This window comes from Phodopus roborovskii, unplaced genomic scaffold (genome assembly GCF_943737965.1).
Source record: "Phodopus roborovskii unplaced genomic scaffold, PHOROB, whole genome shotgun sequence".
Lineage (NCBI taxonomy): Eukaryota > Metazoa > Chordata > Mammalia > Rodentia > Cricetidae > Phodopus > Phodopus roborovskii.
Window position 1 is genome coordinate 30,066,509 of NW_026126407.1, and position 62,440 is coordinate 30,128,948.

General features: G+C 38.5%; 1 protein-coding gene and 1 pseudogene across 2 annotated transcripts; one reads left to right on the forward strand and one right to left on the reverse strand.

Moving 5' to 3' along the window:
- The first annotated feature begins 11,571 nt into the window (after positions 1-11,571).
- Cnot6 (CCR4-NOT transcription complex subunit 6) lies at positions 11,572-58,037 on the forward strand. Of its 2 annotated transcripts, none has more exons than XM_051180835.1 (12): positions 11,572-11,695; positions 25,076-25,189; positions 40,940-41,126; positions 43,609-43,694; positions 45,141-45,245; positions 45,362-45,430; positions 46,645-46,802; positions 47,733-47,887; positions 48,601-48,755; positions 49,665-49,895; positions 50,940-51,142; positions 54,043-58,037. In XM_051180835.1, the coding sequence occupies exons 2-12, from the start codon at positions 25,078-25,080 to the stop codon at positions 54,253-54,255; spliced, it is 1,674 nt and encodes a 557-aa protein (XP_051036792.1). In that variant the 5' UTR covers positions 11,572-11,695; positions 25,076-25,077; the 3' UTR covers positions 54,256-58,037. The 2 variants fall into 2 exon arrangements, with proteins under 2 accessions (XP_051036792.1, XP_051036793.1); XM_051180836.1 differs by having other exon boundaries at positions 45,141-45,230.
- Positions 31,169-31,628, reverse strand: LOC127219369 (40S ribosomal protein S10-like; annotated as a pseudogene).
- Positions 58,038-62,440: the final 4,403 nt, after the last annotated feature.

The window sequence follows — 62,440 nt, forward strand, 5'->3', positions numbered from 1 at the left end:
TGTAGGAGTTATTCTATGTTTCCTTACCATGAAGCAATAACTGAGAAATTGATACAAAATGTAGCTGCATTATGCTCCATCCTTATCTTCTTGTCTCCTACTCATAACTCTCACACCAGTCAATCTCACAAGTAACTTCTCTCCTTCTTCTTCCTCTTCCTCTTCCCCTTCTTCTTGTTTTTTGTTTAGTTTCCTTTCAAGACAAAGTTTCTCTGTGTAGTCCTGGATGTCCTGTACTGTAGATCTTGAACTCAGAGATCCACCTGACTTTGCCTCCTGAGTGCTGGGACAAAAGGTAGGTGCCACTATGGATGTCATAAATAACTGTTTTCTAAAGAAGAAACACAAAGTGTAAAAACAATTCCTGAAGTAATGGCAATTACAGTATTGTATGCTCAAGGTTCTTGAGTACACCCAAATGAAAACCTAGGAAAGCCCATGCATTTAGTCCCAGCACTTGGGAGGCAGAGGCAGGCAGATTTTTCTGAGTTTGAGGTCAGCCTGGTCTACAAAGTGAGTTCCAGGACAGCCAGAGCTGTTACACACAGAAACCTTGTCTTGAAAAAAACAAAAAACAAAACAAAAAACCCAAAACAACAAAAACTCAAGAAACACAGGAAAAAATAGTCTTGTGAAGTTTTAAAAAGTAAAGACAATACAAAAGAGATGGGTTTTCTTTCACTTGTCAAAAATGAGGAAGACAACAATTACCAAGAAAATAGGAGCAAAACTTTCATAATAATGAAATGAAACTAATGAAATACAAACCAAATGTGACCTCAATAAAGGCTGCTTTGAAATTCCAATAAAAACAAGAGACAAAACTTGGATTCCTAGACTTTAAAGGGGAGAAAAACTAGAAACATAAGTAATATTGGGAATGAGGGTAGGACTATGGGCACAGATACACAGAAAGATGGCTGGGTGTAGAGTTCTGGGGTGCAACACTTGGTTCTCATAACAGGTGCCATCTACAGATCTGCTGATTCTGTTTAAGGTAGAGTGTTGACTGTACTGACCCAATTTCAGTTGTTCTTAAAAACCCCATGGAAAACACAGTAAAATAATCAAGACAGGAGAGCAATCCTCACCACAAATAGTGAGAATGGAATGAGGAAAACAAAACTAAAGTCTAAAAAGCAGATGCCAGTCATAATTGTCTTGGACTCCAAATGATTTAAACAAAGCTGAAAACTCAGACTAAAACTTCAATATATTGGATTAAGGGAAATGTCTCAATGGGTAAGTGTGCAGAGGTGGGTTTGAATCTCCAGCACCCATGTAAAAAGCTGGGTGTGGCCATTCAAGAGTCTATAACACCAGCACTTTGGGGTACAGAGACAAGACATAAGCATCACCAGGGACTTGTTGGCTGCCACCCAACTCCAGGTTCAGTGGCGGACCCTGTCTCAATGGATTAAGGCTGAGAGTGAGAGAGAGGACACCTGACATCCTCGTTTGACCTCTGTATACTCACATACCATGCACGAACACCACACCACACACACACACACACACACACACACACACACACACACACACACACGCACACTTTCAAGATACATATACTGCACTACAGCCAGGACTATACACTCCTCCTGCATCAGCAGAGTGGTGAAATCACTCACCATGACAATTCTTTTGGGAGTGAGTGAAGTCCTGAGTGGATGTGTATTGCTTGACACGACACACACAGCCATATCAAGGATTCCAGTGTGTCAAATCTATGGGAGCAGCAAAGCTTTCCCTGATTGAGTTTAGAGAGACAGAAAAGCCTTCCTTGGTCTGAGTGTGATTGTTGACAGTGTAGAAAATGTCCAGTGTAGCTTTCTTCTTCCAAATGTTTATGGGCTGAAGACTGCTCCATTACAGAGACTCTTCCTAGAGAGATTAGCTGAACCTGCCCCCTTGTTCAGTCATATGCAATGTTCAAACGTCTCCTCGGTATCTGTGTGTATAACTCTGCCTCCTTGTTTAGCTGTATATAATAACCCTCCTCCCTGTTCAGCTGTGTATGATAGACATGCTGAGCTTCTGTCCTGCTGTGTCTCCTCCACAACAGTTTTTCTGTACCTGCTGTGTCTGTGTGTCCGCATCCTTCTTTATCCCCTCACCAATTCCTAGTCAGGTTTCCAGGACCAATCTGTGTGAGGACATAGTACTGTTTCACAGCCAGAGCCCTAGCTATGGCACTATCTGAGGCCACTGTCTTCAGCAGCAGTGGCAGCAGAACCATGGCAGGTCCCAGACCCTACTCTACAACCAGGTAGACCAAGATGGTGCCGCCAGCAAACCCTGTGTCTTCTATCCTCCTCACAGTGGCATTGAGAGAGACTGGGGATTCTGTCTTTCTTCCCCCAAAGGCCAAATTTAAAAAACCAACGTAGATAGATGCCTTCTGCTGTCACAGATGATAAGAGCAAGCACAAAATTAGGGTGGGGGTAGGTGGGAGCAACATCAGAATAATAAAATAGATCAGGATGGTACTGCAAGAGCTCAAAAGCCAAGCTGTCACCAGGGCTAAAGCTCACTGAGGAAGACAGAAGTACCTGCTAACCTGGGTGAGGATTAAAGGTTCTTTCAGCCAATAACCAGAATATGAAGAGTGAAGCAGAGATCATTCATCATACCCAGAACCAGGAGAGCAACAATTTGCATTAGACATGACAACCTATGCCAGTACTGTCATGAATCAGATGCTGGGATGATATGACAAGGAATTTAAAGTACCTATATCATAAAAGGGCATCAACAGTCATTTAAAAATTCTACTGAAACACTAAGAAACAAAAAGAAAAATTTCAGCAAAGGAAAAGCTTTTTTTCTTTTAAAGGAAATCATAAAACTGGAAAATGCAAAGACTTGCAACTTTAAAGCTTACAGGACAGATTTAGTCACATGGAGATGACAAATGCCATGCACTGTGCTTACCTGATTTCAGTTGTTCTTAAAACCCTATATGGGTGACAGGAATTTTTAAACTTGAAGACAGAGGGAAGGAAGTTACTCAGTCTGAATAACAGGAAAAAAAAAAACAGACTGAAAAAGAAAAATAGCTGAGACTTGAGGTATGACATCAATTCTTCTTACCTGTTATTTCCCTGCCCATGGCTTCAGTTATCCTGTGATCAAGGGCAGTGTGAAAACATTTGGGAGAGATGTCTTAAAGAAAAAGTTCATAACTTTTAAACTACATGCTATTCCAAGTGGTATGGTGAAACGGCATGCCACCCTGGTCCAGACCATCCAGGGTAGGAAACATCTCCTTTTCATATCCTACCTGACTGCTCGTCACTTAGCAGACATTTGGCTTATCAGATAGATGGTATTGCAGTTCAGGTAATCTTGCATTAATTAGTAATGGCTCCAACATACAAACTTGTATTATATGATTTTGTTATAATTGTCCAATTTTGCTGTTCGTTCTTTTATTTACCTCATTGTGCCTAGTTAACAACTTGACTTATTTATAAATTAAGCTTTGTCATAGGAATACATGTATAGGAGGGAAAACACAGTATATAAACTGTAGTTTTAAATATCTATGCTGTAAGTCTTGAAACATAACTCTGAGGATAAGGAGAAACTATATAGAAAAGGATTCATATCATAAGAATTCTGGAAGGTGAGGACAAAGACTATGGGATCATAGAAGTACTCACTCAATGACTGAGTACGTCCTTGGTGGAAGATGTACATCTACAGATCCAAGAATAGGAGTGGCTCTCAAATAGAAGTCTTAAGAAACCCGTAAGACACATCATAATTAAACTTCTCAAATAAAAAACAACTTAAAAATTTTTAAAGCAGCTCAAGAAAAAGAGCGCACCTGAAATGACAGGCAGGAGGAATTGGCACCCTTCAAGTTTCTGGAAGAACCAAGACCCCCCCACCACCACCATATAGCAGGTCAAATTGCTGTTGGGCAATTAAATGGGAAGAGGACACCATGAGTAAAGGAAAATGAAGGGAATGTACTGCTGGCATGTTGGGGGCACAGAGTTCCTTGTGCCACAGAGCACTTGGAAACTAGGAATGTTTAAACACACAGGGCCTCTCTTCAATGGAGGAGATAAAATATCTGTTGTCCCCGCCCAGAAGGCTGGGAGTGGATTTTGTTAATGAACTGGTGACCTTTGACTATCTGTGGAGGCAGACCTCATCCAAATCCCCCAGAATGTTTACCTCAGACTTTCTCTTGCTCGCTCCCAGTTAATAGACTGGGGATGGGAGGGATACTGTGTACTTTATAGCCTGCTGACCTCTATGCTGTCTCAGTCAGAGACCACACTAGATTCTAGGCCCTTTAGCTACAGAATCCACCTTTATGGTCACATGCAATTTGTAAAACAGTTTCTGAGTTGTCACATCTTAAGCTTTATTGGAATTAGTGTTGCCCCAAATTGTACTGTGTTTTAAATATGCTGACAATGAATTGGCTGGCATTAGACTCCCCAAAGTCTGAGCCAGGTCGACTAAGTCAATCTGAAGTAAGTTTTCATTCTCATCTCTTTTCTGGTTTGCTTCCCTGCCTGGACACCTGCAGTATCCTCCTGGCTGATGGATCTTATAGGTAACCCTGTGTTACCTATAAGATACACAAATAAAACTGTTACAGTTTGAATATATGTTCCCCCCACAGGCTCGTATAGTCGGGGCTTGGTGGCTAGTAGGATTTGGGGAAATAATTGGGTCCTAAGGACTCTGGCCTAAGCAATGGGTTTATCTTTCATGGATTCTCAATGTGACAACATTGTTGGGAGGCAGAAAAAGCAGGTAGTGAGATTCATTAGAGGAAGTAGGTCCAGGCTGTGCCCTGGAAAGATGCATCTTAGACCTCTTTCACATACTCATCCCAGGAGGCCCAAAGCAATGGGGCTAGTAGCCTTGTATTGAAACCTTTGAAACCGCAGGTCACTGTAAGTTACCTCAAGTATCTTCCTCATGGCAATAGAAAACTGGCATAGTCAAGAAAATAAACAGATGGAAAGAGATAAAGGAATCCCAAGCTGAGATGGAGTACTTTGCCAAACATAAGATCTGTTCCTCAAATAGAAGATGGAGTACTTCTCTGATTTTTATGGATCAGTTTCACTCTCATACAAAGACAGCACACACACACACACAAAAAGAGATATAGATTATCTCTTAAACTTATGTAAATACATGAATGAAAACATTGGCAGATAAAATCTAAGTATGTACAAAAGGGATGGCATGCCCCAACTAACTGGGCTTCATCCCAGTTACACAAGATGTTTCAGTATTTGAAAATCAACAAGAAAAGTCATATGATTGTGTCAACCTAAGCAGAAGGGGCATTTGGCTGAAGACATCATGTATTTGTGATAAAACATTCATGATAAAAACTCTGTGTCTGTGGGCTCAGTTGGTTAAGTGCATGCTTAGTGTATTAGTCATGGCTCTGCAGAGGAACTGATAGAATGGATGAATGAATGGATGGACGAATAAATGAATGAGTATATTAAAAATTTACTTAATTTTGTGTATGAGTGTTTTGCTTGAATGTATGTCTGTGTACCATGTATGTGCCTCGTGCCCAAGGAAGTCAGAAGAGGGAGTTAGATCCTCTGGCACTGGAATTAAGGACAGTTGTGAGTCCATATGAATGTTAGGAATTAAAACTGGGTCTTCTGCAAAAATAAGTACCCTTAACTGCTGAGCCATCTCTCCAGTCCCAAATCCTCTCACCCCCCCCTTCTATATACATACATACATGGGATTTATTAGAGTGGCTAACAAGAAGTGGTTCAGCCAGTCCAACAATAGTTGTCTCCTGACAGAAAGACCAAGAATCTGGTAGAGGGGGGCTGTAGAGATGGTTAAGAACACTATCTGGTCTTCCAGAGGTTCTGAGTTCAATTTCCAGCAACCACAAGGTGGCTCACAACCATTTGTAATGAGATCTGGTGCCCCCTTCTGACCTGCAGGGATACACGAAGACAGAACACTGTATACATAATAAATAATCTTAAAAAGAAAAAAAAATAATTTGGTAGTGGGTCAGTCCACAAGGCTGGGTGTCTCAGCTGGTCTTTCAGTCTTCATTGGAATCCTGAAGTAGGTTCTACTCCCATCGAAGCAATACCTCAGCATCAGGTTAGATGAACTTGCCAAAGAAAGTGAGGGCAAACAGGCAAAAAACAAAGCTTCATTCTTTTATGCCCTTTATATAAGCTGCCACAAGAAGGTGTGGTCAAGATTTAGGGTATATCTTCCAACCTCAAATGATGCAGATTTAGGGTGAGTCTACCTCAAATGATCCAATCAAGAAAATGCTTCTGTAATGCAAGTATTCCTAATGCAAGATGGGAGAAGACAAGAGAATTCCCATGATGCTCAAGGGCTAGCTAGACCCGCAGACACAGTGGAGAACAACAAAGATACTCTATCTCATACAAGGTGGAGGGAGAGAACCAATATTGGAGGTGTCCTCCGACCTCAGGAACATGCTATGGCAATCTCATGCCCACTTGTGCACACACACAAACACATTCCTTATCATGCACACATGCAGAACTTTTAAAAAAAATCTGGTAATAGTGATTCATATATGAACCTAGGTCATCTGGAAGAACAGTAAGTGCTCTTAACCACTGAGCCAACTCTCCAGGCCCCATTTGTACACTGAAGTAGTGTAATCAGTAGTAAGATCTTCTGGTGATTCTAATGTCTGTTGTTTCACAGCAGTAAACGAGTTAAAAGCAGTATTTCAAGACATCTCCAATGCACTCTGCTCTGGGATGAAAATGCTTTACAACTGGAGAGAGGAGGTGGGTTTACAATATTGCAAGTACATTAAATGCCACTGAATTAGACATTCTAAAGTGGTTGACTTTTACACAATAAGAATCTTGCCTTTTTAAGGAAATTGAATTGAATTAACTGAAGAGAAAAATGAGCTTCCCAACAAGAAAATGAAAATGCATGGTCTGGATTTCCCCGGTGACAGAGGTGCTGCTCACTTTCCTGGGACTTCCTACCTGTTCTTAATTTCTGTTGTTGTGAAGGTAATACTTAAGCTCACAGTTCCAGGTTACAGCTACCGCCATCATTGCAGGGAAGTCACAACAGCAGGACTTGAGACAGCTGGTCACACTGCACCATAGTTAGAGGCAGAGAGCAATGCATGAATGCATCCTGCTACCTCATCCAGGATCCCAGTCAGGGAATGTTGCCAGCCACAGTGGTCAGGTCTCCCCACTTCAGCTACTCTAATCAGGGTAACCTATTGGGCTGACTAGATACCCATCTCTAGAGTGATTTTAAATTTGGTCACGGTGACAAGTGCCGGCATGCACAAACACCAACTGGCTCTTTTCTGTTTTTGTTTTTAAATAATTTATTTAACTTTATTTAGTGTGCATTGATGTGAAGGTGTCAGATCCCCTGGATCTGGAGGTACAGACAGCTGTGAGCTGCCATATGGGTTCTGGGAATTGAACCCGGGTCCTCTGGAGAGCAGTTAGTGTTCTTAACCAGTGATCCATCTCTCCAGCTCTCTTTTCTGTTTTTAAGGTTTTTTTCCCCTCAAATTCATGGCTAACAATTTTTATTATTTATTTATTTCTAGATCTAGAGGATCCAAGCCAGAGCCTTGTGCACACTGGGCAAGTGCTGCAACCCGAGGTGTCTGTCCTCCAAGTCCCTAAATTTTGTATAGCAATGGAAAACTAGCTTAATTCTTTGAAACTGTGTCATTATCTATCTGTCTGTCTGTCTATCATCTATCTAAAAGCAGAAACAAACCTGCTGCCTCGTCCATCCCCTTCTAGTTGATCCTCTAAGGTGAGTCTACAGGGAGCACATTGAGCTCAGAATGGAAGCCCTGTTTCCCAGTCTATAAGGTTGCCAGGCATCTTCTTCCAATTCTCCTTATTTGGAGTGAAGCCAGGACAAATCAGGCATGCTAAGAAGAGGTTAGCAGGGGGTCTCTGTGTAGGAGACTTAACAAAGAATAAACCTTAGGTTTCTGTCTTTTTGCCTCCGTTTCTGTCTTTCCCAACAACATCATCTGATCTCCATTTCCCCACTCTGCCTATTCTCCCCATTTGTTCCTTATATTCTTTAGGTGAGGTTGGAACCAGTTCAATTTTATGGGATGAGGTAGGGTGGGTTGGAATGTGACTTCTTTGTGGCCAGGGCACTATTTCCCCTGAACATGGTATTTGGTTCAGGAATGAAAATGAAAGCCACTCCAGGACAGACTCTTATTTTCTTGCTGGTCTTAAATCCTGTATTTCTTTGATCCAGTATGACTCCTGGTGACATGGTCACCACGGAAGTGAGTAGAGCTTAGAAAGCCATTAATCCTCAGACCAAGCCACCTGAAGAGTATATTTTTCCTGGCCTTTAAAGCTATTTGAGCCAATTGTCTTAGTTAGGATTTCTATTGCTGTTAAGAGACACCATGACTACAGTAAGTCTGGTGGGGAAAACATTTAACTGGATGGCTTACAGTCCAGAGGTTCAGTCTGTTATCATGATGGGACAAGGCAGCATACAGGCAGACACGGTGTAGAGAAATAGCTGAGAGTTCTACATATTGTGCAAATAACAGGAAGTGGTCTGAGACCCTGGACATTATTTTGAGCACGTATGAGACCTCAAAGCCCACCTCCCCAATGACACACTTCCTCTAACAAGACTACACTTACTCCAACAAAGCCACACTTCCTACTGGTGCCATTCCCTACGAGCTTCTGGGGGCCAATTACATTCTAACTACTACATCAACTACTACTCTCTCTCTCTCCTTCCTTCCTTCTTTCAAGCTGTTTTAACTTAAATTTGAATCAAATTAAGTCTAATACACTAAACTTAGAGACAGTAAATAATATAAGGAAGATCAATGGAGACCTGTTACTTTATAATACCGGAATCTCACTGAAGAAAACTGTGACCCCGTACCCAAAGCAATGGAGGTGGATGGCAAGGATATATGACATTCTTAGTACTACACAAGGAAAAGGAACTCAGGTTGTCAGTGATCATCTGTGATACAAAGTCTCCAGCTCGGACAAAACAGCCCTACAGACTACAGCTAGGATATCTGAATCTTCTTCGAATCCCCCAAGACAGCGCCCCTTACCAGCAGGAAGTAGTTTGGAAAGAACAACGCCCAAATTCCCAAATATTGTGTATAAATGTTTGCTTTCATTTAATTGGACTTTGTTATATAAAATTAAATTAAAAAAAAAAAACAAAGTCTCCAGCTCTACAGAGGACATGTCAGACTTTCAGAGTTGAATAACTAACCGGGTCCATATTTTAGGGTCACTGGTGTCTAGTACAGCTTGGCTTTTCTGCACTTAACCACTAGAAGAACCATGGATCTTCCATCATAAGCATTCTGGCTCCTTAGCAGTTCCGATTGTCAAGATCAGCTTCATTGGGCAGTCTTTGTTGCATTTTTGTCACTGGAATCAGTTGGAACAATAACATGCATTTCTGGGGATCCCAGTATTTGCAGGGCTAGTCTACCTCAATGGTGCTGAATAAGCCCACCACTCTCTCTATGTGCACACAGCTGTTCATGGCCTCTTTTAAATCCACGCTGGGCTTGTGATTGCTTGGTGGATGAAACACAGAGGAAGAGACATACTTCAGAAGACCCTAGTGCTTCTATTTCTTCTTTTAGAGCCCTGAGTTGCCCTGTTAGTGACCTAGGATGACCCCAGCTGGAGATCATCCACAAAAGTAGTATTCCCAATATGGAAGCGGGAGTTTTGTCAAGGGACATGGTGGTGCCAGGTGTCCAAGATCCATCCACCTTTTCTAGGCACTGGCATGAAAGACCACAAGTGAGACCAGTAGAACTGTCTAGCTGAGCATGATTCATGAACTATAATAGAATTATTGCTTAATGAAGCCAAGGCTTTTGTTACACAATTAGACTTCTCCTCTGTAGGCATATAGTCACTCTCAAACAGGCAGTTCCCATTAGGCAAATGAATTACAAAAAGGAACCCTCTTCTTTAGGCTAGAGCACAGGTTACCAGGGCACAGCATTGGAACGGGAGTGGCCCAGCAGAATGAGTGGCCCCTCATTTTGGCACCCTCTGCATAAAATAGGCACTGAACAACTTGAGTAGCTCAGGCTTGGAGGTTATGGAGGAATATCTTCGGGAAGCTAGTATGCACCTGTCCTTACTAATTCCCCATGTATGATGGGCACTTGCATTGCTTTAACTTTGTCTAGCGTCCCATGGCACTAGAGGCCTACCTAGACTGGCACTGCTACCCTGGCAGATGGCATGCAATGATCATCTCAAGGCAATGCTGGAGCCATGCAAAAGCAAACTGTTTGCCTTGAATGGAACATCTGGTTCTTGGAAGGGCCTTTGTCCCTCAGTGCTTTGCTCTCCCAGCTCTCTCTGCCTCAGGCAATAGCCACCCATTTCCCACAGACCTCCGTGAGGGACGTACATTTGTTTTTTCCTTGTTATTTCTGGAAACTATTTGACATTCATATCTTTTGGGCTGATTTGGCATGAGGTAGAGGCAGCTGTTTTCCTTCACACTATACCCTGTGTTGCTAGTGTAGTTTGTCTGCCGGATGTTAATCTTGCCCATACACTATGCAACGTTGTTGACTCAAGATAAGGTGAGGTTTGATTAATCCCTGAGCCCCAAAATACCAGTCAACTATTATTCCCTGACGCAAACATCATTAATCAGCCCATTTCTTTCCTGGTTTACCTGCAACCACTGTCTGCAGGTAATAACCCAGAAGAGATAAACTCTTAGTCTTTGAATGCGGCTATGGCTCGTTACTTAAAACTAGGACCTCACTACCAAAAACTGCTACTGATTAATTTTTTTTTCTGCATAGTTAGGGCAGAAACAATTAGTCGACTATCAAGATTGTACGTTTTGTCTCCGGGCAGATCAAGATACTGGATAGGTTAAGTCTGAGCGCTTATCTGTGCTTCCAAGTGATTGACAGGCCAAGGAAAAGAAAAAGTGAATGGAAAGGAAAAACCAAGGGAAAGGTGGAGATAAAAGTGAGCGAGAAGGATATAGAGGCGTTAGGAACTGCGTTAGGAAGAGGAGGAGATAGTAGGCGTGGAGAAGGCTAGGCGCAAAGAGAGCGGGAAGAGAGGCAGGGCAGGCGGGCAGGAGCGCGCCAGGCGGGCTCACTGCTCCCCGACGCGGGGGAACCGAGACAGGTCTTAAGCGACGCCTGCGAAGATCCAACCCCCGCCTGATGCGAAATGGTCGCGCCCAGCAGTACCAGCCAATGGGAAGCCAGGATGTTGGCAAGGCGGCGGTGAGCGGGGCTCTCGCTGGCTGGGGTGGGAGGGGGACGGCGGCCGCCGCCATGATGCTTGTTTGCTTTCAATGAAAACGAGGGGGGCGCGGAAGAGGAGGCGTCGGCGTCGGTGGCGGCGGCGTCGACGGCGCGGAGGCGAAGGCGGCGGCGGGCGCGGCGAGGAGGGCGACGCCGGGGACCGAGAGGGCGGCAGAGCGTAGCGGCGACTCGTGGGGTCCGGGTGGCCGAGACGGGCGGCTGAGGAGCGGCGCTGAGGAGGGGGAACAAAGAGCGGCGGCGGCGGCGGCGGCGCTGCAGCAGCGGGCGGGACTGGTATGGTGGTTCCACAGGGCAGACCCCGCTGCACTCACCGGGAGGAGGCGGCGGCAGCGGCGGAGGAAGGCGGCGCAGCTCGAGAGGTGAGCACGACGGGCTTAGCGAAGTCCCGCCGAGGCTCGGCTGCCTGCGCTCTCCCATCCCCCGGGGGCCGTGCCCTGGGGACCTCGAGCGCGCACTCGCACACAACTTAGTAGTTCCCTGAGTGACGTCTGTCGCCCCCCCCCTCCTGGACACAGCAGTCGCGATCCCGTCGGTCCCCGGGCCGCGCCCCCGCGCGGGGTCCCGGGGCTCGGCCGGGGGGGTGGGGGGTGTTGATTGACGGCAGTGCGGCGGCGTCCACAGGGGCGGTGGCGTGAGCCCTAGCTTCGGACCCCCCGGTTCTGATCACGCGCACCTGGAGAGGAGCTGGTGTCCCGGGACTTGGGACTAAGACCGGTGGCAACTTTGGTGAAGTGGCTGTGTGGGGTGGCGCACTGTGCGGCGTGGAACTTGGCACTCGGTGGACAAACTTAGCGCTTACCTTTTTCTTCCCAGAGTGTTTTAAATAAGTCATTTTTAACGCCGATATTTATTGTTAGGGCGGAGCGGATTACGTGGCCGAAGAAGTAATTATCAGATGCAGAGATTATGGACTCAGGACTCTAGTATTAATTCCTTGAATAAATTTTCCCCGACTTCAGCCAAAGCGAACCTAGCCTTATTTATGTTTCAACACCAATAGTTATTTTCTTTGGTAACATTTTTTAAAATCTTGCTTTGACTCCTTCTACTTTTGACAAGGTCTTCAGAGTCTGCTCAGAGGCAACTGTAATCCTTGCTTTTAACTGTTAACTGCAAGTGACAGCATTGTGAGCCACGTCTTGTTACTGCCTTTAAACAATCTGAATTTGAGTACAGGCAAACCTGTTTTACAGATTATTGCTAGGGCTAAATTCTTTTCTGCCTCTGGGATTTTTTGGAGAAGAGAGGGACTATGAATTAAACGAAAACCAATTTGGTTTGTAATAGCACCGTTTTCCACACTTCCCAGAATTCTCCACCATTCCACAACAATTCTGTAGGCAAAAGGTTGTAAAGACATATTTTGCATTTTGTAATTGCTGCCAGGCTTTTAACTTTGATGCTTTCTAGAATGAATTTTAGAGTTAAAATTACATGGAATTAGTGGTCTAGTTCTAATTCTTTTAAACTGCCCATGAAGAAACCGAACCCTAGAAAGAATAAGGTGACTCGACCAAGATATTACAGTTATGAGGGTAAACATCGGGCTTTTTGTATTTGTGAAGACATGTTAAGTGCAATATAATTATTAAGTTTTTGTTTTTGGAGAAGGAAGGGTTTTAACCAATACATAATATTTAAGCTAGATCAATGTGGCCATTTCTTAGTAAGTGCACAAGGTGCTTGCTAAAATGGACAACAAGTATGTGACAAAAAGACATTTTTCTTGTGTGATGGAGATGTCTCCTTGGAAGTCAATCCTTGTGCAACTTCAGATGTCTGGTGCTGGAAATTTTCAGGCTTTTTTTTTTTTTTTTTCTTATTTTTGAACAGACAGAAGTTGGTGTACAGAACTTTGTCCTGACTACAAATAAATATTATACATGCAATTTAAACTAGTATTTTGGTTAGTATTTAGACAGCTACTGTATCCATGTTAACTTAAAAAAAAATGGTCTCTATATAGTCCTTGTGGGCCTGGAACTCAGAGATCCTCTTGTCTTTGCCTCTGGAGTGCTGAGATAAAAGATTAAAACTATGGACTAAGTTTTTTATACAGTGCAGCCCAGAAAGGTAATCTGTGTAAGATACTGGAGTAGTGGTTGAAGCAGTTTATAGTTGTATTCTTTGGCCCTTGTGTGGTGAGACAGTAAAATCTTCAATTCATCTGTAACCCTTATCTATGTGAAAGATCCACTGGTTAGGAAACTCTGGCTTAGATGTTTTGTTACTTTTGAGAATGCCCACATATATTCACCTAAAAATGTATACTTGAGATTTAGATTATAAGTGTGCAGTGCTATTTGTTGTTCAGAAGAAAATTCTAGTTTTAATGTTTTTCAAACTTTTTAGCTTCTACAAAATCTTTGGTTGATGTACATTTTTCCTTTAATTGTACCTGTTATCAGGCTATGGCAGTAGCCCTGTTAGAATGAAATGTGATTAATAAACACTATTTGTAAGTTAAGTGCAGACTAAACTCAAGTATAATCTAATTGTATGTGCATAGCCTATGTGCATTTGAGTACAGTGGAATGCAATAGAGTTTGAGTTTGGTGTTTGAAAAAGTAATTGAAGAAAAGAATGGTTATTTGAATCTAAGATGGAGGTTGATTCGGGCTGCCTTACTTTTACCCTTTGGATTTTACTCGTCTTTTGTCCATTTATATTTTTCTGGTAAGTTGCACATCAAGGAATAGCATGTGATGGTCCTGAGGTAGTTGATGAGAATTCAGAGGTGACCCTATTCATTTTCTGCCTTCCTGTCCTGCATAGGAGTAATGGGTGCACAAAATGCTTCAAGGAACAGAAGAATAATTAGACTTATGGAGGGTGTGGTGCCAGTTTAAAAAAAGTAACACTGACTAGAAGCTTGCCAAGTTGGAGAAGGGGATCATTCTAAACAAAGAGAACAGTGAGTGTACTGAGGTATCAGGTTTGGGGGTAAGGCCAATGGTAAGATGTTTCTGGAACAGTGGGAGTGACTTGAACAATTTTACAAAGGTGTGTCTAGCCCAGATTTTGAAGGACTGTGCTTGCTAAGCTAGAAGTTTATTCCTTTCTCCTGTAGCAAAGGAGGCTCCTATTTTTATTTCTTATTATTTATTTATTTAAAGCAAGGAATAAAGTGATTTAAAGGTAACTTGGCATCCATGTGGGGAATAGATTGTGCAAGTAAAATTCAAATCATACTTGAAATAATACTGAGTTAGTGACTTTATTTATTTATTTATTTATTTATTTATTTATTTACTTTGATATGGTGCCTGTGGCTCCTTTTGTAATGGGCTTGAAGGCTGCCCAGTTCTTTATAATAAAGGACCGTGTAAAATCAGAATGTTAGTGTTTTGGAAGATGTTAAAAAGCAGCCAAAACAGTGAAAGCCCTACCTAATATGGTACACAGGAAACTTGAGGTTTGTGACCTTTGCTTCTTAGAGCTCAGGCAGGCTTAAGAACTTAAATGGAAGTCAACCCAGAGCCCAACTAGGAATCAAAATGGTCAGGCTGTTTAGAAATACTATGATTTGTTAGGATATAGTAAGTATTTTGTGAAATTTTGGGGGAAAGATGAGTGTTTTCCTAAATTCCTGGAAGGATAATATTGAAACTATGAAGTCATAGATCTTTTTATTTTTATTATTACATTTTTCTTTTTGATTTCTCGAGACAGGATTTCTCTGTGTATCATTGGCAGTCCTGGAACTCAAAGAGGTCCACCTGCCTGTCTTCTGAGTGCTGGGATTTAAGGCATGCATAACCACTGCCTGGTCATAGAACTCAGTATAGCTGTTTTTACAGGTTTTGTATGGAAATCTCAGGACTTGTGAGGAAGTGGAATTGGGGTACAGCGCACAGATCATTAAAAAGAACAGGGGTTTGTTAAGAATAGTATAGGAGTTGGGCAGTGGAGGGGAACACCTTTAATCCCAGCACTTGGGAAGCAGAGACAGGTGGATCTCTGTGAGTTCGAGGGCAGCCTGGTCTACAGAGCTAGTTCCAGGACAATTAAGACTGTTACATAGAGAAACCCTGTTTCGTAAAACAAAACAAAACAAAAGGTATAGGAATGATAGGATAAAAAGATAGATTATTGAGTCTGCTTTTAAACTAAAAAGCATTTCTTAATCTCATACTTTACATTGGTATGAATTTTTGTGTATTGATACAAATGTAAGTTTATTTTTGTTAGACTCTATATAGTTTCTATTGTTTAAGATATTGCACCTACATCATTTCAAAATGTAATGTATAGTTCTAGTTCTTAGAAACTTTATTACAAATTATTTAGGATAATTAAATGCAAGTTAGTAGTTAGTCATCTATAATATAACAGTCAAACTTGCAGTCATGTTAGCTATGTTTTCAAGGTCGAACAGAGATGTGTTTTAGATAGACGGTCTTCAAACACTTCAAATAATTACAGAATATGACATTTAAGATGTTTTAATAACAAGGCTTTTCGTGACAGTGAGACAAGTCTGCTCCTCACAGCAGCAGTCTACTTCAAAAAAGATGGGCATTGAAAAACCTTCATATGGAGTTTGCTTTCATTTGTGGCAAAGTTATCCACTGGACAAAGATACCTCTTACTTTGACTGCTAACAGTATGCTGACCAAATTGGATAAGCAGGACACAAAGGCAACTGCTGAATTTTGCCAAGACTAAGTGAGACAGTCCCTCAAAATTCCTGCTTCATAGCTGAGTCTGTCAGATATTTTAGGTCTGTAGGCTGAAAATGGATGTCCTAATGTTGCAGAGGAACCCTGGGGTGACTGTCCAGGCAGCCAGATGTCTCTGTTGTTTCTTAGTTTGGAAAGTTGTTTGCTCTGCACTTTCTTGTTTACTCAGATAATAGTATATCCATCTTTCTTGGATCTTTGATGGGGTTGAATTACCAGATAGAGTTTTCCTTAGTCATAATAGAAAGTAAATTAGGTGCAAAACTTTGGACTCATCTTGAGAGGATAGATATTGGAGTTATTTCTCTGAATTTGCAAAATACAAATGGACTAGACATGATGGATTTAATTCTTACCTGATAATTGGTCTTACTGTATATAGTTTTATTGTGTTATAGTTAAAAAACCTTTCCTTTTTAGACAAAAGGGGGGGATATTGCAGAATATTTGTTTACACTGTGTGAGGATGTATCACAGTGATTGGTTTAATAAAGAACTACATGGCCAGTAGCTAGGCAAAAGAGAATAGACAAGACTTGTGGGCAGAGAGAGGAACCCAGGATGAATCTTGGTACTTGAGAGATGCCAGCAAGACTCTGAAGTCAGACATATGATACAGAGGAGTAGTACCCAAGCCATGTGGCAGAACATAGATTAGTAAAAACAGGTTAATTTACGTTTAAGAGCTACTTGGGAAAAAGCATGTTAAGGCTAAGCTCTCATAATTAATAATAAGTTTTCATGTTAGTGTTTGTGAGCTGGAGGCCCAAAGGAAAGTAGTATTTTTTTTTCATGTTAAATGGTTAAGAAGTAGATAAATATTACAATAACTGGTATTTAAAAACCACTTGGTGTTTTGAGTTTGGACATCTTCAGGGTTGCTGTTTGTAAGTTACTCTGAATTGCTAGGAGAGGTACCTGGACCTTAGAAAGCTGTGACACCAGAATTGAATGGGTGTGATCCACAACACAGGAGGAGCTGACTTGCTGTTTAATGTTCCTGTGTGTATCTTGTATATTTTTTTGCAGCTCAGTTTCACCTGGGGCAGTTTTATGTCTTCATCTAGTGTCTCCCCGCCCCCACACAGATAAAATAGCACATAAAAAGTGAGAAATTTACAATGTACTTAGATTGTTCAGTATAAAGTCAGTCATGTAGGAACAGATTCACATTTTCCCAAACAGAAGAACTGCTTATACTTGAACAAGTATTTGAAAATAGTATTATTCAATTCAAAGTGGATCTGTAGTGGTGGAGAAAGACAAGTGAAAAATAAACATAATGAGGTTATATGGTAATTAGAAATATATAAAACATTTTGTGTGTCCTCAGGAAGAATCTCATTTTGCCTGGGAATTTTGAAGGAGTTACTTCAGAGATCTTTGAGCTGCAGTTGGAAAGATGAGTAAGGGTCGTCAGTCTGAGTAGGGTATTTCAGAGAAAGCAGCTTATCCACAGATAAGTCATGCACAACTTGCACTATGCAGCATATATTGCAAGGATGAGAGGAGTAGAAGTCAGGAACAGCTTTGACTTTATATGTGGAAACCCACTGAGTGGGGTGGAGAGATGGTGCATGTGATATACTTAGGAAGCAGGTAGTAAAAATAGGGAGTTTGAATGAAAGGAGCCAGGATACTGGGATTAGAGAGTTCATTTACGTCTTAATCAGAGGATATGGACATCAACTCTAATAGAGGGTAGAAAAGTTAGCAAATTCTATAACAATTTTGAAGGTACTGGAATTAGTGACAGTCAAGCATTGAGCTATGGTTCAGAAATTCCTTAGCTTTATTGAAAGTGTGTGACACTGGCCATATATTTTATTTTAAACTTGTGTATCAGACCCCTCTGTGAAGAAAGAACAGCTTTTATCTTATGTTTTGCGATGAGAATTAAGATAATATAGATACTGTATAATAGCTGTTTCTCATTTTCTAGATTGTCCTTTTTTTGTATGTGTAGAGTAATAGGGTTGAGTATCAAGGGCTAATTGTGTCAAAGGCTAATCTTTTTGAGATCTAAAAATCTATTTGTTTATATTTTTGAGGTAAAGTCTCCCTAAGTAGAGCCAGATTTCTTGGCTGGCCTGGAATTTGCTGTGTAATCCAGTCTGCCTCTGCATGGTATTAGAGGACTGCACCACCACACTTGGCTGGAAGGTTACCATTTCAGTGCATGTGAAGTGTGTGATAGGCCTGAAAAGTAGTGAATATACAAAAATTTGCCAGGGGTCCAACTCAGTTTTGCTATTATGGCTGTTGATGGTTTGACTTTTTGCTTCTTACCCCATGCTATCCTAGAAGCAGTAATATCAGTTCCAGTGGACAGTAGAAAGGTTCTTTGTCTGGTTTCTCTGGATTTTTGCCTTCCATCACTTGAAGCCTAGGTACTAAGTTTTTCATATTCTGGGGTGTGTGTGTGTGTGTGTGTGTGTGTGTGTGTGTGTGTGTGTGTGTGTTTGTGTGTTTTAAACAGCTTTCCCTCTTGAATTCACATAATGATTGAGTATGAACTAACTAGTAGACACTAGACATATAAAAATATTTAAAAATACAAATAAAATCACAGAGTACCTACTATAATAGGTTTAAATTAAGGTAAGATTAGTGAATGGAGCAGTAGACCAAATTTTCAAGGTTAAGAATAACTCAGAACAAGAGATAGTAAACTCCTGTGTTAGGGAGGGATAAATCCATCCTTTTAGAATTAGATATCCAGTGTGGCATTTGAGCAAAGTCTAGGGACTATGAGTTATCTGGGGTTTTCAGGCAGAAGTAATAGCATGTGCTATGGCACAGAGATTCCTTAGAGAAGTTAAATGGGCAATGAGATCTGTGATGAGCCCAGAGGAAATGGGTAGGTTAAAAATACACTTAATCATTCTAACAGTAAACCTGGCTTCTTGGTTGTTGTTGTTCCTTCATGTAGAGCTTGCCTTCCATATCTTTAGACTCAACAAACCATGAACATAAAATTAGAAAAAAAAATACCAATGTAAAAATGTACAGATTGTTTTCTTGCCCTCTTTTATGCTTTTGAGATAGGGTTTCTCTGTGTAGCCATGGCTGTCCTGGAACTTGAGCTATAGACCAGGCTGGCCTCAAACTCAGATTCACCTGCCTCTGCCTCCTGAGTGCTGAGAGTAAAGGTGTGCACCACCACTGCCCATCGATAGATCTTTTATATAAGGTACATCCTGGAATTTGTGTATTCATTTGGTTCCTGGAGCCAGTTATTCTGGAACCATTCCTTGGCAGAAGCTCTGGGACAACTGTATTAAAGACTTCGTCTCAGGTTCAGTGAGAGTCAAATAGAATGTATGTTGGGGCTAGTCACCAAAGATGATACCTAGAATGGATAAAGGTAGGAGGAGAGAACAAAGAAATAAATCTGAGACTGTACAGATAACTTAGATAAGAGCTGAAAGGCTTAAGGCAGAATTGGTGAGAAATTTATGGTCTTAGAAAACTTTTAGTGTCACCAGTGTACTGAAAGTTCCACTGAGGACAGCTCCTGTGTGAGGTTTCTTACCTATAAAGTATATGATAGAAACCTGCCTAGAAAGACGAGAAAATAAATGTGATAATTTTTTTTTTTTTTTTTTCTCCCAAGACTGGTCTCAGATTCCTGGTTCTCTTGCCTCTACCTCTTAAGTGCTGGGAATACAGGCTTTCAGCACTACATAGGGCAGTAAGATGACTTTGAGAGTCAAGGTGATTTTGGGTTTAAAGTGAGTAAAAATACATAACTAAATTGGAGTTATAAAGTAAGTTAGGACTGTCTGCCAAGACATCTTAATTTTTAGACTACAACTAATATATGTATTAAAGCAAGGTAAATGTTTTTTTTCTTTATTCTCTTATACAATATATTCTGATCATACAACTTTCCCTCCCTCCACTCCTCAGTCATTCTTCCCTACCTCCCCTCTTCTCTGTGGTCCACCGCTCTTCAGAAAAGAGCAGGCCACCCAGAGATACCAACTAAACATATCATAATGATGCAGTAAGACACAGACCCCCATATTAAGGTTGGATGAGGCAGCCCAGCAGAAAAGGGGTCCTGAGAGCAGGCTAAAGAGCCGGAGACATCCCCACTCCCAGGAGTCCCACAGAAATCCCAAGCTAAAAAATCAGTGCATATATGCAGAGGATTTATCACAGAGCTATGAGGTTGCATGGTTGCTGCTTTAATCTCTGAGTCCCTATGAACCCTACTTAGTTGAATCTGTGAACCATATTCTCTTGGTGTCCTAGACCCCAGTGGCTCCTACAGTTCTTCCTCCCTCTCTTCTGCACAGTTCCTGAGCTCTGCCTAACACTTGGGTATGGGTCTGTACATCTGCTCCCATCAGCTGCCAGAGGAAAGCCTCCTCTCAGATGACAATTGGGCTAGGCACCAGTCTGGTCTCCTAGCAGCTGTGACCTGTGGACAAGATAAATATTTTAAGGTATGTGGTAGACCTGATGTCCTGTATTTTAATACAGAATTCAAGATTATTTCTATTCTTAAAAGTAGTATTTTCCTAATTCTTGTGTTTACATGACATTTTGTGTGTTGGAAGAAACAATGCAGCAGAGTTGTCTAAAAGAAATTAATTTAGGTTGTAAGAGCTTTAGAGTAGTGGCTTGGTGAGTTTTTTTTTTTTAATATAACAATAAAAAATAAGGAAGTTATATATACAATCTAATTTCCTTATTTCTGTTTTACAATATCACTGTGGGCTGGGTGTATAGTTCAGTGGTAGAATAGCATGCACAAGACCCTAGGTTTCATTCCCTAGCACTCTTGCTTTCCCCCATAAAAACCACTATTTCCTACTTCCCTCGTTGAAAGTATAGCTTAGGACTCGTTTCTGTTCATCTATTTTGAAATTTGTAGACTCATTGTTGAGTTTCCTTCCTACTGTGAGGTAAAAGGAATGATAGGCTGTATGTAGTACATTTGGTATAGGATTATTGGAAACGTTACATTTTATTCTAGTTTTTTGTGATGCTATTAATTTCAGAATAGTCTTTGGAAAATGAATAAATCTTAATGCTGTTTATTGTGGTGGGCTTCTTTAATCCCAGCATTTGAGTTCAGGCTAATCTTGTCTGCATAGTGAGGTGCAGGCCCACTATGGCTGTATAGTGAGAATCTGCCTAGAAACAAATAGGGCTGGAGAGCACTACCTGTTCTTAAAAGGGATTAGAGTTTGGTTCCAACTTACAAACCTACCTATAACTCCAGTTTGAGGGCATCCAGCACTTCCTTTTGTTCTCTGCGGGCACCAGGCATGCATGTGATACACAAACATACATGCAGGAGCTTTTGCATACACATAAAACGAAAGTAAATCTGTAGGAATGTTCTTTCAAGGACATTCAACAGAACTCTTAATTGTTTTGCCTAATCTTGTTTGGTGAGTGTATTCATGGTACTATGTTGTGGGAAAACAGTTTGTGATCCACCAGTTAACCTTTTGAATAATAGCTAGAATTTCAGTGTGCAAATTATAGAACTGATATTTTGGAGGTGAAAGTGAGCATATCTGAAGAGGGATATCAGTTTACTGGCTCAATCAAACAGTACAAAGAAAGGTGTTGGAAGAGAAGTTGAAAAGATAGGGTAGCTGGGTAATGGTGGCATAATACCTTCAGTACAGCACTTGGTAGGCAAAGGCAGGCTGATATCTGAGTTGGAGGACAGCCAGGCTACACAGAGAAACCGATCTCAAAAACCCACCACCAACAACAGAAAAAGGGAGAGTTAGGGAATTCTGAGCGATAACCTGTGAAGTTTGAATTTATTTTATAAGATGTAGAGATTTATTATTATTTTGCAGTGCAACAGATGGAATCCACAGCTTTGTACATGCCAAGTAGGGCTCTGCCACACAGCTACCTCCCATTCCAACAGATCAGAAAAAGGAGTAGAGGAGATGCCATAGATCCTTAGTTTAAAGCTGACATAGGACCAAAAGTTAACTTTGCCATTTTAGAGTAGAAAGTATATGTGACAAAGGATGGCTCTTTAGTGTAATTAGATAGAACTCAGTTGTAGGAAGACTAATTTAAGAGTGGTATATAGGTCAATTGTAATCCTAAAAGTGTGCATATCATCTAGAAAAAATAAAGCAGTAAAAATAAAGGGCTAGAGTATGATTATGTTGCTATAACATTTTTGTTTTTCTCTATAGGTTAAAGCTTTCTTGTAACAAGTAAGGTAAACTACTCTCAGCACTTTCTCGTTTATTTTTCATTCTTAATACCTGACTCAGTGCTTGTCACACTGAAATTTCTCAGCAAGTATAAAGAAATCTCCCTTAAGGAAGCATAGTTCATCTGTATCAAATTGTTTTTGGACTTAATGTTAAAATCTATTTCTGGGCCACAGGGAAGGGATAACTATAATTGCACTTGAGGTATCATCTGGCCAAGTCCTCTTGTTTTTTGTTAAGGTAAACATTCATAGTTAATCATATTAAGTCTCCTGATGCCTGGTTCTCTGCTATTAAGATTACTATGATTGACAAGGAGATGGGTAACAGTTTATTCCTCTGCTGAACATTTTTGTAGTTTATGCTCTCTGAAAACAGTCTGTGTTGGTGTTAACATTCTTTTCAGTGCTAATGGTTTTAGCCTAGCTTATATTTGTTGCCTGAATAATAATCACTAGGAGATATAAAATTATTATAACTTGAACATTATAATGTTGACTTAATTCTTTCATTTGTATTATTAGCTGTTTTGTCTACTTGAGGCAGGGTCTTATATGTTATGTTGCTCTGGCTATTTAATATGTATGGGGGTGTTTTGCCTTCCATATATGTCTGTGTCCCGCTTGGGTGTCTACCAGCCTCAAGCCAGAAGGAGCCATTAGATTTGCTGGAACAGGAGTTACAGGACAGTTTTGAGCCATCATGTGGGTGCTAGGAAAGTGAACTTTAGTCCTCTGGAAGAACAGGCAGGGCTCTTAACCATTTTACTAGCCACAAAGTCAAACTCTGTTAGTTGTCATTCTTTTGTAAAGTAGAGCTTTCCTTTAGTTGGGGTTTGATTCCTCTGAATTCCCTTCCCTTCTGAAAAGATAATTGGGCAGGCCTTTCTCTTTTTGATATCAATTCTCTGATTTATTTTTTTTTCTATATCAGAGTGACTAGTTTACATGTTGATCTCTGCTATTTGTTCTCTCCCTCTTCTCTCCTTGCCTTGATGGTTATGGTGATAGTATCTTTGCTATTATTTCATATTCTATATTATATTTTTCTGTAGGACATGTGGCATCGTGTTAATTCCTCTGGTTTTAGCATTTTTTTGAAGTACTCATATTTTATTGATTTTTTTTTTTAGTCTACTATAATTATTACTCTTTTAACTAAATTATTAGTATGATCTGTAAAAAAGGTTTCCTTTTAGCTAGTTCTGTATTGCCATGAAAGCCCCATTAGATTTTGCCTTTTGGCACAAAAAGATGCCCTTGATTCATGTGGTATATTTCTTGTACCATATTTTCAACTATCTATCTTACAAAGAACTTTGTGTTTTTGGTAGTTTGTCTGTGGTCAGTCTTACTCTAGATATAATAAGTGGAAAATTACAGAAATGTGCATAGATTCTTAAGTTTTAGATCAGAAGCCATTTCTATAGCATGGTGAATACTTGTGCTGTCCCATACCCAGGAAATAAATAATGCCTTTATCCAGTGTATTCATATTGAATAAACTACCTGCCCCTTAATCATTTGGTCTGGCATATTAGATGAACTATGATGGTACCACAGTGGCTAGTGTTCAAGTAATGCTTATTTTGCTAAGTGGCCCCAAGACACAGCAGTACAGATACTAGCAATTTGGTGGATAAGTGGCTTATATGTGGAGTATAGACGTTTCAGCAGGGCAGTGGTAGCCCATGCCTTTTAATCCAGCACTTAGGAACCAGAGACATGTGGATCTCTGAGTTTGAGTCCAGACTGGTCTACAGAGCAAGTTCCAGGACAGGCTCCAGAGCTACAGAGAAACCCTGTCTTGAAAAAACAAAACAAACACAAGTTTCCCCATATGATAGTGGAGTATATTTTAAGATTCTCAATGGATGCCTAAGGCTTTAATAGTAGCGAACCCTATGCATATCATATGCCCACTTCTGCATACACACATACTTATCATAACATTTGCTTTCTAAATTAAGCATAATAGATTAATAGTTGAATGTAAAGCTAGCAAGAATTTATTTTTCCTAAAGTTGAGAACTTTCACATTTTAAGTCAGAGAAAACACTTTACTACATCTTTGCTTTCTAAATTCTGAGCATCATTGTTCTTGTATCTGGGGATATTAGTAAATAAGATACTTAAATACAGGTACTGTGATACTGTGACAGTATATTCTAAACAGCTACTAAGTGTATGTAATGTGGACATTTTACATGAAGGGATGATTCCTTGGTAGAAGGAGAGTATCTTCTGCAAGTTTCCCTCTGGTCTCCTCATGCCTGTGTGTGTGCATAAGAGCATGTGTATGTGTACACACACACACACACACACAGATAAATGTAAAAGACATTAAAGATGAAATTATGAATTCATGCAGATTATATTGATTCGGTTGTGGTTAACTTGTGTGATGTTCAGGTTTTCTTCTATTTGGCCAGTGGAGCCCTTTTTAAGCTAACAGCTATGTTTTCTTCAGCTATCACATCTATTATCTTCCTGGTTTTAATCAGATGTATCCTGGAACTGAAAATCACCATTTCTACATGGAACGCCTAGTTCCTTTTGCTAGTAAATCCTATTTAATGATCCTAATACGTGTCTGCTTTTAAAATTTTTTTTATACATTGGTATTTTGCCTGCATGTATGTGAGGGTGTCAGATCTTGGAATTACAGACAGTTGTGAGCTGCCATGTGGTTGCTGGGAATTGAACCTGGTCCTCTGGAAGAACAGTCAGTGCTCTTAACTGCTGAGCCATCTCTCCAGCCCCCAGGTGCCTGCTTTTTAAGAAATGATGTTTTTATTTATTTGGTTCTTCAATATGTACTGATTAGTTTCTTTTCTTCATTTATTTAACAGGCATGCCCAAAGAAAAATACGAGCCCCCTGACCCTCGGAGGATGTACACAATTATGTCCTCTGAGGAAGCAGCTAATGGAAAGAAATCACATTGGGCAGAGCTTGAAATAAGTGGTAAGACATGGAAGCATGAATTTATGGCATAGAAATTAAAAGTATGGTGGAAAATTAGGTTTTCTATTATTAATACACATAGAAAACAACAATTGTATTTGAGTCAGAATTTAAATCTCATTGACTGCCAACTACTTACTTCAACTCTAAAGGAAATAGTAGGGACTGTGGATTTTAGTGTTTTTATTAATATGATTACTTGTCTTGGTCTGTAATAGATAAGTTTGTATGTGGAAACAGTCTAGTTGAAGTCTTAAAGCTGAGACTGTTTTCATAGAGATAATTTAGCATAAGTTTCTTTTCTCTTTTGAAGCAGGGTTTCTCTGTGTGGACTTAGCTGTTCTGGAACTCACTTTGTAGACAAGGCTGGCCTCACTCACAGAGATCTGTCTACCTGGGATTAAAGGCATGCACCACCACTGCCTGGCTGGGCTACCACTTCCTGTCTGGCATAAATTTCTTAAAGACAGTATATTTAGAAGTTCTGTAGGAAGCTGGAGATATGGCTCCCTGGTTCCAAGCATGTGCTGCTTTTCCAGAGGTCTGCAGTTTGGTTGCTTGCTAGCACTCTTCAGGCTACATCCCTAGTCAGTCCTTGTAGTTTTAAATTATGCTTATTTAAGCATTGTAGAGTAGCTCCTCCACCTTCTTTATCTAGTAGCTTTCTTTATTACAGGTTCCCTCTCCAAATTTTCTTTTCCTTGCTGTTTGTGTGTTGACAGTCAAGCACTTTTTTTTTCCCAGCCTGTACTTTTCAGATTGCATACTCAAAATGCAGCTCAGTATATTCTTCATCTATTTTCTACAGATAGATGGCTGGGTAGTCCAGAGTCTAAAACAGACTTGAGATTTAAGCTTTTGGACAGGAATTAAGATGGTGTCTCATGGGTGGCATCATGAAGATGATACAGTACATTTTCTTTAGAAGCAATGTAAGATCTGAAAGCTTTCCTATTGCTGTTTACTGGCCAAAGCCATTGATTCTTTGAGGATTGTAGTGTGGGTTCTTTGCTATATTTTTTTCATTATCTGAGATACATTTATAAAAAGAAACATTTTTCCATTTACTTTTTATTGCCTGATTGTCCTAATTAGGGTTTTTATTGCTGTAAAGAGACCCCATGACCACAGCAACTCAGGTGCTGGAGAGGTAGCTTAGAGTTCTACATCTAGATCAGCAGGCAGCAGGACAAGGGGAGAGACAGAGAGGAGAGAGAAACCCTAAAGTAGATTGAGCCCCAGTGACACACTCCAACAAGGCAATGCCACTTGCTATACTTTCAAATATCAGTCAGTTGGGCATTCTTACTCAAACTACCACACTGAAAATATATTTTGTATAGGAAAGAAAGACTGTGTGTCTGTGTTTTTTTGTAGGTATGTATGCCAGAGGTTGATATTAGGTATCTGCCTCAATTGTTCTCAGCCTTATTATTTGAGGCTTGGTCTTTTACTGGAAACCTTTGTCAGCAAAACTGAGTGAAGTGTGAAGTTCCTGTATCCTTGCCTGCAATAGGCTTTTTCCATTGTTAGCATCTTATATTAGTGATACATTTATTACAACATTTAGTAAGTTGACACATTATCATTCACAGTCTGTAGTTTACATTAGGGTTCTTGTGATGTTCTGTATAATTGTATATAGCAGTAGTTCTCATCCTGTGGGTCAGGCCCCTTTGGGCTCACCTATCAGGTATTTACATTATGATTTATAACAGTAGCAAAATTACAGTTATAAGTAGCAATAAAAATAATTTTATGATTGGGGTCACCAACATGAGGAACTGTATTAAAGGGTTATATCATTAGCAAGGTTGAGAACCACTGGACTAGAATAAGCCAGAACAAACCCATTCTTCTCTTAAGTTGCTTTGTCAGCAACAAAACAAGAACTAATACAAGTCTTTAATCAGATATCTTTCTCATTCTTGTGTTTTCACTTTGGAGAATAAGTCCAAGGCCTCATACATTGCCCAGATGTCCCCTTTTATAAATAGTTTCTTCCACTCTGTGGCTTTTCTCATTCTCTTGATAGTTGAGGGCAGACATTTTTATATTTAAATGTATTTTGTTTGGTATTGCATTGAATCTGTGTATTAAGTTGGGAAGATTTGACATTTTTTGGCAATATTGAATCTTCCTAGCTGTGAACATGGGCTGTTTTTTTCAACTACTCATTGTTACGATTTCTTTCTATGGAATTTCATACTTTTCATCATTTTGTATCTCTCCTTTTTCTTAGTGCACATGTAAATGGGGGTGTTTTTACTTTAAATTCCATTTATTCATTTTGGCATATCAAACAGAGTGATTGACTTTAAGTCTTCCTTTATGATTTTTAAATTTTACCCATGTGTTATAGTTCTCACTGTATGTTGATACTGTTTCATTAAATATCAAATAATAAGTTGTTTTGTCCACCTAGGTTTACCAGTGTTCTTTTTTTTTTTTCCTCTTTTTCTTTTTTTTCTTCCTCTCTTCCTCTGAGACAGGGTTTCTGGGTTTTTTGTCTGTTTTAATTTTTTCAAGACAGGCTTTCTATGTGTAGCTTTGGAGCGTGTCCTGGAACTCACTCTGTAGACCAGGCTGGCCTCACAAACTCACAGAGATCCACCTGCCTCTGCCTTCTGAATGCTGGGATTAAAGGTGTGAACTACCACTGCTCAGCCTTGTGTCACTGGCTTTAAGCACCATGATTATGGTGTGTCTGGTGTAGTGTCCCCCTCCACTTTCTTTGGTGATTGGATTTATTCAAGCTTCTTAGATCTGTGGGTTTACAGTTTACACCACTATTGCCAGATTATTTTGTTCCGCTTTCCTCCTCTGTCCCTTTGGAATGTGGTTACTTTTTTTTTTTTTTTTTAAGCTTACTTAAAGATGTCTTATAGATTAGTTAGGCTTCATTCACTGTTATCTTTTTCCTCTTTTTTTTTTTTCCTACTAATTTTTTCTTTTGGTATCATCTAATATTTTCAGCACTGTAGAGATTGTGGGAATTTGTTTTCCATGCCTTTACATAACATTTCCTTCTTTTTTTAAAAGCATATATCAAATATAACTTTTATCATCTTTGGCACTGTTTCTGTCATGCTTTTTCATTTCTAGGTTGATTTAAAGTCATTTTGTTTCTTGTTTGCATGCTTCATAATTTTTGTTTGAATATAGAAAGTACAGAAGTTTACTCTTTGAGTTCTGGATAATTTTATGTTCTTAGAAATACTCATGAGTTTTGTTCTGAGGTAGAGTTCAAAATCTTGGAAAGAGTTTGATTTCCTTGAAGCTTGCTTTTAAGTAGTACTTTCCTAGGTATTCCCTGGTTAAAAGGTTTTCCATTCTGACTGGTAGAAAATCAGATTGTTCTGATCTTTGAGATCCCAAAGATTGCTTTCTCTATTCTTGTTAGTTTCTCTCTGCTCTCCAATTCATGTCAGGGTTATTCCTTAAGTGAAAACTCATCGACGGCTTTCTTCACTTCTCTATGCAGCGCTCTATTTAGTACTCCATCCTGTGAATGTCTCCTGCCTTGACCTCTCCAGACATCAGCTTCATCTAAGCTTCAGTAGACCACCAGACTCTGCCTGGGTTCTGTCCTGTTACATATTTTCAGGATACCAGTCAGAAGGGGAACAGTTACATGAGCTGACTTTCTTTTCCACCTGTCACTGCTGCCCTATGCTGCCTAGTGCCCACCATCTGGAAATGCCCCCTCCCTTCCTTCTGAGTCTCTTGGAGGTTTTGTTCTATTGTTTCTCTTTTTCTTTGGTTTTCAGTCCTTTGCTGGGAATGGAAATGTCATGGTCTTTTCCTTAGGAGTAAATTGACTTGTTTATTTTTCAGCTAATTATGGAGGGGGTGGGTGACCTTGATTTAATCAGGGATTGATCTGACTTGAGCCAGATTTCACTGGTTGTGAGAATCTATGCCTGTTGGATCATTGCTCTACCATTTGTAGCTCCTAGCTGGAAGCTTGGTTTAACTGACTGTTCTTCCTCAGGGTTTCAGAGTTCATCTTCTTGAATATTGGCATCTACTGTAGCTTACTTCTTAGCTGCAGTTTGTGAGTCTGGAACTGATATTCTGGAGAGTATCCCCCTTCATACCTTTCCCTGATTCCCTGCTCTCTGGGTTTCCTGTCATATCACTGCTGCCTTTGTTGTTTTCCAGTGCAACAGTTGGCCAACAGCAATGTTGTTAAACAGCTGCTTTAAAATTATTTTTACTTATTTTTAAATTCCATATATTTTCATCATACTCATTCCCCACTCCTAACTCCTTCCTAGATCCTCTCCTATCTCCCTGCCTTTTCAACTTCATGTTCTCTTTCTTTCTCTTAAAGAACAAATAAAACATGGAGTCCAGTTTGTCTTGGCCAATTACTCCTGAATGTGAGGCTTGCCCTAGAATGTGGTTGATATGCCAAGTATCACTCCAGTGAAGAAAATTGAATTTCCCTTGCCCAGCAGCAACCAGATGCCAATAGTTTATTGCCTAGGGTGGGACTTTTTGCCCACTACCAACAAATTCTTGTTAATAGGAATCTAAAATTAGATGTGTATTAAAAAAAAGTCTGCCTGAAGATGTCTTTTGGTTTTTCGAGATTGTGTAGCTTTGGAGCCTGCCTGCCTTGTAGACCAGGCTGGTCTCGAACTCATAGAGATCTGCCTGCCTCTGCCTCCTGAGTGCTGGGATTAAAGGAGTGTGCCACTACTGCCCAGCACCAAGTTACTTTCATATCAATTTTGTTCCCATTTTAATGGGGGGAGTACTTTACCTGCTTTTGAGGTACACTTGTAGTGTTCAACAACGATATTTGTTCTAGGCCTTTTTGAGATACCAGTGTAGGGCAGGAGGAAGTGCATTAACCAGAACTATACGAAGGAAGCTTCCAGGAGATACAGGCTTGGATCTGAACTTATTGAAACCCACACATTAGCTTTTTTATTTATTTATTTTTATTTATTTATCTGTGACACTGTAAAATTTGAGGTTATTGAGAAAACTTTATTTAGATTTACTTTTTTTTTGTGGAGAATAATAGACTGTGACTAAAATATTAGATTCAAAACATAGGATTTTTACAGTGAATATTATGATGCTCTTTTGATACCTGTTAAGTATAACTTGAGAATCAGGTAGCTTTCATTATGTTTCCAGCTTAGTCTTCTCTCTTTAATGCTTGATTTATAGAAATAATTATGGGTCAGGCTAAAATGGGAGAGAAAGTCCAAGTAGAGACAGCAGTTGCTGAGTGATAGTTTGATTATTATATGCCATTCATTCATTCATTCATTCATTTCTGACTGATGAGTAGGCAATTAAATGTAAAGATTTTCAGAATTTTGCAAACTAGGAGTCCCTGACAAGATAGCTATGAAACTGTGATAAATACAGAACACAAATGTTTGAAGTGTTACCTTGAGAAAGTTGTACTAGCTTGGCTGGATTAAGGAAAGCACCTTAGACTAGCTGAGTACTGAGATGGTGATATAAGCCAAATAGAACCGAGATGAGGGCACTTTACAAAAGGGAACACACACGCACACGCGCACACACACACACACACATACACACACACACACACACTCTTTAAAGGTGCACAGCAAGGTCAGAGAGCCAGCCTTGCCTCTCAGTCCCTGGAGAGCTGCCCCATATGGCCTGGTTCCATTCCTGGCCTGCTGCCAAGGCAGCTTGGGTTTAGGGAGAGTTAGCCACAGAATCTATAAAAATTGTTGATTTAAAAAAGTGCATAGCAAAAGTCTTTATTCCATCATTCCTCTCTGCATGTTTCTTTGCATCTCTCTGGAGTTGCTTTGTGCAAACACGTAAACAAGTTATTCCATGCCGCTTTTTAATGCAAAATAATATATCTGTATAGGTATTTCTTTATTAACTTTGTCGCTTAACATTGTATTTTGAATAGATTTTTTTTCCCCTCACATTTTTCTTTGAAGTTTATTCAACACAACACAATCTCCAACTTCACTGAGGTGGCTGACCTTGTCCACAGTCAAAGCCACCTCTAAACTGGAATTCAGTTGCTGAACCAGCCCCAGCCTCAGCTTCCTTGTCAGCCCCAGGGGACACAGCACTGCTTCTGTAGGTGTCTCTGTGCATCTCCCCTCTTGCGTAACTCACCCTCTGGAACTTTAGACTGAGGCCTGCCAGTTGCAGTGCAGGTGGCAGGCACCTCACCCAGAGTGGGTGCAGGTGATTTCAGAGAAACTGGATGCCCTTGTTCGTAAGGTACCAATAGGAATGTCCAGGCAAACTGCGCCTTCACGTAGGCTTGAGACATCATGGCCTTTATTCTGTGGAGGTTGGGCACATTCTTGTCTTCTAGCTTGGGGTCTTTAGGCATGTGGACATCTTTCCTGGCAACCATCACTACTTCCTTAGAAAGGACTTCATAGATGGCAGTCTGGTTCTTAGGCATCAGCATCTCAGAGCCTGGAAAGGAACAAGAAAAGCTTTTTTTTTTTTCTGTGTGGCCCTGGCAGTCCTAGAAATCACTCTGTACACCAAGCCGGCCTCTAACTCAGAGATCTGCCTGCCTCTGCTTCCTAAGTGCTGGGATTAAAGATGTGTGCCACCACTGCCTGGCAACAATAGGTTATTTTATATTGCTCCGATTTACAATAAATATCATCCTGGAGATTTTTTTGTTTTGATCATGTTATTATATAAATTAAATGGTTATGATGATTTTCTTATTCTTTTTTTTTTATCAGTTTTACATACTTATTATATCTACTAGTTTACCTTTTGTTTATATGATAAATAGGGTCTTCCATTTCATTTGATTATTATATGCACAAACTATTGGTTAATATATGTGTTCTGTATGCTAACAGGAATGTTCTTTGTCACGCTATGAACTTTTTTCTAAATCTTTGTAAATCTCTTGAGTTAGTTGCTTTGATCTCTTGATAGGTTCACTGTGCCTGGTCCCTTAGGGTCTGTTTGCAGGTAAACAGGTGAACTGCTGTGAATGTGTGCATTAGGTAACTTCTTTTTGTCCACTTCTCACATATCTGAATGACTGACTTGATGTGGGAGAATCAAGGAAGTACTAAACAGTAAAGGTCAGCTGTAATCCCCACTTCTAGAATATCAAATGTTTAGATTTTTTTTCTAGAATCTTTATAAATATATAGTTTAGTTAATTGGATTTCTTGGTAGGTTCATTATTATACATGGTCCCTTAGCTTGCTAATTACCACAATTTGATTACAGGGAAGAGTAATTCTTCCTGTCTCCTGATATTTATCAATAAAATATTCTAGGAATGTCAGAATGAAGTTACTTATTAGAATGTGGCTCTTACCCAATTTAGTGGCTTGAGACAGACTGAGATGTAAGGAGTACAGTTCTACTTAACTGTGGCACCTTATAGAAATGTTCTTGTATCAAGGTAGTCGCAGTTTTAACCAAAGTGTAGTTGACATACAAAAATCAACATGTATGGGAGCTGGAGAAATGGCTTGGTGATATGCTGCTCTTGCAGAGGACCCTGAGTGCAGTTGCTAGCACCCATATCAGGTGGTTCAAAAACAACTGTAACAGCAGCTGCATGGGATTGGATGCTGTTTTCTAGCCTTTGCCAGCCTCAAATACTCACACAGAGATTCACTCACATATACATAATTAAAAATAATGTTTTTTAAAAGTCAGCATTTATACATATTGTAATAAAGTGATATACCCTGACCTGTAGATGCACCTTGTAGTATAGCATCATTCCTGAGGATCCGATCCTTTGTTTCTGTGCCATTTCTATGTCTCTTTCCCTCATTCCTGTACTAGGTTTGTGTTTTATAGAATTTATATAAATGACACGAATATGACTTTTGCCATTTCATTTTTCTGGTAGACAGGTTTTCATGTAGCCTTGGCTGTTTTTGAACTTGCTGTGTAGCTGAAGATGACTTTAATTTTTTGTTTGTTTTGTTTTCCTGGCTGTCCTGGAACTCATTTTGTAGACCAGGGTGTCCTTCAACTCACAGAGATCCTGTTTCTGCCTCCCAAGGGATTAAAGGTGTGCACCACCATTGCCCGGTGACTTTAAATTTTTTAATCTTTCTGTCCCTGTGTCCTTCATTCTGGGACCAGCAACATTCTGGTATATGTTAGTGGTGGGAATCAAACCCAGGGCTGCTGGCATGCCAGTCAAGCACTCTGACAACTGAGGTACATCCTCACCTCTGATGCATATTTTTTGTTTTGACTTATTCTTCCTTTACTTATGCTTATTTTGAGGTTCATTTGTGTTGGTTTTCATTTGGTTTATTATTTTTTTAATGGAGTAGTATTCTATTGCATGATGTGGCAGCATTTGTTTATCCATTAGCCTTTTGAATATATAAGAGCTATTTATAGTATTTGAACATTACAAATAAGGCCACTGCACATTTGCTTTTATTTCTCTGGAGTAAATATCTGTGGTCAATTGGTAGTGTATTTTTAAACTTTTGAAACTCTTGTGGCTTCCTTCTATCCCTCTCTCTCTCTTTTCTTCCCTCCCTCCCTCCTCTCCTCCCTCCAGTAGATGTCTGATTGGCACCCTTAGCATAGTGACATATAGTGACTGTTTAGACTTAGCTATCCTTCTGAGTATGTAGTGCTATCTTATTGTGGCTTTAATATATTTTTTAATTATTGCTTATATTGAGCATATTTCATGACTGTCATCTGTCCTTTTCACTGAAGTGTCTTGTTTAAATCTTGTACTTTTGAAAAGAGTATTTTTAAGTTCTTTATTGTCTTAGTCTTTAAATATACCACAGGCTAGGTAATTTATAAACAGTTGGAAGTTTATAACTTCAGAGTCTAGACCAGAGTCTAGACCAGTGGTTATCAACCTTCCTAATGCTATGATCCTTTAATATAGCTCCTCATGTTGTAGTGACTCCCAACCATAAAAATGTTTTTGTTGCTACTTCATAACTAATTTTGTTACTGTTATGAATCATTATATAAATAACTAGTTTTTCCAGTGGTCTCAGATGACCCCTTTGAAAGGGTCATTTGACCCCTAAGAGGGTCTCGCCTCACAGGTTGAGAACCACAGTTCAGAGGCTGAGATGAAAGGGCTGCATCTGGTGAGGACCTTTGCTGTGCACAGCATAGGTGAAAGTGTAATATAGCAAGAGACTGAGAGAGGTTGAGAGGAGACTAAGCTTTCATGAATTTATTTCCATTATATCAACATTAGTCTGTTCATGAGGGCAGAGCACTGGTGACCCAAACACACACCATGCCCTGCTGGTGTGATATATCAGAAAACAGCTTTTTTTCACTTAGTATTCAAAGCTGTGTAAGTGCTCACTGTTAGCATTCCAGTGCCTGATTGGAGCATTTCCTACTTGGACAGCTAAATGGTTTCCTGGTTTTGGAAGTGATTGTTAAAGCTACTATAAACTTCTGGTATTTCATTTTATGATCCATTTCTTTTCTTTTTCCCACATGGTGCTGAAAGATTGAACCCAGAGGCTTTGTGGGCTTTACCATAACAGAATGTGAATTTTTTTTTTTTAAAGACAAGGTCTTGCTGGGTGATGTTAGTGCACGCCTTTAATCCCAGCACTCTTGGGAGACAGAGGCAGGCGGGTCTCTGTTAGTTTGAGGCCAGTCTGATCTACAGAATGAATTACTGGACAGCCAGGGCTGTATTACAGAGAAACCCTGTATCGAACCCTCCCCCCCCCAAAAAAAAAAAAAAAAAAAAGACAAGGTCTCACTGTAGCTTGTGCTGGTCTCAGACTCATTTGTTTCTGGCTAGAGGGTGTGTGTGTGTGTGTGTGTGTGTGTGTGTGTGTGTGTCTGTCTGTGTTTAACTTTTGAAAAGTTCTGTTGGTTCATTCATTGGTTTAATCTGTTCTGTTACTATTACAGGTTTGGATTAAATTTCTTTTCAACTTTATTAATGTAGAAACTTATATTTCTTTTCTTTGAATATGTTGAATATGTAATAGTCTTTTAATTGCTTCTGGCCAGTGAGGTAGTTTCTAGCATTTTCTAGGTGTCTTTACTGATTTCTAAGTTTAATCCCAACATGATTTTGACAGAAAACATTCTTTTATTTTAATCTTTTTGAGTTTGTGGAATCTTGTCTAGTAAACATTCCATCTGCACTTGACAAATAAGTTGTCTTTGCTGCTGTTGTATGGTTCATTAAAGCCAGTGAAGTTACATTGGTCTAGTTATTAGTATGTTCCATATCCTTTTTGTCTTGTTAATTAAGAGGAGGGTTCTGAAATATCTTGATTGCTTTCTCCTTACAGTCTTGCTAGGTTTTGCCAAAGTGTTTTCAGGAGGTTCTTAGTACCTAGGAATGTGTACTCCTGATTAAGTTGACTTCTTTTAGGATTTGGTTTGGTCTTTTGTTTCCTTTGTCTCTTAGCCACACAGTTACTCCAGCTTTCTTCTGGAGTTAGCATTATTTTTGTTTTTTCATTCCTATGTATTTATAGTTGAAATGCATTTCTTGAATATGGCATGTAAATTTTTTTTTAAATGCAAACTGGTAATCAGTCATGTTATTGGGCTATTTAGACATTTTAATGTGACTGATTAGCTCTTAAACCCACCATCTTATTAATTTTTAATTACCCTATTATGTTTTATATTTTGTTTTTCTACCTTTTTGAAATAAATTGATGTGTGAATGTTTGACTTATTTTAGTGTACATTGTCATGCCACTTTCTATATTGTGCTAGAATCTCACGCTGAACTTTCTCATCTTTGTGCTTTTGTCAGATGTTATATGTATCTGCCCTGAGTATCACAGTTCTATCAGTTTTGCTTTAAAATAGGCTGTGTTTGTTCATTTCGAGATAGTGTCACATGTAGCCAGACAAGCCTTGAGCTTACTATAGCTGAGGATGAGCTGGGATGCCTAACCCTCCTGCCTTCACTTCTCAAGACAATATTAGAAACATGTGCCATCACACCTGACATTAGTCAATTTCATTTTATAGAGAAATTTGAAATACTTTTAAAACACCCATCTATTTACTACAGATATGAGCATCTAAAATTTAGTATCCATGTTTTAAAATTTCAAATTTTGGGACATTTGAGATTATCAGATTAGGAATTTCACTGGCAATGTCTATATGCCAGTAATCCCAAATCTAAAAATCTCAGAAGTTCTGATAAATTTCTATGTGGTAATACTGGTTTTATACTGCTAAAGAATTTTCTACCTTATAGAGCTATTGTCTTTTCACTTTCCTCTACCAAAAAAGTAAATTGTCTTCATTTGAAAAGTTTAATTATACTGTGTTGATCTTTCCCTAGTACATTAAAGACTGCTCCAGTCATTTTTTTGTAGATATTTACTGACATTTTATCTTTGTTCTTTATAAAATGTAATTTTTCTCCATAAGGCTGCCTTTTATATTTTGTCTTATTTATGTAAGCCATTTGATTACTGTTCACCTTTATACAGTTTTCTGCAATTTTCTTTTTATTGTTAAAAATAATTTATCTGGCTAGAGAAATCTTGACAATTAGCTTTCATTTACTATTGGTGGTATATGTTCACTCTCCATAGTGATAGGCTTCCATGAAGACATTTTCATTCTCTCTTCCTAACTTCCCCTTCTTGCTAGTCTCTGTGTTTGAACTTAACAGAGCTTTTTGTGTCTATGGGTGTATTAGTTATATGTCCCATTGCTATGTCAAAATACCTGACAAAGGCAGCCAAAAAGAAGGGAGGGTTTATTTTGGCTCTCAGTGTAGGAAATGCAGTCTATCGTGATTGGGAGCATATAGTGTTAGGAGCAGGAGATAGGCCAGAAGCAAATGGTTATGAGTGCTGTTACTCAGCCATGTGATTTCTTTTCTAGTCTGAAAGAATGGTACCACCCACTTCCCACTTCAGCTAACCTAATGTAAATAATCCTTCAGAGACATGTTCAGAGATTTGTTTCCATGGTGATTCTCAATTCCATCAAATTGACCGTCAAGATTAACCATCACATTGGGTTAATAGTTTTCTTTGCATAAATAACATTTTTCTGCCTCTCCTTTTCTCACACATCGTGTTCATCAACCTAGAATGAACCTTTAGTGAATTTTGTGTAGTTACAGATTGTGCAATGTTTTATCTCAGTTTGAGAACTCTGTATTTACTAGCACTCATTTTTCCATTTTGTATGATATATGACCTATTACCACCAGCTTTTCACTTAATGAGTATCTTTAAGGTTGGTCCTTGTTTGGGCACATACTTGTTTTGCTTATAATATTGTATGGTAATGAGCTTGCCATATTTATTTATCCATTTGCCAAGTCAGACATCTGGATTGTTTCCAGTTTTGAGTCAAAACATTTTTTTGCAATCATTTATGTGGACTTACAAGTATATACCTAAGAATTAACTACCATATATTAACTCCATGTTGAACTTTTTAAGGAACCACTGTGCTGATTAAGTGCCTGGGCCAGTTTTACATTTCCACTGGCAGCATATAAGGTTTGAGTTTCTCTGCTTACTAATATTGTCTCTGATTTTATTGATCCAAGTGGGTTCATCATTGTAATTTGGGTGGACAACATTTCCATTTCCCTCATGAGTAATGTTATTAAGTATCTTTTCATCTTTGTGTCTTTGGAGAAATATGTAATATGCCTTTTTTTTTTTTTTTTTTTTTTTTCCCTTTGAGTGTTTTTGAGATGGGTATTTCACTTTGTAGCCCTGAGTAGCCTGGAATTCACTGTATAGCTCAAGCTGGTGTCAGGCTTGTGATCTGATTGTCTCCTCCACCAAGTGCTGGGATTAAAGACAAACTACGACTCTGATTGTACTCAGATCTTTTCCTTTTTTTATTTAAGTTGTGTGCAAGTGTGCATTCATTTGTATGTAAGTACAGGTACACAAATTCTGCTGTGCTGCGTAGAAGTCAGGACAACCACCATTCTTGTTTTGAGACAGGGTCTCTTCTTTTTCCTCTGCATTTGCCAAGACAACAAGCTTCTAAGAGATTCTACCAATTTTCTTGTCTGTGCTTCCCATCTTCCTGAGGGCTCTGGGATTATAGATGCTCACACCGTCTGGTATTTAATGTAAATTCTGGGAACTGAAACTCAGGCCCACATACTTGCTTGCTAAGTGCTTTTACCCGTTGAGCCAGCTCCCCAGCCTCTCCTGAGTTTTAAGACTATAAATGACTTAGCAGATTTATGACCTACAAATAGTCTCTTTTTCTATGGCTTTGTCTTATACTTTTCTAATGTTGCCTTTTAAAGCACAAAGTTTTTTTTTTTTTTGGTTATGTTTTGTGTTTCCAGATAGGGTTTCTCTGTGTAGCCTCAGTTATTATAGAACTGGCCCATTAGACTAGGCTGGCCTTGAACTCACAGAGATCCACCTGCCTGTTTCCCAAATCTGGGGATTAAAGGTGTGTGCTATCATCATCCTGAGCTCAAATTTTTTCGCTTGTGCTGTTAATCCATGGTTATATAGACTTTCAGTTTGGTGTGTTTCCCCTGACACATTGGGGATTAAATTCAGGGCTTCATGCATATTTGACATGTACCTTATCACTGAGCAACATTCTTTAATTATGCATGCTTTTGAGTTTTGTATATGGTGTAAAGTAAGGGTCCAACTTTTTTTTTTTTTTTTACTTTTTAGAACTTTTGTGTATGATGTTTTGATGTGTGTATCTCCATACTACCACATGTTTGCCTGTGCTTAAGGCCAGAAAAGGACATCAGATTTTCTGGGACTAGAGATATTGAAGGTTCTGACCTTGTAGGTGCTGGGAATTGAACCTGGATCCTCTAAAAGAACAAGCAGCCAGTGCTCTGAACCACAAAGCCATCTTCATTCTTTTGTGTATGGCTCTCTAGTTGTACCTTTCTGTTACTTCTTGTTCTTTTTTTCTCTCTTTCATCTCTATTTGGAGCCTCTACTTAGTCACATGTGCATTGCACTGTAAAAGCTGTACCAGACATTTCTGAAGTGCTGAGTTTTTTTCAGTGTGTGTGTTTAGGTTTTTCTTGCCCTGCCTTCAAATAGAGGGTTTTTCTTCAGTGTGTGATCTGCTGTTAATCTCATCTTGCCCTCCACACCCCCATTCTGAATCTTGATGTCACTAAGCTCATTGTTACCATTTTTAAGCTTTGATTGGTTTTTCTCTTCTTCATAGATTTTTACTTTCCTGTTTGTTTATATGCTTGATAGTTTTTTTTCATTGGTGCCAGAAACTGATGTCCTTCTTTGTTGGATGGTGCATGCTTGAATATTCCTTCAACTAATATTTGTTATGGGGTGAACTGAAGTTACTGGAAAGCAATTTCACTCTTTTGAAGCTTGATCTTAAGCTTTTCTAGGTTAGACAACAGCAGTCATTAGTCTGGAATTGAATGTTGAACCTATGCCTTCTGAGCTGAAAGGATTTTGTTCTCTCCTCAGCATTTGGGAACAGTGTGGCCTAGCCATTTGGGTGTTTCCTCCTCTGGCTCAGGCAGTTTTTCACATTCAGTGCTTAAGGGTAACCGTCTTCATATCCAAAGGTCACTTTGTTTTTCTGTACTGTTCCCTGAATTCTAACTACCACAGTGTTGGTACTCTTGTCTCCAGAGCCCAGATTACTCTGCTCTGTGATTGCCCCCACCCTGCTTTTTTGCAAATACTGAGAAGTACACTGAGACAACTGTAGAAACTGCCTGTTTGTTTCCCATTCCTATTGGGTAACTTTACTTACCTTGGTTGATATCTGGCATATTTGTTTCCGGTAGAATAACAAATTGAGGCTTTATTAGCCTATCTTGATTAGAAGTAAAAGTCTCGAGGTTGCTTTTGCAGCTATTAGGCCTCAAACATTACAGATATTGTAGAGAAAGGTCTTATGGATGTAGAAAACTATTGACCTCTTAATCAAGAAATGCCTAAATGTATATTTAATACTGCTTGAAAGAGTGGTGCATTTTAAGTTGAGTACTGTGTCTCTTGCTTGACTTAGTATCTGAAAAGTTCTTGGGCAGGTATTTTTACTTGTGTATTAACAATACAGGCTTTCTTTCTTCTTGTTTGTTTTGCTTTTTTGAGACAAGATCTTCCTGTGTAGATCAAGCTGGCTTGGAACTTCCTGAGATCTGCTTGCCTTGACTCTCTATTGCTAGAATTAAAAGTTTACACCACAACACCCAGCTTTACTGCCTAGAAAGCCCCACATTACATAGGTTCTGGGTTTTTTTTTTGTTTTTTGTTTTTTTGTACGATGCAGTTACTACTTGAATAATTTGTTCCTAATCTCAACTAGTTTGAGATACCTTTGCTTCCTTTCTTCTTTTTTAGGCAGACTTCCTATTTTCTGGTGTATAGAATAAACAGTTTTTTCAGATAATTGTATTTGATTTTGTCTTCATAAATTTATCTTTTGTAGTACCCAAATTCTAGATTTAGTACTGCTGTGAATTATTATATTTTTGTTTTAGCATATCTTAGGTCATTTAAAGGATACATTCTTTCCATTGTGCTCTTAAAATGAAGATAGTCTCAAGTATTGATGCTTCGCTTTAAAAGTTTAAATTTTAGTTTTAATCTGCTAGTTAGAGTTAATTATTCAGTGCATGCAGTGAATTGTTCTAAAATGGATGAAATCTTCCTCGCTAAGCCTTCTCAAAGTTTTTAAAGTAGTAATTTAAGTACCTAATTAAAACATCAAAATCTTATGTAATACATGGACCAAATTCTTGGAGATCACTATATAATCCTTTTCTCTTTTTCTGTCTTGCAGGAAAAGTAAGAAGCTTAAGCTCATCTTTGTGGTCACTAACTCACTTGACAGCTTTGCATCTGAGTGACAATTCCCTGTCCTGTATTCCTTCAGACATTGCCAAGCTTCACAATCTGGTATATCTGGACCTGTCCCATAACCAAATCCAGAGTTTACCGGCAGAACTCGGAAACATGGTATCACTCAGGTATGGAGGGAGACTCAGTACTGGATATTTAGATTCCCCAAAACAAAGCCTGCATATATCTTGTTAGGAAATAAAACCATTTTATATTTAAAGAAAGGAAGCATCATAACTGTATCTTCTGTTGAAAGATTTTTGGTAGAATTGAATGTTCAATAATAAAAATTAAGCAGGTCCATTGCTTGGGCTTTGTTATTTTGATGTTTTTTTTCTGAAACAGGGTTTCTTTGTGTATCTCTGACTATCCTTGCTCTGTAGACCAGGCTGACCTCAAACTCAGAGATCCCCCTGTCTTTGCTTCCCAACTGCTGGGTTTAAAGTCATGCACCACCACTCCCTGACATTGCCTAGTTTTTTATTTCTGTGTTTTGTGTTATGTATTTTATTTTTGAATTAAAAAGTTTTAAAAAATACACTTTATTGATTCTTTGGGACTTTCACATCATGTATCCCAATCCTGCTCACCTCCCAGTCTCATCATATCTACCCCTCACCACTGTAGCTCCCCCCCCCCAAAAAAAAGATTAATTAAAAACAAAAGACAACAAACCCACCTCCCTCCTCTGTCTTTCCAATACTTTGTATTCATCCTAGTGACATCAGGAGCTGTGCTGTGTTGTGCCTTATACCCTTTTGTCCAGTCAGCCTCACCTGCAAAATGTTCATTGCGATGAATTCTTGTTCTGAACCAAAAAGTTTAAAGCACTGTAAAGCACTGTGTTATTTGATGTACTTGCCTGTGGCCAGCAGTTGATGCCATGCAAACATTTTTAACACTGGTTCTCAGAACCTGTTGCCCATAGTAGGAAAGCTCTGGCATGAATAAAGCTAGAATTAGTTACTGTGTTTAGAAGCTTTGTAGTTTCATGGGTAGAATTTGTAGTGATGTTATTTCTTTGGGAATCTTACTTTGGCATTTATAAATTATGTGATCTTGGACAGATTTCTTAGCCAGAGGCTGGGATGTTGGTAATGATGAATTCACAACTAACTCTGTCCAGCTTTAATATTTCAGCAAATGATAATTACTGGGTGGCATTTTTTTTTTTTTAACCTTTGAAGGTACATAAGATATACATAAAAGCCAGGGTTGGTAGTGCACGCCTTTAATCCCAGTTCTTGGGAGGCAGAGACTCTAAGAACTCTAAGAGTTCAAGACCAGCCTAGTCTACAGAGTGAATTCCAGGACAGGCTGGCTCCAAAGCTACAGAGAAACCTTGTCTACCCCCCTCAAGACTCCACCCCTCCCAAATCTACATAAAAATAAAGCTGAATCAGCATACCTGCACAGTGGTTTCCATGGCTTTTCTGATATCTTCTAGTGTCTTTACAAACTCTTTCACTAGCCTTTTAACGGTTTTTTTTTTTTTTTTCCTTTTTCTTTTTCTTTTTTTCTTCTTGGCTTAGTTATTGAGTATTTACTATGGCTATTTTTCATCTTTGGAAACAAAATGGTATAGAGAACCTCTTTCCCCTTATAATGGGTTTGGAAATAAATAGGAACCAGTTACTCAGATCTTGTTTTTCTTGTTCAGTTTTCTCAGAAGCAACCAGGATTTTTAAAGAAACAAATAATTCTTTTTATCTAAAATCTGCTTAGTAAAAGTTAAAATAGGAACTTGACAGTATGTCAGTTTGGTGTTGGGGGCTTGGTTGCCTTTTTTTCCTTTAAAGAGTCTTACGATATATTGTGGTTATAAAAAACATTAATCTTTTGTTTAAGTGAAATTTTTTTTTGTAAATTTGGAGAACTAGTAAACATAAGCTTAACTGTGTAGTCATCATTAAGCTCATCAAACAGTCCTCATGGTAGCTGTGTGTTAACTTCTTTTCTTGCTGCTGTGACTAAGTGTATGACAAGAAACTACTTAAAGGAGTAGCTATGTCATTTGACTCAAGGTTGAGGGGATATAGTCCATCATGGTGGGAAATTTCAACACAGTAGCAGAAATGCATAGCAGTTGATCACATAGCATCCACTATCAGGAAGTGAAATTGAGACATCCCTCACGCTGTGCTGTGATACTACCCATATTGAGGCTGAGTCATCCTGGGTTTAGGCTCTCTGGAAGTACCCTCTGAGATCTGTCTCTACACTGTTTGATCCTTTCTGCTTTCTTAGTACAATTAGTGGAGCACACATGTGCCAAACTAGCACTGCTTTGCTACTTGCCAACCATGTTTCTAGCCTATAGTGAGGTAAGTATTTCATTTGGGAGTAATTTTGTGTATTCATGAATTTAACAACTTTTAAAAATTGAAGCTTGTATCATACTTTGTTCTTGTTTCTGTTTTGGTTTTTTTTCCCTGCGTATTACCAAAGGTTTGGTCTGTGGCAGTTTTGTTTAACTACATAGGAAGGCCAAGGTTAAATAATGGAATACAGGGTATAAAGCTTTGTCGTGCTTAGGTACATACTTTCCTAGAAATAACATTGTTGATTTTAGTTGTTAAGGTTAAAATTAAAATGTCTTTATATCAACAGGGAGCTCCATTTAAATTACAACCAGTTACGAGTTCTACCTTTTGAGCTGGGAAAACTGTTTCAGTTGCAGACTTTAAGCCTGAAAGGTAGGATTTCACTTTTTTCTTACAGTGTTGAGCTATTAGAGTTCTTACCAGGGTGCTTTGGCAGGCAGTGTTGTCACCTCATGCTCTGCTGCTTTAGCTGTGCTTCAGTTCTCTGTTCCTGTGACTGTTCAACTCCAGGCTGTCTGTGTCTTTCTGTTCTATCTGCTGTTGACCTATCTATCTGCTTTCTTAGCTTGTATCTTGATGATACATTACTTATGCCATGCTTTCTCATCATGATATAACAGCTTCCCATAAAGGAAGAAAGAAGTAAATAGAAATTTTCGATTTGGTCCTGGTACTAAAAATTATGCTTTTGAGGATTTATTTTTTACAAAAGAAGTTGATCTATGGTTCCTTAATTAGTGTTGGAAATGGAAGAGGGCATAAATAATGCAGTAGGAACCATTGTAAAATGTTGTAAGCCAGAAGGAACCAAATCACATTTTTACATGTGTCAAGACATGGACATGTTTTGTAATGTAATTAGTTCTTCGCCAGTCTGGGCAGGTGTGGACAGACTGCTGTCTTCTAAAGGGAGACTTCTGGTTAAAGTCTCTTAAGAGTTGCATTCATATTTGTAAAAAATAGTTACAGAATCAGGTTATATTCTTATAAGTTCCTTTGGTATATTATAAAAACTGTTCAAGAAGTAAATGAAAAAATAAAAGTACACATTTGTATATATGTAATTTTTAGCAGCCATCAACTTTGTGTATGGTTCAAGTCCATTTCATGTTACAGAAAGCTGCTGTTGTATATCCTTCCAGTTGAGAGTTGATACAAAGCACTTCTCTATTAACATTAACCTATTATTGCTCATCATTTTTAATATTTGTATAAAATTGCAAATTTTGAGGCTGGATAAATGACTCAGTGGTTAAGAGCACTGATTGCGACCTGGGTTCAATTCCCTGTATCCACGTGGTGGTTCACAACCACCTGTAACTCCAATTTCAGGCAATCCAGCTCCCCTCTTCTGGCCTCCAGAGGCATAAGCAGGCCCATGATGCACCCACGTGCGCACACACGTGCACGCACACACACACACACACACACACACAGGCAAAACATCCATACACATAAAACAAATCTTTAAAAGAAGAAAATTTTTAAATCAATTTTTTTTTTCTTCAAGACAGGGCTTCTCTGTTATTGCTTTGGAGCCTGTCCTGGAACTAGCTCTTTTAGACCTGGCTGACCTTGAACTCCCAAAGATCTGCCTGCCTCTGCCTCCTGAGTGCTGGGACTGAAGGCATGCTCTACCAATGTGCAGCTAAAAAGCAAATTTTTATATAGAAATTTCAAAAGTGGTACTTTTATTTGGTAAATTTTTAGCAACTGTGTTGTAATATAATTTTTGTGGTGTTAGGTGATTCTTTTGATAAATTTTTCTAAATCTAAAACACTGTATTATCTTAATTTACCTACTTAAATTTCCCCCAGGAAATCCACTTACCCAAGATATATTGAACCTCTGTCTGGAGCCTGATGGAACAAGAAGGCTACTGAACTACTTACTCGATAATTTGTCAGGTACTGCAAAAAGAAGTAAGTGGCTGTTTGTTTAGACTTTTTAGTAGGAAGAGATATAAGAATATCACTTAATTATTATTGTATTTTTTTTACATATATATATATATATATACACATATATATATACCCAGTTTCAACGGAACAACCACCTCCAAGATCTTGGATCATGTTACAAGAACCAGACAGAACAAGGCCAACTGGTTAGTAGCCCTATTTTTAACAATTAGTGTGGCCAGGTCTTGATAAGCTGAAAGTATTGTTGATATCAGATACTGAACAATATTGAAGGCAGTATTATTATAGGCTGATTTAGTTTGGGAAATAATGATAAAGATTTAATTCTGTAATGCATTGCTTCTCAGCCAGGAGCAGTTTTATCTCCATGGGGCATGTATTAGTTTTAACAATTCTGACTGTTAAAAAGTGGGAGAAATACTACAACAACATAGGGACACAGCTAAATACCCTACAGCACCTGGCCTGGTCAGACTCTAGTAACCATACAGAATGTCAATACTGCCACTGTTGAGCACCTGACTTATGGCGGTAGATTCACTGAATAAGTAACACTAAAATCTTTCCACGTTGGAGGTTTCCATGTGCTGATGTGATATTAGCAAAATTGTGAGATAGTTTTCTTACTTGAGAGGAAAAAAATGAACTAATGGCCTCTGATCTATTTTTAAACCTAAATTTTATGAGAATAGTTTAGTTCTCAGGGTATTTTTTTAAAACAGGATTTGGCTGATGGTATACCTGGCTTCTGCATGAATTAATACACAGGCTACCTCGTTTCATGTTACTTTTTCTTATTTTGCTTCATATGTAATTAAAATGTGTTGTGGGTTTTTGTTGCAACCCTGTGTCAATACGATCTGCCATTGCCATTTTTCCTGTAGCTCAAACAGTTTTTTTTAAAGCAATAAAATATTTCTTAGTCTGTGTGTTTAAGACAATGCTGTTCTATAGATAATGAAAAACTTATTTTTGTGCCCCAGGAAGCCAGCAATAACCTCTGATTTGCTTTGTTTGCAGTACTCACTATTTTAGTGTTCTGGAGCCAAACTCCCAGTCACTCTTCAAGTTAGTCTATAGTTGCTCTACTAAGAAAAAGAAAGTTGGGCAGCCTGTTAAGGAAACTCAAGTTTCCACATCCTACACTAACAGTTGGTGGTGTAGAAGAAATAAGGAGTCTTGGTTTATAGAATTAAGACTCAAAAACGTCTTTTAACTTCTATAGATACAAGCACATTGTATCCTAATTGGTTCGTTTAACTCCCCTTCCATTACTTATTTTTCTTTTTGTCTCCAAGCTGGCATAGTCAGACTTAACATAGTGAGGACTATTACTGAAATAATTAAGGTTGTTGGGTTTTTTCCTGCAATGTGTGTGAATCAGTTATCTTTCCTACAGCCTTGTTTTCTGTCATGTGCTATAATGTTCTTTGTGATAAATATGCGACCCGGCAGTTATATGGCTACTGTCCATCATGGGCACTTAATTGGGACTACAGGAAAAAGGCCATTATTCAAGAAATCTTGAGCTGCAATGCTGATATTATAAGTCTTCAGGTAAGTCATGCAAAAGACTTTTCAAGTTTTGTGACCCTTCAAACCAGGACAAAACAAAAAGCAATTATACTAGAATATATTATGCTATTATAAATTCTAGCTTCAGTGGCTAGCTCTTAAAATTCTGGCCTTTTCTTCCCTCTCCATGGAACAGATGGGAGGAGGGGAAAAGTGGGAGGGGGGAGCAGGAGGAGAGGATGGAGGGAGAACTGGGATTGGAATGTAAAAAATAAATTAATTTTTAAAAAAGAAAACTGGAAACAAATATGTAGCCTAAAAAAAAATAAAAATTCTGACCTTTTCTTGGTTAGGTGAATTCTGAGAATAGTAACAATCTTTGCAACTCTGTGCTGTCAAATAAAGTAAAGGGGGTTCAACTAGGTTTAAAAATTGGCAGTAACTTTTTCTTCTTCCTCCAATGTTTCTGTGTAATGTATTTGAATTGGGTGGCAAAGTTGCTAAAATTGTGGCACAACTAGATATAGTCTTGTTTTACCAGCACTGTTACTGGTAAAGTTAGGGTGAAATGGGAAAAAATTGGAGTGTCTGCACAGTAATCTAGGTTTTTTTTTTTTTTTTTTTTTTTTGCCCAATTCTCATAATAACACAGTTTTAGTCAACTTGTTTCTCTTCGTGGGCCTGGAATTAAAATATGTGATAACTTAATTCCTTCTTGTATGCTTCTCATTCCATCAGTTCTAAGACAAATCTACATGTGTAGGTATACATGTCTTTCATTTTACTCCTAAACTACGAAGAACTGGCATTGGCATGTGGTACAATAAAGTCTTCTGATTGGTTTTAAATAAATTATATTTTGAAGATGTTCTATTCTTTAATCTGTAGTTGAAAAAATATTATCTCAGATTGGGTTAATGTATAGGACAGAATTTTGTCTTTGAAGTAACTTTGCTGATTATGATTTTTCAGGAGGTCGAAACGGAGCAGTATTACAGTTTTTTTCTGGTAGAACTAAAAGAGCGTGGCTATAATGGATTCTTTAGCCCTAAGTCTAGAGCTAGGACAATGTCGGAACAAGAAAGAAAGCATGTTGATGGCTGTGCAATATTCTTCAAGACAGAAAAGTAAGCCTATCTGTTTTTGTTTGTTTTGATTTGGGTTTTTTTTGGTTTGTTTGTTTGTTTTTAAGGATGTCTTCAGTATTAGCAGGGCGGGGCCAAGGATGTAGCAATTAATTGGTATATAAGAAAATGAAGTGCTATATTACTCAAGAAAACACAACTATTTAAAGTTTAAAGGGTTTTGTTTTTGTTTGAAATAACTTGGTTTGGGAGCATGCTAAAAGTGCTGTTGTTTCTTTGGATGGCTTACCAGGGCTTTATTTACAACTGCTTGTTGAAATATTATATAGGTAACATCCCTCTGAGAAGCCTATGCTTTGGAAAATAATTGTTAAAAATTATGAAATGAAATATTCCAGAACTGATGGTAAAGATGACTGACTATACTGTATTACATTTTAAAGGTATTTCTAGGTTTTGTTTGTACCAAGAATAGACTAAAAACAACTTTAAGGTTTAATACCGATACATCAGTGTTTAGGGTCAGGGGATATACATCTGTGGTAGAGATTTCGCCTAACATGCACAAGACCCTGGTTCAATCCTCAGCACCACAGAAAGAAGCCATACCACGTTAGACTAGAAACAACCTTATAAGAATGTAGGGAGGTTGGAATTGTGGAGGATTTCCCACAGTATGACTGAAGTGACTTTATTTGGTAATGAAGTTTGGGAGAAAAGACATTTCCCAATTATATGTTTATGCTTTGTTTCAGATTTACTTTGGTTCAGAAACACACTGTTGAATTTAATCAACTAGCAATGGCGAATTCGGAAGGGTCTGAAGCTATGCTGAACAGAGTCATGACAAAAGATAACATTGGAGTTGCAGTACTGCTAGAACTGCGAAAGGAATTGATTGAAATGTCATGTGAGTGATTCCTCCCATCTCTTCTCCCAATTTAATAGTTCGATAAGGTATCTTCAAAACAGAAATCTCATATATATTTAATAGTCTGATTTAATACTCAAAGAAATACAGTAATACAGTGAGTATTTTTCTTTTCTAAAATATCATACATCTTTTTCTCTACTGCAGAACTAAAGATGAGAAAACATTGCCCCCAAAAGTTACTGCCTTGTACAGGCATAAAGATAAAAAATTTTTTGAGTCATTGAGATAAATAGTAATTGAAATAACCGCTTAGGGCTAAGAATTCAATATACTTCCATTATTTCTTATCAGGAAGGGTGTTTGTTAAAGCTAACTTCATGCCAGTTTTCCTGACTGACTTATAATTGTATAAGGGTCTTGAGTTTGGGGAAGGTGACTTTTTAAGAAAAAAGACTGTAGTATAGTATACAGTGACTTGGATGCTAAGAACTGAAACTTCCATCACTTGTGCAATTTGGGGTGTCCAATGTAAAGATAAAGTGAGAGAGAAAACCTAGTGACTGGAGCCTGTACCCCATACTAGTACTAGTTGAGTGTGCACAAAGCCTGGACTCAGTCTCTCACTCTGCCAAAACAAGACAAAACCCACAAAAGCCAAAGAATTAATAATTGTTAAAAACTATATCTAAGAGAACTTAGATTCAAACGTGAGAGATTTGTTTTAGGATATCTAAAAATAACTGTCATGGGCTGTCTCTGTCTAAGTAGGCTTCACTGCTGGAAATTTCAACAAGATTTAGAGATAGGATTCTTGGGATTCATTGACTGGGTAGGAAACCACTAGATACATCTTAGATGTTTTTGAGAAATTTTACTTGCTTTCAGATGCTGTAAGAAGCTATAGACCAATACAGGTTTTGTCCGTTTGATTTTCATCTAATATAGCTGGAAAACCACATCTGGGAACAGAAAAACAACTTATTCTTGTGGCTAATGCTCATATGCATTGGGACCCTGAATACTCGGATGTGAAGTTGGTACAAACTATGATGTTCCTCTCAGAAGTGAAGAATATTATTGATAAAGCCTCTCGGAACCTCAAATCCACTGTATTGGGAGAATGTGGAACTATTCCGCTTGTGTTATGTGCAGATCTGAATTCTTTGCCAGACTCTGGTGAGAAAAATAATATTTTATATGAAATAGGCACTTTTTGACTTTTTAAGTTTTTTCTGTGTTTTGTAAAAAACAGTGTAAGTGCACATATACTAAGTAAGCATTTGCACAAATGTTTATACATGTCACAGTTTGCATGGGGATCAAAGGACAACTTTATGGAGTTGATTCTCCCCTTCTCCCCTTCCATGGCTTCTGAAGATAAAGCGCGTGCAGGTAATCAGACTTTTCTATGGATAGTACAGAGAATAAACCAGAACCCTTCCAGTAGCAGACTAGACAACCCATCTGTGTTCCAGCTCTTTGATTGAATTCTTACCATACAATGCTTTGGATTTGTGATGAATTTGAGATTACGTTATTGTTATCACAATAGATAGAGCCATGAAGAAGAAACAAAAAGTCCCTTAGGTGGCTCATTCTTTAGCTCCAGGCAATCAAGCTGCTGGGGGATCACTGCTGAGGACTTTCTGACAACTTCTCCACATACTGTTCTACCCTCTAGCTACAAAGTATCTGAGGGATGGGGGAGGATTTCTCATAGCATTGGGGGGAAATGCTCAATCTTGCTAAGTAATGTAATAAAAGTTAAAGCCTGTTTGTAGAGCCCGCTTTATGATTAAGAATACAAGAAAATAGTTAAGTTACTCTCCCACTTGATGGCTTTCTGTTCTGTAGTTTGGTAGTATGGTAAGATAGCACATAAACTCAAAAAAAAAAAAAAGGCTAGATCGCCCTGCATGCTATTTTGATTGTGATATTTAAGTCTTTTTTTCTTTAAGTGGAAGTAACCTGAAGTTTAGCAGGCATATTCCAGCCAGATGTTTTATTTAACCATTGAAGGATTTGGGAAGACACATAAATTTGTCAGATAGTTTTAAACAAGCCAAAATGTAAAATATTTGTGTATTGTAATTACATAAAGAAAACACTTTAGACAATAGGAATTTGTGTGGCTTTCTGAATCATTATATGTTCTTTTAAAATTATTTTATTTGCTGTGTTGTATGCTTGACAAATAAAAGTGCATTTCTATTTGTTTAGGTGTTGTAGAGTATTTGAGCACTGGTGGGGTAGAAACAAATCATAAGGACTTTAAGGAACTGAGGTACAACGAAAGTCTTACAAACTTCAGCTGTAATGGGAAGAATGGTATGACCAATGGAAGGATCACTCATGGTTTCAAGTTGAAGAGTGCCTATGAGAATGGCCTGATGCCTTACACGAATTACACATTTGATTTCAAGGTATGTCTTACGATTGGTAAGCTTTCAAAACCTTATTTTTATCAGCAAGTTGTATAAGCTTTTAAGTCCTAAACATCAGTGTGTGTTCTGGCTGGAACTGAGCAGCCTTAACTTACTGGCTTGGTGTCAGTACTTTAGATAACCCAGTGGAATAGTTTCTATAGTGAGAAGATTGGGTGAAATATGACAGTAAAGCAGTCCTTGGTTTTTCTTCACCCTTTCTGGTATTTGTTTCTTAAATACTGGTCACTAAAAGCTAGATACTGTGATGTCTAGTTTGCGTAGCCCAGGCTAAACTTGAACTCACAGACATCCGCCTGTCTGCCTCCTGAGTGCTGGAATCTACCACCTAGCTCACTATTTTCTTTCTTTCTTTTTTTTCTTTTTCTTTTTTCTTTTCTTTTTTAAAGATTTGTTTATTATATATACAGTGTTCTGTCTGCATGCATGCCTGCAGGCCAGAAGAAGGCACCAGATCTCTTTACAGACTTTTGAGAGCCACCATGTGGTTGCTGGGAATTGAACTCAGTACCTCCGGAAGAGCAGCCAGTGCTCTTAACCTCTAAGCTATTTCTTTTAAACATTACTTACTTGTTGCGTGTGGGAGGGGGCAGGTGTGCTCATGTTGCCACAGTGCTTGTATTAATGTTAGGTCAGCTTGGGGGACTCAGTTCTCTCCTATTATTGGCCCCTGGGGATTGGACTTAGGTTGTCATGCTTAGTGACAAGTACCTTTACCCACTGAGCCATCTTGCCTGTCTCATATATATATATATATATATATATATATATATATATATAGAGAGAGAGAGAGAGAGAGAGAGAGTGTGTGTGTGTGTGTGTGTGTGTGTGTGTGTGTGTGTGTGTGAATTGAATCCAGGGTCTTGTGTTTACTAAGCAAGTGTTCTTCTGAGCTTGTCCTGGTTTCTAAAGTATGTCATGTGCTATCTTGACACAGTTAACAGCTTACAGCATGGCCACCTTTTGTCAGTGACTATCATTTTTGTACTGATGGTGGTTTAGATTCTTAAGGACAGGTTGATTGGCAGGAAGATAAGAGTAGTGACCAAAGTAAGAGAAGAAATTACTCCCCCCCTCCCCCATTTCTGTTGCGGATGCAAAGATAGAAAAAGATACTCACATATGCTTTAGTGTCTTTTAGGTAAGAACACGTGAGAAAGGAAGGTGAAGTTAATGGAGGAGGTACCCCAAATTAGCAGATCAATTCCTGTGTGCTAGATGTATCTTCCGCTTCTGAAAATGTGCAAAACAGACATAGCTCTGCGCCTGTGCAGCTCCAGTCGAATGGGAAAGACAGAGTCATCCCACATAGCCCACACTTGCCTCAAATTCTTAGTCCTCTTTTAGCCTCCTCAGTGATGGCATTACATGTGCACATCACCATACTTGGCTTTAAAAAGCATACCTACTATTAGATAGCTTCCTGTTACTGCAACAAAATATTTGTGATTATCTTCTTTGGGGGGATGTGGATTTCAAGACATGGTTTCTCTGTGTAATAGTGCTGGCTGTCCTGAACACACTTTGTAGAACAGGCTGACTTAGAACTCATTGAGATATACCTGCCTTGTCCATTTAATGGGATCCATTAAAGGTGTGCACCACCATCACTCAGCTTTTTTCTTTTTTCTTTTTTTTTAAGGTTTATTTTGAGTCTCAGTTTTGAAGGTTCTTGTACATGATCCAAGTCATACTACTATAGCTATGGGCTTCCCTACTGGGACAGAGTATCATAGTTGGGAATATTTGATAGCAGATTGTTCATTCACCTCAGTTGCCAGCAAGGAAAAACAGAAAAAAAGGAGAGGCTGGGGTTCTATAATCCTATTTAAGGGTATACTTCGGTGACCTAAGGACCTCCCAGAAGGTTTCACCTTTTGAAGGTTTTTGGCATCTCCCAGTAGCACTATTTGGGGGTCCAAGCCTTTAACACTCAGGCTTTGGGGGGGGACATTTAATAAGGTTATAGTCAGTCTCAGCCATATAGATGAGTATGTCCTAACATCTTAGTGTGGGCATTATTAGCAAGAGAAGAAGACAGTGTTGGAGGTTATTAAGAGATGACTGCAGGACTTAGCAGGATTTGATGGTTAATAAGGAGTTAGCCAGGTGACAAGAAGAACATGAATATGTGTAGGTTGTTAGGAAAGAGCTTACTGAAACAGGACTGGTTGGTTGTTGTGGAATAGAATATTTGTTTAACTATGTAAAGATGTTGCATTTATTTGTGTTGTATATGTTTACCTCTATAAAGATGTGTTGTTGTTGCCCCTTGCCTGCCTATGGCACCTGATTGGTTTAATAAAAAGCTGAATGACTAAAAGCTAGGCAGAGAAGGATTAGTAGCTAGGGCTGGCAGGAGAGAAATAACTAGGAATAGGAATTTAGGCTCTGGAGAAAAGAAGTGAGGGGAGAAAGAGAAGGAGATGCCAGGGGCCAGACAGATGAATACAGAGCAAGCAGGAAAATAGGACATACAGAATGAAAGAAAGGTAAAAAGCCCTGAGGCAAAGCATAGGTAAAGGCAAACAGGTTAAATTAAGTTATAAGAGCTAGCTAGAAATGAGCATACGCTAAGGCCTAGCATTCATAACGAATAAGAAGTCTCCATGCCATGATTTGGGGCTGGCAGTTTGAGAAAGCATGCTGTAACTGGTTGATTCTGTTGAGTTTTAGTTTGGCAGAGTTGTTTGTTTTCTGTTTTTTTTTTTTTTTTTTTTTTTATGTGGCACTGGAGTTGTACATAATGTTGTTCAAGCTAGCAAATTGCTTTTGTTTACCAAATAATGACCTCTAAAGATGTGTCTTGAAAATTTTTGTGATTCCTGTGGGTTTTTTTTTTTGCTTGTGCCTTAACCATTTTTATTGCTGTTTTTCAGGGTATAATTGACTACATCTTCTATTCTAAACCTCAGCTGAATACTTTAGCCATCCTGGGACCTCTGGATCACCATTGGCTAGTTGAAAATAATATCAGCGGCTGCCCACATCCACTTATTCCTTCCGACCACTTCTCACTTTTTGCACAATTGGAGCTCTTACTGCCTTTCCTGCCCCAAGTTAATGGCATTCACCTTCCTGGCAGGAGGTAGTTAAGTACTTTCAGAGGACCTCAGATTTACTTGTAAACTCATGAAAGTCTGAATAGAGGGGAGTGAGGTGTGGCCACTAGGGATTTTTCTCAATGATCATTTGAATTTTCAGTCGATTATTTGATAAAGGATATAGTATGAAAGCCAGGTGCTAGTAACAGACAAATTCTGAGCCCAGTATGCTTTATATACTGCTAGACAGGGACTGGTGTGTTTACACCTATCTTTTAATTTGTTACCAGTAATTTTCCTGTTTCTTCTCTCCAATGTATATTGTCATGCCTTGAAATAGGAAGACGTGTGAGCAGTGTGCTGTTTGCACAGAAATCACAGCACTGTTTTCTGAGGCCAGTAGTCACATCAGAGACCACTCTTCCAAACTTTACTCCTCTCCTCTTTTTTTTTTTTTCCCAGTCTTTTTTGTAAAATGTAGAATTTGAATTTAGCCTTTATGATTGTATATGATCCACAGAAGACCTGATTTATGAAATTTTGTACTAAAAAGAAAAAAACAAATTTGAAAACAATTGTAAGCTAGGGTTTGTTTTTGGGTGGCTTTTTGATTTTGTTTTCTTTTTTCTTTTTCTTTCTTTCTTTTTTTTTTTTTTTTTTTTAACCTGTGTTCTGTGTTCTGATGGCTGGCTGGTAACAAAGTTGTAACATGTAACAGACTTTCTCTGCAGTGATTTGCACTGTTGGGGTTTTGTTAGCCCTTTTGTACTACTTTATTTTTAAATTGAGAACATTACTCTTTAAATGTGTTTGCTTAGACCTTGGGGTATTTTCTTGGACCAGAGGCAACTTATGTATGAATTCCTGAATTTCTATGGAAACTTTCTACCATGACAGATAAGCTGATCTGTAGTTATTTATGGACTGAATATGATAGTTGACATGTACATTCTGCTATTTTTAAATCTTTTAACTTTTTAAGTTAAAAAAATTTCAGCTGCTGAGGTACAGCTTCTAAGTCCTTTCTGAGACATTGTCTGCTCTGTCTCCACTGTGCCTGCCTAAATTTGTTCTCACCAAGCACTGCCTGTGCATGCAGAGAAAATCTGTGCATCTTTTATATTTTTTAAAAACTAACATTTGTGGGACTTTTATGGAAATGCTTTTGTATGAGCTGTGGCTTTTCCTCATTGTGAAGCGTTGGATAGCACATTCTGGAACATGTTCTTGGGTCCTGGGTCTTTGCTCATAGATCCAAGCACTGCTTCTTGGTGCAATTGCACCCAGAGTACCACTATCATGTGTATTCCTTATTTTCCTTTGTTTTTAAAAATCATTCCTTTTTAAAAAGAAGAGTAATTTCTGTTTATGAAGCAGTATAAATTAGATGGATTTTTCAAAACAGGTTCCCTAAGACAATTGTTCGGATCATTTTTAAAGTGACTAAGGAATTTTAATGTCAACCAAGATAAAAGTTATTCTGTACCCTATATTTTGCCCATAGTGCCATTAGTATAATAGAAATTAAAGTCACCTTTAACTTTACAAAGTTAACTTGTATATGTTCTGTTCTCAGTCACTGGTTCTCTCAAAATCAAATGAATTCAGAGGGAACTTGTCTGGCTGCTTTTGTTTCAACTGCAGGCAGTGGAGCAGAAGGAGGCCGTATGGCACTAAAATGAACTGTTGAGTAGTAACAGTTTTATACAGAGACTGAGCCATTTTGGATGACTCAAAATTTTATGAGAAAACATTTAATTGCTTATGCTGTTTTTAAGAGGAAATAAAATTACATACTGTTTAAATAAATGAATTTTTTTTTTCTCTTTTTAAGAAATTCTGTAAAAGGTCTTGATCTTGAATCTGTCTTGGACCTTGTTTTTCCTTTAAGGTTTTTGTTTTGTTTGTTTGTTTGTTTGTTTAATCTTAATTATGATGGTTTGTTTGTGGGTTTTCTTTTTGTTCAAGTTGTGCTGGCACCAAACACATCCAGTCTGTAATCAACACTGGTGTAGAGCCAGTACATAGCTTCTAATGGCTTTTTGTTCTTCTATGTGTGTCTCTCTGTCTCTCTCTTGTAAAGTGTGAATATAAGATGTATTGACTTGATTTTCATAAACACTGTGTTGGTAGTGTGCATCATGACAATTTCCAGTGAGAATGAACTGGAGCTGGCTGGACTGATGGGACTGAGGAATCCACTTTCCCTGTGACCTGCTTAGAGAACCACAGGTCCAGAGAGCTTGGTGTGAGGAGCCCAGAGGAGCACTTACTTGGTTTTACATTTGTTAGTGGAAGATACAATCTTTCCCTGGATGCTGGAACTAGAGTGCACTTGTTAGATGCTAAAGGTTTGAGCTTTACACAAAACGTTTCATCTGTATTCATTATTGTCTACAATATATTTGCATTTGGGGGCAGCATAGTAAAATATAATTGCCTATTATGTCTTGAAAGTACTTGTTTTGCCTCTTCTGGGCATACTGCATTCTGTGGGTCAGTTTGGACATCTCCACCTTCTTTAGATAGTGATAAGTTGACCGAGAGTGTAGATTTACAAGTATAACCTTCAAAAGAAAAATATTTTGAATCTATAGAGAATAAATGTTCACACCAAAATAGACTGATACTTTTGTTAAAGCAAGGCTTTTTGTTTTAAATGCTTTGTGTCCAAAATAATTTCCAAGAACTTATACTCCTTAAAATGCATAAAACTAGTCTGTTTTCATAATGTAGATTATTTTTGGAAAATTCTGTAATAAATATATGTAATGTTTGCTATACTGTAATTTCAGTGTTCTTGCTGATAAATACATTTTAGGAGTATTATACAAAATTTTTGGAATATGTTTCCTGTTCTAAAGATGAGAAGATTGGAGGCACTCAAATCCTTGTAAATCTTTTGAAGCACAGTTTACAGTATTGGTATTATTTATGCTTTGAGAATTTAAATAATGTTCCTTGAAATTAATTTATGGCATAGTATAAAGTGAAGTCGTAGAAGTAAATTGTTGATTGCAACTTTAATAATCCCAGAACATAGGCAGAACATCTCCAAGAAATTTGGTTTTGCTTGTGCTTTGATTTGGTGATAACCAGAAAAGCTTATTTTGTATAGCACTTTGAAACCTAAAGACATAATTAAATTGGGTAGGATGCACTTCCAAATCTTAAACTGTAGTTAAAACATCTAAGATTCCATTTTCTAATTGTAACATTTATGGTTTAGAGTTTTACTTTTTCACTATTTAAGCTACAGAACTCATTTCCATCATGACCTTTAAGTTTGGTGGTCATGTCATAGGACAAAGCCAACACAGGCAAGACAATTACAGGAGTTTGTCTCAAGATGAAGTCAATCACAGTATCCAGTACAGGTATTGCAGATAATTCAGAGGACTTAAGCAGGTGTCCTTCAACCATAAGCAGTATTTTAAGATGTTCACTTTGTTCCTTTTGGTTACGTAAATCTTAAAAACTGGTATGTTGATGTAGTTCTAAAATAGAGTAGTCTTTATTCACAGTACATTATATTACGTAATGTACTGGACTAACTCTTGTTTACCATTCATGTAACAAAACCCAGCACACTATCTGCACTAAGCTCAAGAATGTCACATCTGCCTAGGCAGCTCTTTGATAAGGGTGATAAGAAGCTGAATTTACACCATATAGACTGGTGGTAACAAGGGCTTTTACTGTTCTTTTCAGTGGAATCTTCTTGGTCAAATTGTAACTAGCTAGTATTATATTTATATACAGGGTCTCTTTTCCTTACCAATGTATTTTCCTACTCATAGCCAACCAATAAATTCAATATCTGTTTCAAATACTTTAAAAGTGTAATTTGTACAGCTGTAACACTGAAGCTTCAAAGCAGGTGCTAATCAGGAGATCACACAGTACAGCTGAGAGTCCTCTGGGGCAGGCTTCAGCTCACTCTTATAGGGGGAGGATCGAGTGGGGACAAGGCATGGTACAGAGAAATGGTGTGAACACCTTTCCTCATTGGCTGTGTTACTCTGTAACACCTTTGCCAAAGTTCAGTTTTATATTTAGGTTATGGATAGTCCTTTTGCATTTAGGGTTTTTGTTGTTACTATATACCTCATAAAATAAAAAACGGGCTCATGTTATGGAAAGACATTGATACATATTTTAAATAAATGCTTTTAAATACAGTAGCAGACATTGTATTGGGGTTATGATAATCATTAAGGGTCTTATTGTTACATCTCTAAATTTCATTGCACATATAACCTTTAAAAAGTTTGATTTCCCAAATTTTCATATGTGGGTTTATAGTTTAAAAACAAAACATTTATTTCCTTTCAGAAATTACACTATTTCCATGCTTAGGAGTCATAGGCAGGTGGATCATGGGTTCCAATCTTAAAAACAAATGCTTAAAATGATAAGTTCTTCAAGTAAGCATACATGGAGATGGAAGTTTCTGTCCTGCCCTGCCCCTCAGCCATTCAATCCCAAATAAACATGGAGGCTTATATTAATTATAAACTGTTTAGCTTACTGCTTAGGCTTATTACTAACAAACTCATACAATTTAAATTAACCCACAGTTCTTATCTATAGATATTTAGTCATAAGGCTTGGTACCTATATTCAGTATGGCATTCTCATCTTGTTCCCTACATCTTGTTGACGAGCGATCTGCCTTTCCGCTTCCCATAATTCTTCTAGTCAGGTAGTCCTGTCTATACCTCATGCCTGGCTACTGGCCAATCAGCGTTTTATTAAACCAATACGAGTGACACATTTTTACAGTGAACAAGAGCATTATCTCACCTCAATACACCACATAAATCTTACATCTAATGTTTGCTAGAAACAAATACATGCAAAAGTTGAGTACATTTTTTTAATTTCTAACTAGGGTTTTTTTTTTTAATGAGGGAACAATTATCTAAAATATCAGCTGAAAATATAAAATTTTTAGCTTTTAGGTAGTGATGTTAATGTATATCCAAGACTCAAGATTTAAAGTAATTTTAAGATAAGCTGTTAGAAATAGTCCAGAGGCTTTCTGTTGAGATCCCGTGGTCTGCCTCAGCCTCACTCCAAAGCCATTGGGATTAAAGGTGTTCTGTCCCACTCCTGGCTTCAGGGACAAGTTTAACCTAACATATAATAGAAGGGTGTGTGTTGCAAAAGACAGCTCTCACTAGTTTTTGGCAGGTTTGGGGACTGTAAGTACATATTTCTGGGGTCAGGTTCTGAGTTCTTGGAATGAGTGTAACCTGCAAGTCTGTACCTAGGAAATGGGAAAAACGCTGGGTAATGATGGTATCAGAACCATGTTTCCAGCAGCACTTCAATCATATGAATGTCAGGGTTTTTGTTTTTCTTGAGCTGCAAACTTAACTCACTCTATAATCTACTCCATAGCTATTAAATTTATTTTGGCCCATCTGGACAAATTGCTTTTTCTGTCACCAGTGACCTAATGCAGACTTCACCAGCTCTTATTGCCACTATTCTCCAGCCTGCTGGCAGAGTGAGTCTAAGCCTCTGGGTTCAGACTCAGTAAACAAGGTGGAAAGGAATCTGTGTTATTGATACATCTTGATGAATGATGGAATTGAGAATGCTTATTTTGAATTGCAGGTGTAATATCTAGTTTGGAAATAGGTTTACAGGTATACTCTCTCTACTTTGTTGGTCCTTATAACCTATTGCAGTAAATGCCACACATACACCAAGGAGCAACTGCCAGCATGGGCCGAGAGGTGACTGGTTATATTTTAAAGGGCTGAGAGAGCTTGTTTTCCAGGTGAACAACATAAGTTATATGAAAAGCCTTTATGGACTGTCTATGGCCACAATGGATGGATTTGGCTATGCTGTGGTCCAAGCTCATGGAGTGTACTAGTAAAACAGCTGGGAGAAGATGGTGTCTTTGGAACCTGAACCACATTGGGAGTTTTGAACCTCTTCCTATGAGTGGTATAAGGAGCCACATGGAGGTTTGAATGGGGAGTAGTGTTACCAGATTTTTTATTCTGGAAATACTGTAAGCAGCACTGTGGAGGAGAGATGAGCATAATGAGACCAATTAGTGACCAACAACTAACTTACGTATGGTTCACTTGAAAGATGATGAGCTGCAATAAATGTCTGCGCCACATACACACAAAATCAAGCCTTCAAACAAAACCCTAAATCCAAGAATTTTAAATGTACTTTCTTCTGTAAGGGATTATTAGCTTTTGGCCTTAGTTACCCATGACTTTTAAGCACCTGAAACTTCATTCTGCACCTGAAATCTGACTGGTGGGCACCATGAAGTAGGATTTACTATTTATGAAGCTTGACTTTTTTAACGATTTTTTTTTAATTAAAAGAAAAAATTGTGCCAGGCAGTAGTGGCACATTAGTTTAATCCTAGCATTCAGGAGACAGGCACAGGAAGATTTCTGTGAGGCCAGCTTGGTCTACAGAGTGAATTCCAGGACTGCTAGAGCTGTTACATAGAGAAACCCTGTCTTGAAAAACCAAAAATAAAAATATTAAAATGTGTGTGTGTGTGTGTGTGTGTGTGTGTGTGTGTGTGTGTGTGTGTGTGTGTGTGTGTGATTCCTGATAGGAAACCAGTAAATGGTCTGAAACTGCTTGGCCATCTCTGGCCCCTTGACTCATCTTTACAGGACCCCTTGCATTGTGCAAGGTAGGGAACTACCAGGTTGCTGATCTCTGTTACACACAAACACCCCATTAATCAGTGTCAAAGAATTTTAGGCATTTATCACTATCAGCCAAAGCATTGTAAAGTTGATTTATTTTGTACAGGTGGCACTGGAGATACCTAGTATAGGAAAAACAAAAAATCCAATATAGTAACACTGTAGTAACTTTGTATTAAGAAGTCTCCTTTTATAAGTGGGCAAGTTAGAGTCAGTTCTGATGTAGAATTTGGGATGCAGAGCTACCAATTGCAACAGGAATAATGAAAAGTAGGTGTGCCACAAAACTTCAGGCACGACAGTTTACTATAGCAAAGTAAAATAGGCTTTGTTGTATAAAAACATAGATTATAGGCAGTAATGTGAACAGTATTGATATTTTCACCAAAATACGTATTACAATACTTCAGTGGTCAAGAAAATGATGCTGGGCAGTGGTGGCGTAGGCCTTTAATCCCGGGGGCAGACGGATCTCTGAGTATGAAGCCAGACTGGTCTACAGAGTGAGTTCTAGGACAGAGAGACACTGTTGAGAAACTCAAGTAGATGGTAATTGTACAAAATCAGAATAGCCAACAGAAAGCTTTAAAAAAAATCTGAAGATCTGGGCTTCTAAGTCATCCAGCTTTATAAAAGTGCTCATTGCACTGGAGGAAAGTGGTAAGTTCCGTGGAAAATGATTTGTTAGGGAAAAATTTGTGGCAGAATTATGAAAAGACCAAGTATATTACGAAAGTGCAAGGTTTGCAGTTAGTCCAGCAGTTTTTTGTAGAGCGTAAGACTTTTCCTAGTGCCACAGGTCAGTTGATTGAAGGGCTTGGCAGTTAGGGGCTCTTGGAGAGGACTTGGGTTTAATTCGCATCATCCACATGGTGGTTTTCAACTGTTTGTAACTCCAGATTCAGAACAGTGCTCTCCAAGGACACTCAAGCACATGGTGCCCAATTTACACTTTGTTCTGCTTTAAAGATCTATGGGTCTTTAAAAAAAAAAAAAAAAAAAAAAAAATGAATTCCTCAGCTAGAAAAGTAAAACTTGGCTGGGGAGATGGCTTGGTGAGTAAAACACTTGCTTCACAAGCCCGAGTACCAGAGTTCAGATCCACGGCACCTACATTACCATATACTGTCTACAGGAGCTGTTTTAGGTTTAAAGATACAAGTAGGATGATAAGCAGATGAAAAAGTCACATAAACATAAATTGCAAGTGGCCATGTCAATCAGACAACACAGGCTTAAATCATTACTACAAACTAAGGGGTTGCTTGTAATGAGTGCACCAGACCACAAATCTACAAACTAGTGTACTAAAGCCAACATGATGGGGAAGTCATAGCTGAACGCCCTGGCCCATTATTTTGACATGCTTATGATAGTTATTGGTAACTTCCTATCTGATAATGAAAAGGTTTCTCTTATATTTCCTTCATCTTTCCATTATATGAATTACTTCTATTGTTATCCTCAGAAACAAAATTAGATTTACTTCTTAATGTCAAGTTTTAGAGATGATCTTTAAAAGTATTTGGTTG

Bases quoted from the DNA above. Each gene is read 5' to 3' on its own strand.
- Cnot6 (XM_051180835.1), top strand. From the start codon at position 25,078: ATGCCCAAAGAAAAATACGAGCCCCCTGACCCTCGGAGGATGTACACA. The intron at 47,888-48,600 runs GTAAGCCTATCT...GCTTTGTTTCAG, and splicing joins ATATTCTTCAAGACAGAAAA to ATTTACTTTGGTTCAGAAAC. The intron at 51,143-54,042 runs GTATGTCTTACG...GCTGTTTTTCAG, and splicing joins ATTACACATTTGATTTCAAG to GGTATAATTGACTACATCTT.